The sequence below is a fragment of the Heteronotia binoei genome, chromosome 15 (assembly GCF_032191835.1).
Source record: "Heteronotia binoei isolate CCM8104 ecotype False Entrance Well chromosome 15, APGP_CSIRO_Hbin_v1, whole genome shotgun sequence".
Classification (NCBI taxonomy): Eukaryota; Metazoa; Chordata; class Lepidosauria; order Squamata; family Gekkonidae; genus Heteronotia; species Heteronotia binoei.
In genome coordinates, this window is record NC_083237.1 from 56,270,480 (window position 1) to 56,342,568 (window position 72,089).

Below are 72,089 nucleotides of genomic sequence, written 5' to 3' on the forward strand. Positions count from 1 at the left end.
CTGGAGATCTCATTGGCCATATGGTTTAAAATAATATTGTTCAGGGCTTTTTTTGTATCAGGAACTCCTTTGCATATTAGGCCACACCCCCTCGATGTAGCCTATCCTCCAGAAGCTTACAGGGCCTGCTGTAAGCTCCAGGAGGATTGGCTACAGCAGAGGTGTGTGGCCTAATATGCAAAGGAGTTCCTGCTGCCATTATAGTGTTGGTTTTGTGCTTTCTCACAATCCTCTGTCTCAGTGTATTTTTTAAAAAATTACTCCTCATGGCCCCTGCACTCAGGCTTTGTCTATAGGAGGAAGAGGACTCTGCCTCCCATGGTGGCCATTTTGTGGTCGTGCCCGCCATCAGCCTGTGTCAGAATTCCAAAGGTGCTCATAGGTTGAAAAAGATCCCGATTCACAGTGTTCTGTTTCTTTGGGTGGGATCATGATGGGAATTTGGTGCAGCAGCATCCCAGCTTTGATGTGGGTCATGGCAATCACACAGCCCCCACCCTGCTGCTGGGAGATTTAATAAGGGGAGTCACACTGACTTAATGAGACAAAACCTAGGTGAATGGAGCACCTTCCTTATGAAGAAAGGTTAAAGAGGTTAGGACTCTTCAGCTTGGAGAAATGATGATTGAGGGGTGACATGATAAGAGGTTTACAAAATTATGCATGGGTTAGAGAAGGTGGAATACAAGAACTCATGTGCGCTCAATGAAATTAGTGAGCAGTTATCTTGAGAACAGATAAAGGGAACTACTTAAGTAATTAACATGTGGAATTCACTGCCACAGTAAGTGGTGGCCGCTTTAAGCATAGACAGCTTCAAGAGGGAACTGGATAAACATATGGAGCAGAGGTCCATCTGTGACTATTAGCTACAAGGTATAGAGGGAACAATATGTCTGGGACAATATTCTTGGTGCTTGGGGAACAACAGAGGAAGGGCTTCTGAGGTTTTGGCCCTGCTGGTGGACCTCCTGATGGCACCTGAGTTTTGGCCACTGTGTGACAGATTGTTTAACTGAATGGGCCACTGGCCTGATCCATTGTGGCTTCTCCTGTGTTCTTGAGGCACAAGCCGCATATGCACAAGAAGAGCATTCAGACTGCTCCTGTGTGTGCTGGGTGGGTGCATCACATGCCCGGCTGTTCAGACAGCCAGGAAATGCACCCTGCATGCATTTTAGAGATTTGCTGCCACAAACTATTTAATTTGGTCCCAGCCCATCCTAAAATGAGGTAAGTACTGGCGGGACTCGGGGAGCAGATGTGTTTGTGTGATTGTGCCAAAATCCAGAGGGGAGGCATGGCTAGGTTGGGCCAAATTGCACCCTTTGTTTCTCTTTAGCAAGACGTGGGTAGGGCAATACAGATAGGAGCAATGGCACCCGTCATAGCCTACAGTCAGATTCTCTGGAGCAAAATAAACAGCTTCTTGTTTGGCAAGGCTGTTGAAGTAGAACAAAATTTTCACAGTAGAACAAACTTCCACACAACACTCTCTCCCTTCATGCATATTCTCTCTCTCGGCTTGACTTCGCGAACGAAAATTTAAGAAGGGTGCAGTAGTCCACGTCATATTCTACACTGTAAGTGAATGACTGCTGACCAACTCTACAGAACAAGGACAGAACTACAGCAGAAGACACAACTATGGTAGGGTTAATTTTCAGGGGCTTCCGGTTTTGGCGACCCAATCTAAGGAACGACTAGGACCGGCTCGTCCAGAGCTGCTCCTTAATCGTGCAGTCGAGGGGTCTCTCACCTTGGGTGACCCAACTCTGGGATCCAGGAAGGATCCCGGAAGGCAGGCAGCTTGTGGGCTTATTCAGTAGCTGCTCCATTCTCCCAGAAGGCATCAAAAGACCCTTATCCCTACTGTGGTTTCAAAGAAGATGTAAGGCTGATTTTTTTATAAGGACTTTTGGAATGTGTTGGTAACACTCTGGCTCTAGAGGGCAACTGCCTGGACTCCATTGCTGGCTATTGCAATGGCTATTATTTTTTTGATGTATGGGATTCATTGTTGTCACCCATTACGCAAGATAAATGAAGGCACAGACGTTACATAGCAAGTGAAGAAGAATTCAGAGCAGTATATAAGAGAAGGGAGGTAGCAGGAATCCCAGCTAAGAATCCTTTATGTGAGTCCCTGTTTCATTTAGGAAAGGATGGAGGCAGGACACCCAAAGATTCCTGCAGACGATAGTGCTCTTGGTGGTTTAGCAATGGAACGTTTATCTGTTTGGGTGGGTTTTTTATGTTTTTATTTATCATATTTATATCCCACCCTCCTCTAGCAGGCTCAGGGTGGCTAACAACAATTAAAAGCAACATAGAAATTAAAAAAACAAAACAAAATATACAATAAAAATAATTTCATACAATTTACAATCCCTAAAAATCCAAGATGGCATCAATATGATTAATTATTGTTTAGCGCTACATTGATGTTGTTTGGTGCTCTACACTTATGCTGGAGTCAGTTAAAATTGTTGATGCTGTGGAATGGTGGTCGTCTCCCCATTAGACATTGAAAGCCAGTTTGAACAGTTCTGTCTTACAGGACCTGTGGAACTGTGGTTATACATGTAGAGTCATTTGGTGGCCAAAGTATTTGAGCTTCAACTTCAGCATCTGACCTTCCAGGGAACAGGGAGAGCCAGTTTGGTGTAATGGTTAAGTGTGCGGACTCTTACCTGGGAGAACCGGGTTTGATTCCCCATTCCTCCACTTGCACCTGCTAGCATGGCCTTGGGTCCGCCATAGCTCTGGCAGATTTACCTGTGATTTACCTCCATCAGACTGCTGTACAGCAGCATTCCCACTGCCTCTCTGGCCTCCTTTTACTGAACGTCTAAAGCATTCCCTGTCAATGACTGTTTTCTCCAACCATCCCAGATTACCATTAAAATCCTTGACTACAGATAAAGGGGGGGACCACTAATGGCAACCCCACTGTAAATTCAGCTGGAATAATCTTCTATTTCAATTCAGATGGAAGAATCTCCTATTTCACCCAGTGCAAAAGTGACTAATCAGGAGAGACCAACCTTGCAACACTATCTGGGTGTTCCCATTGGTGTGTGGAATACATACTCGATTCCCAATAGGAATCAGAGAGAAAAAGGGGAAGTGGACAGTTTCAGGCCCAGCATTCGAAGTAAACCTCAACCAGAGGCATAGTCAGGATTAATTAATTTTTTTTGCAGGCATTTAAGTCATGGGGCACCCCCTCACACACCCCAGCTGTCTCTCACACACATCCCAGTCAGCCAAGATAAGACATGCTAATGAACCAAACCCCCCCACAATGGATCCCCACGGCCACAAGGAGATTAAACGGCACACACACTCTCTTTTGATGTAAAACAAAACAAAAGAGTAAACTTCAGCCTACCAGGCAGGTGGCTTGGGAATGGAGGGTGGGGGCAGGGCTGGCCCGTGAGGTCACCATGCTGGGCACAGTTGCTGCATGGGATTGGAGGGTGGAGTGGGGCATCCCTTGCAGGCTTTGGCTTGCCAGCAATGAGGGTGGCTGCGGCTGGCGAGAATCAGGTGAGAGAGAACAGTCAGTGAGAGGGTGGTGCAGGGCTTGCTGCCAATGGGGACAAACAGCTGATGAGAGAGGGCAGGTACAAGGTTTGCTGGCGGCAGCAATGACTGCAATAAATAAGATTTAAAAATCCGCAAAAATTTCTAAAACATTGGAAGTTGGGGGACCAGGGCTGGATGTAGGGTTGCCAAGTCCAATTTAAGAAATATCTGGGGACTTTGGGGGTGGAGCCAGGAGACATTAGGGGTGGAGCCAAAATCAAGGCTGTGACAAGCATAATTGAACTCCAAAGGGAGTTCTGGCCATCACATTTAAAGGGACAGCACACCTTTTCAATGCCTTCCTTCCATAGGAAATAATGAAGGATGCGGCACCTTCTTTTGGGGCTCATAGAATTGGACCCCATGGCCCAATCATTTTGAAACTTGGGGAATGTTTTGGGGGGAGGCACTAGATGCTGTACTGAAAATTTGGTGCATCTACCTCAAAAAACAGCCCCCCCCCAGAGCCCCAGATACCCACGGATCAATTCTCCATTATTTTCTATGGGAATAAATCTCCATAGGGAATAACAGAGTTCCCGGCAGACATTTCCCTCCCCTCCCCCCGCTTTCTGACAACCCTAAAGCGGGGGGAGGGCCTCCAAACCAGGGGATCCCCTGCCCCCACCTGGGGATTGGCAACCCTACCATGACTAGAGGGGCCTGCTGCATCTAACTATGCTGCCATTCCTGTTGTTACTGCATCAAGCTGTTTCTGTCTCAATAATAAACTGTCTTTTGTTTTCTGCAACAATTCTAATTTCGAGGATTATTATTACTTCCTTCTCAGATGGCTAAGAGAGATGTAGTAAATTAGCATAGGACACAGAAGGTTGCAGTTCTTTCAAGTATTAGGCATATTTGTAATTCTGGCGGTAGGAAATTTCCATTTATATTTTTAGCTTCCACAAAAATGCGGAATAGTATAGTTTTGCATGCTAAATAAGGGCTGCTCTGACCTGGATGGCCCAGGGTAACCTGATCTTGTCAGATCTTGAAAGCTAAGCAGGGTCAGCCTCAGCTAGTTTTTGGATGGATAGGAGGGCAGGGGGTCTGTGTGGTCTCATCCCTGCCCTGCTCACTGATGTCCCCACCTTCCCCTTTGTGTCTTGGTGTGTCAGCACAAAAGAACTGAGGCAGCCATAAGTGTGCGCTTCCCCGCTGGGCAACCCCTCCTTCTACCTTTGCAACTGATTCTCAGAAGGACAGTTGGTTCTTATACACTGCTTTACTCTTCCTCTAGGAGTCTCAAAGTGCCTTTCAATTGCCTTCCCCTTCCTGTCCTTACAATAGACACCTTGTGAGGTAATTGGGGCTGAGAGAGTTCTGAGAGAACTGTGACTGGCCCAAGGTCACCCAGCAGGCTTCATGTGGAGGAGGAATGGGGAATCAAAAACAGATTAGGGTCTGCTGCTCTTAACCATTGTAACACACCAGTTAAAGGGATACCACAGCTCAGCTGTGAAACAAACAAAAAAGCCCCCCTAAAGAACTAAAGTTGGCAGAAATGTGTCTTAGCTCCACCCCCTTCCTTGATGGACTGTGGGCCAAGGTTCCAAACAGGCTTTTCCTGCAACCACCCCATCATTTAAGTCAGAGGGATGGAGATTTTTCCTTTGCTTCAGCTCATAAGGGGGAAAGATCCAGAAGCCCCACAAGTCATGCTCAGAAAGGAGACATGGGCTGAGAACAGATGGGCATTCTGGGGTGGCTTGGAGGCATCAAAAAGAGTTGTCCCAATGCCTCCACACACTCACCTACACACCACCCGCATCCTGTCTGTGTGACTACTGGGCGCCTCCACACAAGAAGGGGCCCCAGAAGCCAGATTCCTTTTCCCCCCCCCCAGGGGGCAAGCGCTCATGTGCACAGGCGCTCCAGCGCTCTGAATGGTTCATTAAAAAAACCCAAAACAAACCCTGGGAACAGTTTGGGGCAGTTTGGCAGTTTCACACCGCCAATTCGCCTCGCTTGCGCCCTTCCCCGTCCAGACAGCAGGGAGTCGACTGACGGCCAGCTCAAAGATTTGCTACCACTTTGGAAGTGGTAGCTTTTTGAGCTGGTCTCAGGCGCTTGGAGGACGGGGTGAGGACGGGAGGAGGATGGGCGGCAGATGTTGCTGTCTACACAGATTTTTTGTGCCAGTCTGTTATCAGCCTAAGAGAACATAAGAGAAGCCATGTTGGAACAGGGCAATGGCCCATCTAGTCCAACACTCTGTGTCACATAGTGGCCAAAAACACCAGGTACCATCAGGAGGTCCATCAGTGGGGCCTGCACACTAGGCTAAATGCAGGGGCTTCCCAGTGGCCACATGAGACAAAACCCTAAATTATAAATGATACATTTTATGTTGTTAAAGCTGTAGAGTAAGTTTTTGCTTGATGGGTAAATAAGCCTAGCAATATTTTCATTTTCAATCAGTAAAAAAAAAATTGTATCAGCAGCAAGGGTGCCCAGCATTTGATGAGAGAACAAAATGGGCTAGCTTCTGCATACCTGAAGCCCTGCAGAGTTCTGGACTGTTGCTGTTTTCAGACTGATGCTCTTACTTCAACATGGGGTTGTGCTTTGGAAGGAACCTCTCAGTACCACTGAGAAGCTCTTTTATAGAGTAGGGATGTTGTGGTTCCCTGTTCTCCCTTTAGAGGGTGCTCTATCGCTAGCCTTGACCTGCACCTGTTTCATTTTACCTTCCTGGAAGCCTCAAGCCGTGCTTTGTTTGCTAATTAGTCATCCTTGGCTCAATAATAAAAGTAGCGTCTGTTGCAGATAAGCTCAAATTTGAGTAATGCTATATATTTACTTTGCAACCCTAAACAAGGTTACACCCTTCCAAGTCCAGTGAAGCCCACTTTGAATTGCACCGTTGCACTCCTAATATGGGGAGGGAGGATACAGAAAAAACCCACCAAACTCAAAAATTTAGGATGATCACAGATGTTTTTTGCTGTCCTTTCTTTTCTTAAGCGGTTGACTCCTTTGACCCAAGGTTTCAAGTTATGCCTGCTAAATTATTTTTAATTATTATTCTATCATTTTTGTTATTATGTTTCCAAATATTTCAAATCCTACTTTATTTTTAGTTTTGGAATCAAGCCTTAAAATTCTTAACCCCATCAGAAAAATTAATCTAATTAATTAATTAGTACCTCCCTTCTCCAATCTATTTTTCTTCCTTCCTTCCTTCCTTCTGCCTTGCGGCTCTCAAACATCCAATGCTTATTCTATATGGCTCTTGTATTAAGCAAGTTTGGCCACCCCTGAGTTAGAGAGTTGGAGTAGGACCTGGAAAACCTGGGTTTGAATCCCTGCTCTGCCACAGAAGCTCCCTGAGTGGCCATCACCCATCACGTGCCCATCACATCTGCTCTCAGCCTACCCTACCTCACAGGGTTGCTGTGAGGATAAAATGGAGATGAGGAGAATGATTTAAATTGCTTTGGGTCCCCACTGGGGACAAAAGAGGGGTATAAATGAAATAAATAAATGTATAATTTTGTGGATATTTATTGTTTGAATAAAGTTAGCCATGAAGCTTGCCTGGAGAATTGGAAAAAAAAAAAGATTCACATTCTATTTAATGAAATGCCTAAAAATAAATCTTAATCTTTGCAGGTGAATTTAAAGACAACTTTCCTAATTCAAACTATTTTTACCTTCTAATTCCTAAAATTACTAAATGCACCAGAATGTTATTGTGCATATCGGGAAAAAGGTCTCTTTAGGAAAAAAAAAACCTGCAAGCAAATTTAACTAATTGGGAAGATGTTTGAGAAAACCTGCCCCTTCCGATTTGCTTAAATACTAACCATATTAGATATTGTAGTAAACTTGTCTCTAACAATTTCCTTTTAGATACAAAAGTGGGTTCTCGATCAAATCAAGCCTGAACTCTCCCTAGAAGCTAAAACGGCTAAACTGAGGCTATAGTACTTTGGTCACATCATGAGAAGACGAGAGTCACTGGAAAAGACAAGGATGCTCAGGAAAGCTGAAGGCAGGAGGAAAAGAGGAAGACCCAACATGACATGGATCAACTCTATAGAGGGAGCCACAGCCCAAGACCTGATCAAGGCTGTGAATGAGAGGACTTTTTGAAGGACGTTCATTCATAAGTTTGGCATAAATCGGAAGCACTTAACCCCACCTCCAAGAGTTTCGGTAATTTTTAGAAATATTCCCATTGCTTTTAATATGTCCGTGGCTTGGAACTTCACCGAGACAGGCTAAAGGAGAACAGACTCTCTTAACGAGCCTGGATGCACAGAACCAAGGCAAAGAAAGCGCTCTAGTTCTGACTTTGGAGTGGTGCTGTTTGATACACCCATCCTTTGGCTTGCAAGCTGAAATGCATTCCATGGTCAGGATGCAGCTGGTAGAAAAACAAGGAAGAACAGCTTTCCCTAACATCACAAGCCAATCACTTGGATGATTCTTACTAGGATTAGGGACTCAAAAGGTTGTTAATCTTATCACCCAGTGTGATGTGTAACATTCCCTTATGACACAACAACAGGGATGTCCTGAATTTTCCTGCCAGAGAGAGTGATGTAAACAGCCAGAGGGCGACTGCCTCCTTTCCACTGCACCTCAGAAAAGAATCTGTGGTGACCCACTAGCTTGTTCTTCAGACACTGAGGATCCTAGCTCAAACCCCGTATCCAGCAGGGAATGCATTCTCTCTTTCATGGATATACTCAGAGTTATGAAGATAATATGGAGGAGAGGACCCCCAAAGACAGACAGAAGAAGAAGAAGATGATATTGGATTTATAGCCCACCCTATACTCTGAATCTCAGAGTCTCAGAGCAGTCACAATCTCCTCTACCCCCTCCTCCCACAACAGACACCCTGTGAGGTAGGTGGGGCTGACAATGCTTTTTACAGCAGCTGCCCTTTCAAGGACAACTCCTGTGAGAGCTATGGCTGACCCAAGGCCATTCCAGCAGGTGCAAGTGGAGGACTGGGGAATCAAACCACTACACCAAACTGGCAGATGGACAAAGGAGCATTTAGCAAGCTCTAGAAGTCCAGCAGTTGCACAGGACCTTGGTCCTTCAAAGCTGTTAGACCTCTAGAGAAGGAATCCTCAGCATGGTACCCAACATGGGAGCCAGTGTAGTGTAGTGGTAAAGAGCAGTGGACTCTAATCTGGAGATCCAGGTTTGATTCCTCACTCCTCCACATGCAGCCAGCTGGGTGACCTTAGGCCAGTCACAGTTCTTGCAGACCTCTCTCAGCCCCACCCACTTCACAGGGTGTCAGTTATGGGGAGAGGAAGGCAAGGGGATTGTAAGCCATTGTGAGACTCCGAGTGAGGGGTGTGGTATAAATCCAAACCTCCTCCTCTTTCTCTTGAGATTCTGATTGGCCATTGAAGACCTGGCTATTAATTGGCTATGCAGATTGAAGTAACACTGTTTCTGTGGCACTGCCACCATAGTGTTTGTTTTATTCTCTTTCACAGCATATTTTAATTACTCCTTTCTGTTCTGCACTTGGGCTTTCTTTCTGTAAGTCTGCTCCCTGCAGCAGCCATTTTGTGGCAGTGTTCAGCACCCTGGGTCAGAATTCCAGAGGTGCCCACAGGCTCAAAAATGTGGGGGACCCCTGCCCTAGACAATAGCTGGAGTAGGGTTGCCAACCTCCTAGAGGGTACCTGGAGATCTCCAGATGCCTTCCTGGAAACTTAACTGAGGAAGGGCTGTGGCTCAATGATAGGGTATCTGCTTGGCATGCAGAAGATCCCAGGTTGCACTCCCCAAATCTTCATGTATTTCCCACCCAGAGCTGGCAACTCTAAATTATATGGTTGATAACTTGGGTTGCAAACCTCCAGGGGGTGCCTGGAGATCTCCTGTTATTACAACTGATCTCCAGGTGACAGAGATCATTTCACCTAGAGAAAACTTTGGAAGGTGGACTCTGGCATTATATCCCTTGAAGTCCTTCCTGTCTCCAAACTGCACTCTTCTCAGGCTCTACCCCCAGGTAATTCCCAGCATGGAGATGTCAACCCTAACTACAACTGATCCCCATGCAACAGAGATCAGTTCACCTGGAGAAAACAGCCACTTTGGAAAGTGGAGTCTATGGCATTATTACCCTTGAAGTTTGCCCCGTCCCCCAACTCTGCCCTTCTCAGGCTCCGCCTCCAAAATTTCCAAGTATTTCCCAACCCAGAGCTGGCCACCCTAGTTGGCAACTCTCAGTTCACTTGACTGGGTCCTAAGTCACAGCTTGAATCCCTGGCAGGATGGCCCAGGATATGTTTTTGCCAATGCAGGAGAGGGAAGTGGCTGTCCACACACAAAACAGTTATCTCCCGTGTCCCTGTCCTGATTTTGTTTGCATCTTCCTCGATGGCTTGCTATTGCTTCAAGATAGAATGGAACACAAATCCAGTTGTGTGGAGGAAAAGTCATCCCTTAGCCTTCTGCCTGGAGGAAGTTTCCACGATTTAACGCAACTGAGTTGTAATAGAATAAGCCATTAATAATGATAATTGACGCCCAGTTTTATTTTTATGACAGTGGTAAATCCTTTGATGAGAACTCCTTAGTCATAAATTCCGTGAAAGGAGACGTCCTGAATACTTCTGGCTGTTCCTGGTAGGATTGCAAGCTCTGGGCAGGGAAATTTGGAGGGTGGAGCCTGTGAGGGGAGGGTTTGGGGAAGGGAGAGATCACAGCTGGATACAATGCCACAGAGTCCACCTTCCAAAGCAGCCGTTTTGTCTAGGGGAACTAATCCCTGTAGCCTGGAAATCAGTTGTAAACCTGGGAGATCCCCGGCCACAGCCTAGTTTCCTGCCCTCTTCCCGTAGCAGACCTCATACAGGATCACCATGTCAACATGACAGGCTAGGGTTACCACCCTCCAGGTGGCACCTGGAGATCTCCCACTGTTCTGAATGATCTTCAGATGACACAGATCAATTCCCCTGGGGAAAATGACAAGCTTTAGAGGGTGGCCAACGGTAGCTCTCCAGATGTTTTTGCCTACAACTCCCATCAGCCCCAGACATTGGCCATGCTGGCTGAGGCTGATGGGAGTTGTAGGCAAAAAACATCTGGAGAACTACCATTGGCCACCCCTACTCTAACGCATTATACCCTGCTGAGGTTCCCCCCCAAGCCCCACCCTCCCCAGGCTACACTCACTCAAATCTCCAGGTATTTCCAAACCCAGAGCTGGTGACCCTAGGCCACATGCATGGATCCAGTGTATACTAGTATGGATCTTGTGTAGAATTGCCAATCTCCATGTGGGAACTGGAGAATTCCCAGAATTACCATGGATCAATCCACAGAGAGGAAATGGCTGCTTTGGAGCATAGAATCTATGATGTCACATCCCTTCTAAAGCCCCCCTCCTCATCCGCAACTCTCTAGGAATTTTCCAAACCAGAGTTTCTTCATTCATGCAGCCCCAGATTCACAGCATCTGAACAAAAGAACAGCCAAGCAGGTTGGTGGGAAGCGAGTAGATCCTACAAAGGCCAAGTGATGGCAGTGGTTGAACCGAGAGAGGGAAAGAAAAGTCCCACTGGGCATTTATTTATTTATTTATTTATTCGATTTATATCCCACCCTTCCCACCAAGGCGGGCTAAGGGCAGCTTACAACATAAAATCTAAAACAATAAGATTAATAAATATTAAAATGCATACACAATAATTTACAATAGTTAAAACAGTAAAACAAGAACAGACAATCTGACAATTCGGTGCTATTCTCACAGCCTTTCTTCGCAGTTTTTAAATACCAGTTAGTTATATGCCAACCGGAAGAGGATCGTCTTACAGGCCTTGCGGAACTGCCCAAGGTTCCGCAAGGCCCTCAACTCCTCCGGTAGCTGGTTCCACCAGCAGGGGGCTGTGATTGAAAAGGCTGGTTGACTTCAGACGGGCCTCCTTCGGCCCGGGGATTACTAGCAGATTTTGGGAACCATTTTGGTGGTATATGCCAGCTTGGAGAGTTCCTGGTGCCCAGATGCTTTGGAGGGCAGGATGGGACAGGGCCTGAAGGTCAGAGTGGGGCTGTCAGTATACACCCACTTTTATTTATAGTTTCTGCAAGGTCATTCTTAGCCATGTGCAAGATTATGCATGGGATAGAGAAGGTAGAGAAAGAAGTACTTTTCTCCCTTTCTCACGATACAAGAACTCATGGGGTGCGGTCACACCTCACATTAAAAGCGGGTGTGTAGCGCTCAAATTTGAACCACTGAATATTGATTTGATGCAGGGTCGTTCAGACGAGCATCCAAGAATGCGACTCATTCTGTTGTTGAGCGTTCAGACATCCAATACTATCACGCTCTTTTCTTGGAGCATGCGTGATCAGATGGTGATTTCTGGGAGTGGGGGGGGGGTCCATTGAACATGCGCCCAACTGTTTGGAGGTGGGAAATCAAACATTGCTTTAGAGGCAGGGGGGAAAGTTTCCGGAATTAACGTTGCCAATTCAAACCAAGGAACTGCCAGGAATTACTTTCCTAGAAATTGGCAGTGACAATGATATCTGGAAATCCTCCACATTGAAAAAAAAGATTTTTTCCTATTCTGAATAGTGGAATAACGTTCCCCCCCCTCCAATCCTGTGTTGATTGGAGAAGCAGAAGCGTCACCTCAGATTCCCGGATGATCTGGCAATGCGCATGTCTGCTGGGGCTTCTTTTAAAAAAATAGGTGGGAGGGGTGGTAAACATTCCAAGGGGCAGTATTGCGCATGAGCTGTCCAAACAGGAAAAAGCTGATCTTGTGCTGCTTTTTTCAAAAAGGGCCGGACTTTCTGTGCTGTCAAATTAATGCGGCACTGATCCACAGCAAGTCGGAATGACCCTGGATGACGCTCGATTGCCAGATGTGGATGTGCGGACGAACATATTGAATCCGTCAGTGAGACGGAGCTGTGTCGCCACTAATGGTACGTGTGACCGCATCCATGGATACTCGATGAAATTACTGAACAGTCAGGTTAGAATGGATAAAAGGAAGACTTTCTTCACCCAAAGGGTGATTAAAACATGGAATTCACTGCCACAGGAGGTGATGGCTGCTGCACGCATAGACAGCTTAAAGAGAGGATTGGATAAGCATATGGAACAGAGGTCCATCAGTGGCTATTAGCCACAGTGTATAGATGGAACTCTCTGTTTGGGGCAATGATGCTCTGTATTCTTGGTGCTTGAGGGGGGGGGGCAACAGTGGGAGGGCTTCTAGTGTCCTGACCCCACTGATGGACCTCCTGATGGCGCCTGGTTTTTTGGCCATTGTATGACAGTGTTGGACTGGATGGGCCACTAGCCTGATCCAACACAGCCTCTCTTATGTTCTTAGGGCTGCCAGGTCCCCTCGCTGTTGCAAAGGGAGGATTGGGGGGGGGGGGGGCATTCCGGAGATGGGCAGGACATGGCGCACAATGTCCCTGACACAATGATGTCACCAACTGTGCAAATGCTGCTTTAGTTTTTGGGCAAAAACTCTATAGTTTTTTTAGCTTCAAAACCACAGAGTTTGTCCCTAGACCAGAGTGTCATTGTTTTGAATAGTTTCTAACACCATGGTCTATGCAGTAATCAGACCATCAGGTTAGGTTGGCAACAGTAATCAGCCTCCTGCCACAAGAGTTGCTCGATGTCATAATTGGCAGGGCACGTTAATAAAGCCCTGTTCAGTCTGTCTACCTCTTTCACATCTTTCGGCATAATACAGCAACAGCAGCCCAGCTCTGCCCCATTCCCCAGAGGTTGAGATTTCCACTCAACAATTGTGGAGACCCTATTCATGCCACAGGTATAAACAGGTGTGAAGTCAAGGGCTTGAAGCACAAGACGCCTGCCCGGGGAGATGTAGTCCTCAGGGTGCTGCACATGGCAGAGCCATGGGGTGGTAGTGCTGCCAGCCTCCAGGTGGGGCCTGGAGATCTCTCACTTTTACACCTGGTCTCCAGCTGGCAGAGATCAGCTCCCCTGGAGCTGCTTTGAAGGGTGGACTTTATGGCATTGTACCATGCTGAGGCTTCTCCCCTCCCCAACCCCTGCCCTCTCCCAGTTCCATCCCCAAAATCTCCAGGTATTTTCCAACCTAGACCTGGCAACCCTAGGCAGGAGGGAAGGATACTACAGGGGTTCTGGGCCACTTCAGCCTTGTGATGTGATTATTCCTATGTCCAGTCTCTGCACCAGGCCTTCCAAGTTATCACTAGCAGAGACTGCAGGATCCTCCCTGTTGGCATAATGCCCATCTTTTCTTGTTTTAACAGAAGTAACCACAGCATACGTGGAGACACTCGGAAGTCGTCTTGTCGGATGAGCATTATGGTTAAAGTGGCCACCACTGGTGCACAGCCTTATAATTATCGCCTATCATTAAGGGCAGATTGTATTCCAGATCCCGGATAGTTTCTGCAGAGATCATTGCAAAACTTCCTTGATCTTCTGCTCTAACCTCATCAGCTTCCAAACCTCCTGCACTTTATCCCACACACTGTGCACTTCAATCAGTTCCTGCGGACATCTCACCATTGATGATACCCAATGCTTCAAATTAACACTGTTCGCCAATTGCAAACTTCCCACAGTATAAATGAATGGATTGAGGTAATCTTTAGGATTATCTAATTTGTCACAGGAAGAGAACCTGTTAAGACCTGCAAATTGCAAGTTAATTTTTGGGAGGCGAACAGTCACTCTTTCAAATTGCGGGTGAGGGGAGATGTTTACAAGCATTTAGGATGAGTTTAAACAAAATCCTGTCTTTAACAGCTTTAAGGTGAAAATAAAAGTAATATTTGTAGTGTGGTAGGAGACAGAGAGTGGTAAAGCTGCAGTACTGCATTCCAAGCTCTCTGCTCACAACCTGAGTTTGATCCCGGCGGAAACTGGGTTCAGGTCATAAGCTCGAGGCTGACTCAGCCTTCCATCCTTCTGAGGTCGGTAAAATGAATACCCAGCTTGCTGGGGGGGAAGTGTAGCTGATTGGGGAAGGCAATGGCAAGCCACCCCGTAAAAAGTCTGCCGTGAAAATGTCATAACGCGACGTCACCCCAGAGTTGGAAATGACTGATGCTTGCACAGGGGACTACCTTTATCTTTTTAAGGAGATGGTTTAGAATCACACTCTTCACACTAAGGGACCTTTTATTCTTTCTGGAACAGGTTCTGGAGAAATAGTTTTATGGTTTATCTGAATGTTTCATTACAAAAGGGGACAAGTCTACTGACAGTCTTGCCAAGTGGCTAGCATTTATGCTGTCATCAATGTATCCTCCCCTCCTCTGCTTCCAGAGCAGTTTAAAATGTGTGGGGGTTTTAAAGTGGATGAACTAATGGACATACACATGCCTTTAAAAAAAGGACAAACAGCTCACTCAAAAAGTATGATGGAGGGGACAGCCAAACTGATGGTTGAAGCTAGTATTGAATTTGCTGATATGTTTGTATCCAAGGAAAGCTATGTTATCATATGTCTACATGAAACTGCCTTGTACTGAATCAGACCATTGGGTCATCATAGTCAGTGTTGTCTCAGACCAGCAGCAGCTCTCCAGGGTCTCAGGCAGAGGTCTTTCCCATCACCTACTGTCTGATCCTTTTTAACAGGAGATGTCAGGGATTGAACTGGAGACCTTCTGCATGCAAAGCAGAGGCTCTACAACTCAGCCGGGCCCTCTCCACACATGAACACGCCTTATGCTGAATCAGGCCCTTCATTCATCAAGGTCAATATTGTCTGGCAGTGAATCTCCAGGATCTCAGGTGGGGGTCTTTCACATCACTTATTGCCTTGTCCTTTTAACAGGAGATGCTGGAGACTGAACCTGGGATCAGCTGCGTGCCAATCAGATGCTTTACCACTGAGACACGGCCCCTCATCACAATCAGTCATCTGGAATCAGACTGACTGTGGATACCCGAACCATCGAGCCACTACATTTTCTTGTTGACTGGGATGGTGGAGGATGGAGAATTAATATTTGTATTAAAGAAAATATTGTTATTTGCATGAAGAGTTTATAAGCATTCACTCTTCCCAGGTGTCTTGGGGGAAGCTGCTCCTCTGTTGATGTCATTGGGGAATTCTGCTCTCACTGTATTTGCAAAGGAACCAGTAAGTCATTGGGAACAACATCTAAATGCTAAGAGCTGTTAAGTGGAAAAGCCAAACTTTGCTCTCATCATATCAGGTTAAACCAACCAGCCCTCGAAAGTTCACATAGGCTGGCTCTAAAATTGGAGATGTGAATGTGGCTCACTCATCTGTCATTTTGGATTGCATGACATCTGTGGCACTCTGGATTACCAGATTCTCCTGCAAATGGCAGTCTGGTCTGTAAGGGACCCAGTGGCTTGCTTACAGAGAGCCAGTTTGATGTAGTGGTTAAGTGCATGGAGTCTTATCTGGGAGAACCAAGTTTGATTCTCCGCTCCTCCACAAGCAACTGCTGGAATGACTTTGGGTCAGTCATAACTCTCTCAGAGCTGTTCCTCTCTAGAGCAGTTCCCGGAGAGCTCTCTCACAGGGTGTCTTATTGTGGGGAGGCAGAGGGAAATGAGATGGTAAGCTGCTCTGAGACTCCAAGTGAAGGACAAGGTATAAATCCAGTCTCCTCCTCCTCGAGAGCTAGTGTTGTCTTCATCCCATGGAAGCCTGCTGAGGGCCTTAGGCCAGTCAGACTTTCTCAGCCTAACCTACCTCACAGGATTGTTGTGAGGATACAGTTGAGGAGAGAAGAATGACATAAGTTGCCTTGAGCCCCCATTGGGGAGAAAGGTGAGGTACAAATAAATTATATATACACTTGTTGGTTATAGTAGGTCATAGGGACACTGCATGCTGGTTCTTGTCTTCTCTGACTGATCCATTCCAGAAGTCCTGCTGCATTGCTGTTCACCCCCCCCAGGCACTTGTGCTGCAGGTGTCCATGGGTTTCAGTCTTATCCTCCCCTCCTCCTCCTAGCCAGTACATCTGCAGGTGCGATCTGAACCAGTTGTTGTTCAGTTGCACAGTCAATTCTGACTCTTTGCGACCCCATGGATCAAGTCATGCCAGGCCCTCCTGTTTTCCACCATCCTCCGAAGTCTGCTCAAATTCATGTTAGTCACATCAGTTATGCTGTCCAGCCATCTCATCCTGTGCTGTCCCCTTCTTCTTTTGCCTTCTGTTTTTCCCAGCATCAGGGTCTTTTCCAGTGAGTGCTCCCTTCTCATTTGGTGGCTGAAGTATTTGAGCTTCAGCTTCAGCATCTGATCTTCCAGGGAACAGTCTGGGTTGATTTCCCTTAGGACTGACTGATTTGATCTTCTTGCAGTCCAAGGGACTCTCAAGAGTCTTCTCCAGCACCACAGATCAAAAGTTTCTATTCTTCTGTACTCGGCCTTCCTTATGGTCCAACTCTCACAGCCATACATTACTACTGAGAATACCATCGCTTGACTATACGGACTTTTGTTGGCAGGGTGATGTCTCTGCTTTTTATTATACTGCCTAGGTTTGCCATAGCTGTCCTCCCAAGGAGCAAACGTCTTTTAATTTCATGGCTGCAGTCACCATCTGCAGTGATCTTGGATCCCAGATATGTGAAGTCTGTCACTACTTCCATGACTTCCCCTTCTATATGCCAAGGAATGATGGGGTCGGATGCCATGATCTTAGTTTTTTTGATGTTGAGTTTCAAGCCTATTTCTGTGCTCTCCTCTTTCACCCTCCACAAGAGGTTCTTTAGGTCCTCTTCGCTTCCTGCCATTAGAGTGATGTAATCTGCATATCTGAGGTTGTTGATGTTTAACCCGGCAATCTTAATTCCAGTTTGTGCTTCATCCAGGCTGGCATTTTGCATGATGTAGTCTGCATATAAATTAAAAAATCCTTGCCAAGAAAACTCCATGGACAGTAACAAAAGGCTAAAAGACATGGCACTGGAAGACGAGCCCCTCAGGTTGGAAGGTGCCCAATATCTGAACCAGGGGCTGCCCAAATCACAGCTCTTAGCTATTGCTCTGTACCAGCTCCAAACTAATCTCTGCGGCCATAGGCACTACAAACAACAGTTTTCCTCTTCTTATAAAATGAAACCTGAGGTTACTGGGATACTGAATTCTGCCCCAAGATACCAAGCACTATGTCATCAAGGAAGCACAGAATATTATGACTTTGATAAATTCATAATTCCCCAATTCTGCTGTGAAACTGATGGTCCAATTTGGTCCCATTCCCTTCAAAGCAACTAGAGCGAGATTCAGCCACAGATAACATCTCTTTAGTCTCCGTTTTCAACTTGCAACCACATTCACTACAGATGAGGCTCTGGGCGTGTCTGGCTGTGTGGGTGAGACTGATGGAACAGTTGGGCTGGGCGCTGGGGTGCAAAGTAAGAAAGAATGCTTACCCGCAAAGGTTGTGAAATCGGACTGCAGCAGCACAGCCCTCCAAATTAGCATTAATCAAAAGCACACAGGGAACCTTAATGGAAATAATTGCACGAGGACCTTCACAGTGCCAGCTGTTTTGGAACTCACAGCTGCAAAGCCCTGCTGTGAATCTTACCAGACCTGACAAGGTCTCCCCCCCACCCCCCCACCCCATTCTGTTATCCACTGTTATCCCTGACCTGGATGACCTGCTCTCATCAGATCTTGGAAGCTACGCGGGGCTGGCCCAGGTTAGCACTTGGATTGGAGACCACCAAGGAAGTCTGAGGGGGGGGGGGCTACACAGAGGGGAAAGAGTTTGTAGATTGAAAGGAAATAAGCTTAAGGGAGGGGCCATGGCTCAGTGGTAGAACATCTGATTAGCATTCCAAAGATCCCAGGCTCTAACCCGTCATCTCCTATTTAAAAGATCAGGCAGTAGGTGATATGAAAGACCTCATCCTGGGTCCCTGGAGAGTTGCTGCTCGTCTGAGTAGGCAATACTGACCTTTAGACAATACAGATAAATGTTCAAGCAGATGGGGAGGGACGGTGGCTCAGTGGTAGAGCATCTGCTTGGTAAGCAGAAGGTCCCAGGTTCAATCCCCGGCATCTCCAACTAAAAGGGTCCAGGCAAATAGATGTGAAAAACCTCAGCTTGAGACCCCGGAGAGCTGCTGCCAGTCTGAGTGGATAATACTGACTTTGATGGACCGAGGGTCTGATTCAGTAGAAGGCAGCTTCATATGTTCATAAGTTTTCTTACTGAGTATAAAACAGCTTCAGGTGCTCACGTGTTCAACAGAACGTCTGGGATGCCAGCAAGCGGACCCACTGTTTTTTCCTGCTAACTCAACAGTCTGGACAAATGCTCTACCTGTTTGAACCACCCAGGTTCTGCTGCTTCATGAAGACTCCCTAAACAAACAGTAATAAGGTAATTAGGCTCACAGCTATAATGTTCCAACTCCCCCCCCCCGAGAGTGGCTCTCTTTCTTGAATTATTTTGGGTATAGTATTTATAATTGCATAGAATAAAATCTTTATTATATCAATCATTCAGAATTGTCTTGTCCTTATTATATTCTATATCCATCTGTGTCACAACAATACAACTTAAACATGATTTACATACATATCAATTTTTAACACACCCAAATATTCAGAATGATATTATTTGATACTATTACGAACACATCCCAAAGTCCAAAGTGTTGATGGCTGCTTGATGAGTCCCTGGTAGGCCAAACTAGGGAGCTGGCCTTCTCTATAAAAGCGCCCCAATGGTGGAATCAGCTGCCGGAGGAGGTGCGGGCCCTGCGGGACCTCAACCAGTTCCGCAGGGCCTGCAAAACTGCCCTCTTCCAAGAAGCCTTTAAGACATAACCAGAATGAATATTACGCTGCCTGGATAATTAGAGACTGTAGCACCACCGTATTGTTTTAGCTTTTAAAATTAATTTATATTTGTATTTATATTGCTGATTGATTTTTTCTGTTATTGTTATATCATGATACCATACCATGTTCTGTAAGCCGCCCTGAGCCTGCCTTGGCGGGGAGGGCGGGGTATAAATAAAACTTTATTATTATTATTATTATTATTATTATTATTATTATTATTATTATTATTATTATTATTATATTACTCATTTCGTATATGTGCTTCTTCCAAAGTGCATAAACTGTGTTCAGGTTACATGTCTGTTGGGTCCCCTTCTGCACAAGTTTTGATAGCTTCTGGGCTGGCTTCACTTTTTTTTTTTTTGCTTCTCCCCCACATTTCCTGAGCAATTTTTTTGTGGTAAAAAATTTGCAAAAACCGTGTCTTTGGGTTCTACCATGCATTATGTACATTCGATGCGTGCAATCACACAAGCAGTTTGGCCTGACACAGCCACCCCTCCCCTCCAGCTCAAATGAGCAGGATCAAATACACAAATCTGGCTCCCATGCCCCACTCATCCCTACCTCGCAATAAAATGACTCCCTGCAGATTGAATAGCCGCTGGCAAATCCTAGTGGCTTCCCCGGTGAAACGCTTCCGTGGCAGGTGCCACAGAAATGCATGAGTGGCGTGATTATTCCACTCCATTTCCAGCAAGTCCATTTTTAAAAAACGCCACTCTGAGATGTGCTTCAGTACCCCTGCAGAATGTGGCCAGGAACATGTGTGCACTTGTTTGCTTCTGCACATGCACAGCGAGAATTTGGGCCGGGGGGGAACCAACCCAGCTGTGGGTCTGTGGTTGGGGCGCATTAGCAATGTGAACGACCAACCCGTGGCGCTATGATATCAGCTTAGGGGGTGCTGTCTGATCGACAAACTATGAGATTGTGTGACTCCTTCCCATTTTTCACAGTGGCCGAGAACACAGCAGACAATCCCCTAGTGCTTGGCTCCACGGAAAACAGAGCTTTGCAGCTGCTCTTATCAGTTTCAAAAATCGTCAGGTCAGTTTCAACATAATCCCCCCCCACACACACACACACACTTTTGCTGTGCTCCCTTCATTCAATGAAGTAACACTACAATTGATGGGCAAAAACTGAACCACAAGGATTTAAATGGAAGGCGCTTGTTGGACGCTACCATGCATTATGTACATTCAGTTTTAATGACATTAATTCATAGGGTCACCATAAATCAGAAGTGACTTGATGTCACAAAACACACACACACACATACACACACAGACTCACATTCAAACTCCTCTTAAAGATTGCCTTTGTAAGCAACCAATCTTCCTTGCTTTAGTGCAGTGGTCCCCAACCCTTTTGGCACCAGGGACCGGTTTTGTGGAAGACAATTTTTTCATGGACTGGGGAAGGGGAATGGTTTTGGGTTGATACAATTGTGCACTTTATTTCTATTATTACACTGTGAGAGTTGGACCATAAGGAAGACCGAGTGCAGAAGAATAGATGCTTTTGAGCTATGGTGCTGGAGAAGAATCTTGAGAGTCCCTTGGACTGCAAGAAGATCAAATCAGTCAGCCCTAAGGGAAATCAACCCAGACTGTTCCCTGGAAGGTCAGATGCCCAAGCTGAAGCTCAAATACTTTGGCCACCATATGAGAAGGGAGCACTCATGGAGAAGACCCTGATGCTGGGAAAGATGGCAAAAGAAGAAGGGGATGGCAAAAGATGAGATGGCTGGACAGCATTACTGATGTGACTAACAAGAATTTGAGCAGACTTCGGAGGATGGTGGAAGACAGGAGGGTCTGGCGTGACTTTGTCCATGGGGTCGCAAAGAGTCGGACTCGAATGTGCGACTGAACAACAAAATATATAATGAAATAATTATACAACTCATGGCCCAGTTGCTAACAGGCCACGGACCGGGACAGGTCAGCGGCCTGGTGGTTGGGGACCCCTGCTTTAGTGCTTCCCAGAAGCCATTTAGTAACTCAAATGGATAGCAAACAATCATTTGGAATGAAGCAATAAATTATCATTATCATTACCATTCCATGCCATTTGTTTTAGTACCTTCCCACGTACCTTTTCCAGAAAAGAGAGTAGACCTGGTGTGACCTGGAGATCCCCTGGAATTACAGCTCATCTCCAGACTACACAGGTCAGTTCCCCTGGAGAAAACTGATGCTTTAGAGCAGGGGTCCTCAAACTACGGCCCGCGGGCCGGATGCGGCCCGCTGAGGATGTTTATGCGGCCCACCGGGTTATGGCAAAATCAGACCGGAAGTGACGTTCGACCTAAACTCGTGTTAACAATGCACACTTCCGGCACTGGGCTGAGGCGGCAGAGACAGAGTGTGAGGCGATACCGAGGTGAGGTGAGTTCCCAGGCTGGGGTGTGTGGTGTGGGGAAGGGAGAGAGATGCAGAAGACGAAGAACTGACGACCCACGGCCTTGTACAGTAACGGCAGCCACCACAACAGTCCGGCCCTCCAACAGTCTGAGGGACAATGAACTGGCCCCCTATTTAAAAAGTTTGAGGACCCCTGCTTTAGAGGGTGGGCTCTGTGGCATTGTCCCCCACTGAGGTCCATGTCCTCCCCAGGCTCCATCCCCAAATCTCCAAGGGTTTCCCAACCTGGATCTGGCAACACCACCCATCTGCCCACCCCTTGCTGGTGGCCACAGAGGATCTGGCAATCATAAAAGAAAACCGTTCTTTATTCTGATAAGAATTGATTTCTAAAAAAAATTACACCCAGCTTTATACAATTAGCTTTATAAATATCCCTTTTAGGATAACACCCCCAGGTATGTTATACCCACAATCTAAAATCACAGGCACATATGAACAAAGCAAGAACAAGATTAGTTATGTTAGTCCTGAGTAGGAAACAATTTCACACGTCCCAAGCTTTTGAAACATGGATGGGAAAGGCGAGCTGCATGTCCTCAGGTGTTCTCCAAGCTGTTCGTTTTGTGTTTTCAGGTACATGATTCTTTAGCAAACTGTTTATTGACAGCCAGAAAATTCAAAGATGGAGTCTTGTGCAAGAAGGGCAATTGGCAGCTGGTACAATTTGCCTATCAGAGCCAGACAGACATCCAACGAAAGCAAAGCAATAATAAATCATCTGTGGCAGACTTCTGAAACTCTGAATGTTTTCTAGCACAGCGCTTCGAGGGGGTGGGATATGTGGCAATCTGATGGAACTGATCCCTCTGTCTATACCATACTGAGCAGATCCCTCTGTCTATCTGCACCATACGTTTCTGGTGTATTTTGTCTAAAGAAGGGTCCTTGCACAAAAAAGCTCAAACCTTGAATAAAACTTTGTTGATTTTAAAGGTGCCGCTGGACTCAAACGTCATTCTATTGCCGCTATATGTGAGTGTGCATCACTTAACATTTGAATGGCCGAGTTGTTATTTGTATGTTGTACTCCGCCCTGAGCCCTACAGGGAATGGGCGGAATAGAAATATACGAAATAAATAAATTTGGATGGCTACTATCTGCCTGCTTAAAATGAGCTCTGTATTCGCCTGTTTGAATCATTTTAGTACCCCCTCTTCAAAAACAAGTTTGCCTGCAGTGGGTTATAGCATAACTAGTAGGGTTGCCAATCTCCAGGTAGGACATGGAGATCTCCCAGTATTACAACTGATTTCCAAACTATACAGGTCAGTTTCCTTGAACAAAATGGCTCCTGGGGAAGGTGGGCTCCGGGACATCATATTCCACTGATGCCCCTCCCTTTCAAACTCTGCTGTCCTCAGGCTCCACCTCCAAATCTCTAGGAATTTCCCAATCTAGAAGTGGCTGCCCTACTATCTAGTTTAAAATTAGAGACATGTACAAAGGGTAGGATCACACTAGGAAGTTGTCGTGGTAGTCTCTTGGCTTTGAAAAAGCTGGTGCTGTTTGAGGCACGCCACAGCAATCAGACAGTGCCCGCCCAGCTGCCAGGAGAAACACAGGCCACATACATGCCAGAGGAGTGTTCATGCCACTCCTGCGTGTGTGTGGTGCATGCATGGAGTGCCCTGGCCATTCATATGGCCAGAAATGCACCATGAGGTAAGGTTTGCCACTGGAAAGTACCCGGTGGCTCTTAAATGTGGAGCCGAGGTGTTGGAAGATGAAGTAATTGTGCAGTGGGGGACAGATGTACGCAGGTGGATGCTCCTTTTTAATTCAGACATGGGGGATGGCTATGGTGGGGCAACACTCCTGCCTGAATGCAACCAAATATGGCAATAGCAGCATGATCTGGCATTAAAATTACACTCACATACATTACTCCAGACCTGACCTGAATGGACCCAAGCTAGCCTGATCTCATCAGATCTCAAAAAGCTAAGCAGGGTCAGCCCTGGCTAATATTTAGATGGGAGACCGCTATGGAATATCAGGGCTGTGATGCAGAAGCAGACAATGGCAAACCACCTCTGAGAGTCTCTTGCCTTGGAAACCCCAGAGGGTCTTCATACGTTTGACCGGATGGCAAACAAACAAAAGCATGCATCCGTACACAACTCCAATCAGTATAAAATATCATGGACATAAAACAGCAGTAGAACAAACCTGAGTCCAGTGGCACTTTTAGGACCAATGAAGTTTTATTCAAGTGTGTAATAAAAGAAAAAAAAAACCAGTGGACGTAAAATTAAAACATGTAAAAGGCAATAACACAGTTTAAAACTGCATCTTAAAATGTTTGGGGAGGGGGATAAAAATACATTTGCCCAGTGCCAAACTATTAGCAGTTTTGACATCAAGCAAAGGGAGAATGGGAGGAAATCCCATAGGTGATGCACAATTGCTCAAACGACCCTCTTCCTTCTTGGACACCCACCTGTTCACTGAAGGTGAGGGAAATTAAGCAAGACCTGAGAAGATCACAGAATTTGGGCAAGCTCATAGAGGAACACAGAATCCTGGTCTTGACCGTGAAGGCCCTTAATGGTTAAAGCCAGTGCGTTGTGCTGAGTTCAGAAATGAAAGACAACCAGCAAAACTGCTTAAGCGCCAACAATATGTGTTGTCTATAACCAGCGCCTGATAGCAGCTATGCAACTACATTCTGAACTAGCTGAAGTTTCCCAGGTATTTCCAAGGCCAACCCCACACAGAGATCATGACCAAAGTACCATCTAGAGGTGACCAAGACATGGTTCGCCTTTGTGTTTGTGTGTGTGTGAAGTGCCATTAAGTTGCTTTGGGCTCATAGCGACCCTATGAATTTATGTCCTCCAAAATGTCCTCCTGTTAACAGCCTTTGTCAAGTCTTGCAAACTGAGGGCTGTGGCTTCCTCAGTTGAATCAACCCATCGCATGTTGAGTCCTTCCTCTTTTCCCGCTTCCTTCTGCTTTTCCTAGCATTATTGTCTTTGCCAGTGACTCTTTATCTTCCCATAATGTGATCAAAGCATGATAGCCTCCGTTTACTCATTTTCGCTTCTAGCTTGATTTCATCTAAAACCCACTTGTCTTTGTGTCAGTCCATGGTATCCGTAAAACTCTCCTCCCACACCACATTTCAAATGAATCATACTTCCTTCCTATTAGCTTTCTTAATCGTCCAGTTTTCACACCTATACATCATAATGCAGGATACAATGGCATGGATTAACTTGATCTTGCTCACCAGCAACAGATCCATTACCAGATCTCTGTGACTGAGGAATAGCCATAGCCAATGAACCACTCAAACATGACAAAAGATGTTATGCAATACATACGAAATTAGGTTATACATTCGTAGATGTGGATCTAGGGAGGTGTGCAGCCCTTTCCTGAGTAGGTTGAATCTTGATTCCTTGGTTAGAATTACCGCTGACAAGCAATCCCTCACTCATACCCAGACTTAGCTACAGTTTGTTGCCTTTCATCCAGCCCATTCCTACCTGAAGACACCTATCAGAATGTTCATTGTTTGACTTGACTCTGATTAAAAGGGGAGATAGAATTGTGGGCTATCGGAATAAGAATGGCAGATTTCAAAAGAATTTGACTCCGTAACTCTGATGACTTTTCTTGTTGGCTTCATAAAGAGGCTTACAAACACAAAGGATAAGACTGAAACCCAGGTGCAAGTGCCTGGGGGCTAAACAGCAATGCAGCAGGACTTCTGGACTAGATCAAGCCAGAGAAGACAAGAACCAGCGTGCAGTGTCCCCCTGACCTACTGTAGCCAACAACTTTATATATAATTTATTTGTACCTTGCCTTTCTCCCCAATGGGGGCTCAAAACAGCTTACGTCATTCTCCTCTCCTTGACTGTATCCTCACAACAACCCTGTGAGGTAGGTTAGGCTGAGAGAGTGTGACTGGCCTAAGGCACCCAGCAGGCTTCTATGGGATGAGTGGGAATTCAAACCTGGGGTTCCCAGATACTAATCTGACACTCTTAACCACCAGACAACACTGGCTCTTGAGAAGAAGAAGAAGAAGAAGAAGAAGAAGAAGAAGAAGAAGAAGAAGAGGAGGAAGAGGAGGAGGAGGAGGAGATTGGATTTATACCCTGTCCTTCACGTGGAGTATCAGAACTGTTTACAATCCCCTTTCCCTTCCCCGCCGCACAACAAACACCCTGTGATGTATGTGGGGCTGAGAGAGCTCTGAGATAACTGTGATTTGCCCAAGGTCACCCTGCTGGCTGCATGTGGAGGTGGGGAATTAAACCCGGTTCTCCCAGGTTAGAGTCTGTGCACTTAACCACTACACCAAACTGGCTCTTGTACCATGAAGTTACCATGGCTGACACTATCAAAGGCTGAGAGATACTGAAGAATCAACAAGGTCACCATCTCTTATGATAACCAAGGCAGCTTCTATACTACAAATGGGTAAGAAGCTAGACTGAAATTGGGCTGGTGCTGGGGATACTAAAGTCCCAACATTCCAGGAATAAGGATTATTCCTTACAGATTACAATGCACCCACAAAACAGCTCTTCAGGGAAAGGTGTTCCATTAGTTTGGATTATAGTCAAGTATTATGACACTTGCAGTTTAATGGCCTAAATTATTCCCCTGACACAAATTTTGCCCACATAATCACTCCTTCCAGAGAAATCCAAGTGCATATCCAGTTCTGAAATAACACTGCCTAGGGAAGTGATTTCAACACAGGGCTTTTTGGGTTGTCACCTCAGCCCGAACATTACAGAAAAATGCTACCCAAAGAGTACCCAAACATCAGTGCAAATCAGAATTGAACAATATTGAATCGTTGAGATGTATTATAATAGGATGAAAAAGCAGAATTTATTTTGCTTAAATTATGAGACAAAAATCCGCGCTGTTACAATTGGACTCAGGTCGCTTTCTACGGGTGATGTTCAAAACTTGTTCCTTTCAGACATAACCATTTCCACACCTGCGGGGGAACCCTTGTGTATTTGCCACGAAACCCTTCGAGGCATGTTCTGTGCTACACAGGCAGTTCACATGGAATGCTGGAAAGGACAATCGGCTTTGTGCAAATTCAGAGAGAGCCCTAGAGCACACACCCAACTTTCTCCTGTTTCTACACATTAAAAAGGAAGATGGCAGCGATCAGCTTTCATTCAGGAAAGCAAACCTGCCTTTATTTATTTAAAATATTTCTCTCCATAGATTTGAGGCTGCTAACAAGGCAACAATAAGTTGCAAGGAACAACAAAAATGAAAATAAGTTGAAAGGCAAGACAAAAACGAAACACAAAGTTTACTCTTTGCTAAATGCCCACTGATCTAAAACTGTTCTATTCACTTTCCTGAATGTGGCAAGTGAAGATACCCTCTGCCACCCAATCTGGTAAGCCACTTTGGAAAAGTGAGGTCTCCACAGAAAAAGCCTGTGACCACCCTGTCCTGGATAGCTCAGGCATGCCTGATCTTGTCAGATCTTGGAAGCTAAGCAGGGTCAACTCTGGCAACTATTTGGACGGGAGACCTCCAAGGAATACTAGAAAATGGGAGGTGGGCAGGCTGCATTCAGCCACCTCCCTAAATATCCTCCAGACCCCCAGAAGCGGTCAGTCACCAGAGATTGTGGTGACTTCCAGGTGTGCATGTGTACACCGACAGTCAGACAGAGATGGGAAAAACCTGTGACCCAGGTGTTACTGTATAAACAATGCTAAATGAGGGAACCACAAGAAGAAGGCTATCTGAAGAACATAGCTGGTATGTGGGAGATGCGGTTTGAAAAGTATGAGGGCTCGCTCCTGACCATGAAGAGCTTTAAAGACATTAACAAGCACTCTGAATTGGACCCGGAAGCAAATATGTAACCAGCCTAGTGGAAGAGACAATGGAGTTGTATGTCCTCTAAAAGAGGCAGTGGTTCGCCCCCTTTTAAAAAAGCCATCTCTGGACCCGGTTGAATTGGTTAATTAAGAGCTGGTGTCTAACTTGCCATTCTTAGGCAAAATTATTGAAAGGGCTGTGGCAGTGCAGCTTCAGAGTTTTCTGGATAATGCTTCCGTGCTTAATCCTCATCAATCCGGCTTTCGTCCGGGTTACGGGATGGAGACGGTTCTGATCGCCCTCACAGATGACCTCCAGAGGCACCTGGACAGAGGTGGCTCAGCAGTGCTGGTGCTGTTAGACCTCTTGGTGGTGTTCAACACGGTCAACCATCAGCTACTGCCCTGTCGCCTCGCTGATGCTGGGATTCAGTGGTTGGCCTTGAATTGGCTTTCCTTCTTCCTCCAGGGTTGGAGACAAACTATCCCAACAACACCCACTTATATGTCGGAAATTAAATCCGACGAAGATGGAGGTCCTGTATCTGAGCCGCTGCAGTCCAGGACCGGAGGTCCGTTTATCAACCTTTGACGGAGCCCAGCTCACGCTGACACCCAAGGCTAAAAGCTTCCCCTTTCTGGAACGCGCCAACTTGGCAACAGTGATCCATGTGACAGTCACCTCAAGACTTGATTACTGCAATGCTCTCTACATGGGGCTGCCCTTGTTTGAAATCCAGCGACTTCAGCTAGTGCAGAATGCTGCAGCCAGGCTGTTAGGGGGAGTTCCTCCACAGGAACACATTCAGCCTATGGCCAGGGTCCTGCATATCTTAGGGACCGCCTTTCCCTGCACATGCCCCAGCGAGCATTTCAGTCAGGGTATCAAAACCTGTTGACAGTCCCCAGTATCAGAGAAGCGAGGCTCAAAACAACAAGAGCCAGGGCCTTTTTCGTTGCTGCCCCTAGCTGGTGGAATGAGTTGCCAGAGGACGTTCGGGCCCTGCAAGAGCTTTTACAGTTCTGCAGGGCCTGCAAAACGGCACTCTTCCACCAGGAATTCACAGGATGGTAACAACTGCAGCAACGGGACTGGCCCATAAGAACACCACCAATGACCTATCCTACCACGCTACGGTGACCCTGAGACCTCTGAGTACAGTAACCACTAGAATTCAATCGCTGCCTGAAACTATTATAGTAGCACCTGCAAAATGTTTTAATCAATTGTCCAGAGCATCCAGGAAAAACATAGAGTTTTCCCAGAAATACCTACAGTGGTCGCCGTGTGACATCACTGGCAAGATGATGTCACTTCCTGGTGATGTCATCACGCCACGTGCAAAGAGCATCCCCTGCCAGAGATAGTGAGGGACCTTGCCAACCCTATCTTCAAAAGTGGCCCCATTGCTGATAACTGACACTGAGAAATCTCTCACTGAAGGGGAAGGAAGTGGTGATGTGAGTTACATAACGCACTTGGAAACCACTGTTCCATTTGCTTGAAAATAATTTACTCCCTTGTCAACTTCTCTGTGCATTTTTATGCCCCACCTCAGTTTCAAGCCTCTTCTCAAAAGTCACCGTAGTTAAAAAACCACATATCTAGATAATAGAAAGGTGACTGCCCTTCTCCCTGGTGTTATTAAGCATAGCAGTATTCATTATACCTTGCTGCAATGTCAGTTTTATTGCAGTGTGGAAGCAGAGACATCCAATCTTGCATGATATTAACTGTTTGTGGATTAGATCACAGAAGTGATCAAATTGAAATGCAAAGCCACCCAGGTGAAAATTATATGCTTGGCCTTCCCAACAAACAAACTCTCACAGACAGCTTCAGACAAAACAGCAGTGAGTTTGGCTGCCTGGGATTGTTAAAAATAATAATAATTCCCTTTAGCAAGTTGTTGCTAAATGAACCTGGGTAAACCCACAGACTATGGAGAAACACCCAACGCAAAGGTATAAATAAAGATCACCACAGTAAGGGAACTGGAGATGCGATCCCATCATCTTCCCTGCTCCAATTTTACTGGTGCCTTGGAGAGAATCCACAAGTAGCCGTTGCCATGACTAGCTATAGCTTCAAGCAGAGAACAAGCTGTTCTAGCAGTAGTGGTGGTGGAGGTGGTGATGGGAGCAGCGGTGGGAGAACTTGTGGTGGTGGAAGAAGGTCCTCTTTGGGCTCCTCTCAAAGATGTACTTCCTCTGTGAGCAGCAACCAAGGAAGTTATGGCGGAGGAATATCCAGCTGTAATTCTGGAGGGGGGATATGCCACGGCGTATCGGGTGGATTTAGTTGTGGTAGTTTTGGTGGTGGCTTTGGAGGAGGCGGTTTCGGTGGGGAAGATGCTGGACTGCTCTCCGGCAATGAGAAGTATACCATGCAGAACCTCAACGACCGCTTGGCCTCTTATATGGATAAGGTGCGAGGCTTGGAAGCAGAAAACAATGAGTATGAGAATTTAATCAGAGAGTGGTACCAGAAGCATGGTCAGAGTACTTCGCCAAAGGACTACAGTTGTTATTACAGCGAGATTGACAAGCTCACTGAGGAGGTAGGAGTTCTTTTTTCCATACTTATTATAATCCTGACAAAGTACCTCTGTCAAAGATGTGAGCACATTTTATGAATTGGGCTATGCAGTAGAAATAGAGATCATCAGTGCTGGCTGGTTGGGTGTCAGGGGTGTGGCCTAATATGCAAATGAGTTCCTGCTGGGCTTTTTTTGTCAGATGATGGAGTTGGTGAGATGATAGCATGGCATAAACTACAGTCACCTGCCCATCACTCATTCTCATCTGCACACTAGAAATATTGGCCCCACCGCCATGCCTAAAAATGGGTTCTCAGAGGGAAGGCAGCATGGTATGGCTCTGTCTTGGAAGCTAAGCAGGGTTGGTACTTGGATGGGAGATCACCAAGGAAGAGTTTGCAGCACAAGGCAACAGCAAACCATCTCTGCATCTCATATGTCTTGAAAGCCTCTTGCTGGGGGTTGCTCTAAATTGGCTGTAACTTGACAGCACTTATATATGTAAAACCTGCTTCTACCAAGGAGCATTTCAACAGAATAGCCTCTTTTCTGGTCTTTCTTCCAAAGGGTAAAATTTCATCTGCAGGCACAATAGTTGTGTCTGCAGATAACAGATCTGCAGTTGTCACTTTCCGGCCCCATTGAGACAGCCCATGAAGTTGTGATCCAGAATGGGCAGAGGATCTGAATAACAATTCTTGTCATAATGGGTCGTGGACTCTTGGGAGTCCTCATGTTTTATGTGCAAACTGCAAGCTCTTTGTGGCATCATTGGTCTTTTTTTTTTGTCACAGAATGCAAATGAAATTTAGGGCAATTCAAATTAGGAGCTGCTTTTATTTTATTTTAAAGTGTGCCATCTCTGTGTGTATGTTCTGGCCCTAATCCAGTCTGAACCTAGCAATGACTGCTATTAACTTTTTTTTAAAAAATGGAGATCATAGATCTATATAGCCGGCCTGAACCTGTCATGGGAGGGCGGGATATAAATCTGATAAATAAATAAATATAGTATTGTTAAGGTGGACCCTAATACATTGCATTTTTACTGTACAATTACTGTTCTATTACTATTAACACATATTACCATAGCATGTATGCTATGCTGAATTCATATCAGCATTCCCCCCCCCCCCTCAATTTTAAAACCTGGAAGTTTTCTAGCAGTTTCTATTATTTACCATTTATATAGCATTTTGGGACCGATTTCTCACCGGCAGGTGCTCCACCCCTGCTTATGTCGGCTCAAGCAATCATTCCCCACCAGTTGCTGCATGGCCACCTTTTAGGGTTGCCAATCCCCAGGTGGGGGCAGGGGATCCCCCGGTTTGGAGACCCTCCCCCCGCTTCAGGGTCATCAGAAAGCGGGGGGAGGGGAGGGAAATGTCTTCTGGGAACTCTATTATTCCCTATGGAGATTTATTCCCATAGAAAATCATGGAAAATTGGTCCGCGGGTATCTGGGGCTCTGGGGGTGCTGTTTTTTGGGGTAGAGGCACCAAATTTTCAGTATAGCATCTAGTGCTTCTCCCCAAAATACCCCCCAAGTTTCAAAAAGATTGGACCAGGGGGTCCAATTCTATGAGCCCCAAAAGAAGGTGCCCCTATCCTTCATTATTTCCTATGGAAGGAAGGAATTGAAAAGGTGTGCCATCCCTTTAAATGTGATGGCCAGAACTCCCTTAGAGTTCAATTATGCTTGTCACAGCCTTGATTTTGGCTCCACCCCTAATGTCTCCTGGCTCCACCCCCAAAGTCCCCAGATATTTCTCGAATTGGACTTGGCAACCCTACCACCTTTAGATTTGATCCGCAGCTACCTGCCATTCCCCTCGCAGCAACCAGATCTAGTTTTCTGGAGATCCGGTCACTGCAAGGGGAATGGGAGGGAGCCACAGATCAAAAGGTATCCACACAGCAGATGGTGGGGAATCGAGCAACTGCCGGTAAGGAATCAATCTGGGTGTTCCAAGTGTCTCTTATATTGTAAAACAGCCTTGTAAAGTAAGCTACTATTTTTATGCCCATTTTACAGATTGAAGGCTGAAGCGTGACAGGAGTAGATTCCCTGTTCTATGGATTTTGAATGCTGCTAGGTTATTTTATGATAACCAGGGGCTTTTTTTTTTTAGCAGGAGCGCACAGGAACACAGTTCTGGCTGGCTTGGCATCAGGGGGTGTGGCCTAATATGAAAATGAGCCCCTGCTGGGCTTTTTCTACCAGAGCCCTATGTGAAACAATGGTGATGTCAGGAGGTGTGGCCTAAAGTGTAAATGAGTTCCTGCTGGGCTTTTTCTACAAACAAAGCCTTGACGATAACTTATTTATTAGTGATAGTGCTTATGCTTTTGTCTTTCTTAATTGTATTGCATTGTTGTGAACTGCCTTGAACAGACCTTCCTAAAAGCTACACAAATATTTTCTAAATATTTATAGAAATAGCAAGGCCGTGGAGTAAGATTGGCAGAGGAAGGATTTGAATCTGGGACCCGTGGAATCATGGCTCATAGCCACTATGCCATAGCAGATCTATTCATTCTGAGGAGTTTTGCACAGATCTTTGGGTTTTTGATCAGGCCCAAAGCATTTCCACAGGTGGAAAAAGATCTTCAGAGCATGAATCTCTCACTTCTCTCCTCCTGTGGTAGTCGGAACATCCCTCTGGTTCTCAGAGAGACAAGAAAGTCACTCTCAGTCTCCACAAACAGAAATTGTTGTGGAAACTTGGTTCTGGATCCAAGTAATAGCCCACACAACCAAACTAGATTTTTCCTCTGTCGTCACCAGAATGTCTGCCTTTGATCCATGATTCAAATTTCAAAATGATATTTGAGAGGTTATTTCTGCAGTTAAGGATGCCAAGTCCTACTTGGCTGCTGGCAGGAGATAGATCTTGTGCGATGACATTACCCAGAAGTGACATCATTGCATCAGGCATGTCACGTGGGGGACACTCTAGCATTTGGGTAAAAAAAATCTATGGTTCCATAGAGATTTTACCCAAATGCTAGAGCGTTCCCCACATGATGTGCCTGTAGGGATGACGTCACTTCCAGGAGATGCCATTGTGCCAGGCATATGGAGTGCCAACAGAGCTCTTTGGGGGTAGGGATCTCTGTGCCAGTGGGTTGGGGGCCCCAAAACCAGGGGAGCCCCCACACCCAGCAGAGGGTTGGAAGCCCTAGTGCAGTTTGCATCCCTGAGGAAAACATAATATCCTGGGCTCTCCGTAATAATTTGTGTTCTTTCCCATCTTGCAGCTGATCTATGAGTCACACCAGACAAACAAGGTCATGTTGGACATCGATAACACAAAGATGGCAATTGAGGACTTCAAGATGAAGTAAATCCATCACCTTTTCAGTTATCGCTTTCTTATTACTCACAAAGTTCATATGACTAAAGGCGGCAGGGGGGAACTAAAGGCGAATGGATTGAAGAACGGTCAAACCTCAGCAAACATGCAACTAGAGATCTCAGGTTCCTGCCCCCTCCCTAGGGTTGCCAAGTCCAATTAAAGAAAAATCTGGGGGCTTTGGGGGTGGAGCCAGGAGACATTGGGGGTGGAGCCAGGAACAAGGATGTGACAAGCATAATTGAACTCCAAGGGGGTTCTTGCCATCACATTTAAAGAGACAGCACACCTTTTAAAATGCCTTTCTTCCATAGGAAATAAGTAAGGATAGGGGCACCATATTTTGGGGCTCATAGAATTGGACCCTCTGGTCCAATCGTTTTGAAACTTGGGGGGTATTTTGGGGAGAGGCACTAGATGCTATACTAAAAATTTGGTGCCTCTACCTCAAAAAATAGCCCCCCCAGAGCCCCCAATACCCACGGATCAATTTCCTATTATTCCCTATGGGAATCGTTCTCCATAGGGAATAATAGAGTGCCTAGTAGACATTTCCCTCCCCCCCCCACACACTTTCTAAAGGGGGGGGGAGGGCCTCCAAACTAGGGAATCCCCTGCCCCCTCCCTCTCTCTCACACACACACACTTACCAGATCTTCCTCCGGACAACTCTACTTCCTGTGAAAACGAAAGCAAAGAAAGGGAGGGGCCCTTCCCAGAAGCCCTTCCTGCTTCCTGCCCAGCCTTAAAGGGGCAGACATTTTGCAAAAGGCTCAGGAGCTCTACAACATGAAGCCTAAAGGTATGTTCTCCCCCTCCTCCACCCCCCACCCCCGCTTCCAGAGTTTTGAAGAGCAGGAGATGAGGCTGCGAACCCAGAAGTCTCCCGCGCCAGAGCGGGAGGTTTGGGAAGTCTACCCCTCCCACCCTGGCTGCCAATCGGGGTCAAGAACAAAAGGAGAGTTCTGTTGGATCAGACCAGGGAGGACCCATCTAGTCCAGCATTCTGTCTCAGACAGTGGCCAATCGGCACCTCTGGAGGGCCAATGGAAAGGCACAGAGGCCAAGGCCTTCTCCTTATGCTGCCTCCTGGTTCTGGGATTCAGACGTTTAGTGCCTCCAAATGTGGAGGTTCCCCTCAGTCGTCATGGCTAGCAGCCACCAACAGACCTATCTTCTATGAATCTATTTAAATCTGATAAATTGGGGTTGGGAAGGTTGAGTTACTAACAGTACAATCCTAAAAAGACTTAATCCAGTCTAAGCCCATTAAAATGAATAGGCTTAGACCGGTGTAACTCTCTTTAGGATTGTACTGTAGAACTCCTGGAGATTTGGGAGTGCAGCCTGGGAGGACAGGGACCTCAGTGGAGTACAATGCCATAGAATCCACCCTCTAAAGCAGCAACTTTCTCCAAGGAAACTAATGTCTGTTGTCTGGAGATCAGCTGTAATTCCAGGGGATCCCCAGGTCCTACCGGGAGGCTGGCCCCGTACAACAGTTTACACTTTCCAGCATCCATGTTTGCTTTGAAGATGCCTAGGATCGTCTATTGACACCCCCCCACCCCCAATTACAACCACAACTAAAAAAAATGATCAAAAGTTCAACAACAATAGCTAAGGAGTGATCTGGAAGACTTCAGATTCTGAAGATAATTAAATAAGAATCTGGAAGACTTCTGAAGTTAATTAAATGGCCTAGGACCTACCTATCTGTGGGATCGCCTTGCCCCACATGTTCCCCAGAGAGCACTTTGATCAAGCTCTCAAAATCTTTTGGCTGTCCCTGGGCTAAAAGAGGCTAGGCTTAATTCCACCAGAGCAAGAACCTTCTCGGTTGCAGCCCCAGTACTCTGGAACACCTTCCCAGACGCCATGAGGGCTCTGCAGGACTTATCGCAGTTCCGCAGGGCCTGCAAGACTGAACTGTTTCGGATGGCATCTGACATCTAATGGGAGAGGGCTGCCACCACATCTGGATCTATCACGCGTTAGTACTAACTGCCTAGGATCTGTATGCATTGAGAAAAAAAATATTATATGCCTGAAGTAACAGCATTGCAATTTATCTGATTGTTTTATTGTTCTAATGTTGCTTACTGTTTATTTTTATGTTGTTAGCCGCCTTGAGTCTGCATAGAATAGGTGAGATATAAATATAACGTAAAGGAAGGAAGGAAGGAAGGAGAAAGAAAAAGAAAGAGAAAGAGAGAGAGAGAGAGAGAGAGAGAGAGAAAGAACGAACTGAAACAATAGGCATATTTTGTTTCCGCTTTTGTAAGCGGTGGTGGGGAGGGCTCCGCTTCAGGTAATATCTAAGCATGAAGATCAGAGAGGAGCTGCTTTGTTTGCAAATCTATTATTTTATAGAACGAAGTAGGAGTCCAGTAGCATCTTTAAGACCAACAAAGTTTTATTCAGAATATAAGCTTTCGTATGCATGCATACTTCATCAGACAATGGAATGAGGTACACCTGGATCTATCTATTATGTTATAGTTCAGCAAAGTTATTTTACAGAATGTCCAATTTAGGGGAAAAATTGTCCAAAATAGGGGGAAACCCCCCTCTAATATACTCAAAGGGTCCCCAATCTTGTTGAACCTGTGAATGGTTTTAGGGCACCACAGCAAAATAGCTACCAAAGGGCGTGGGACTGATCACAAAATGGTTGCTATGGGGATGCACGCCCTAATCACAAAAAGATGGAAGGTTCCACAAAATGTTAAGAGGCACCAAGCTAAGCATCTTCCTTGTATGGGAGCTGCTGCTTCTGAATGGGTGCTCCCTGGGCATTTCTGAAGCATCTCCTACTCCAAAGAAGTGAAAGAAAGTCAGGGTTATGCCTTGTTTTGGTGAAAACCAAGTAGACATCATGGCAACCACAGAGACCATGATAGAGATCATTGATGTATGCAAAGGAAACTAGAAGTCCATCACTGTAGCATTAAAATAGAAAAGGAAAGCTATTACATGAGATTTTTTAAAAAGCAGATAAATATTACAATTGGATTAAAAATAATGACGGAAGCCAAAGAATTTTGTTGCAAATAAAAAAACCCCCCATAAATTGTGCAATTAGAGGCTTTGGGACTAACTAGTTTGTCTGCTTTGCTTGTGCGTTAGATATGAGACTGAATGTGGCCTGCGTCAAAGTGTGGAGGCTGATCTTCATGGATTACGTCCACTTTTGGATAAACTGACATTGGATAAATCTGACTTGGAAATGCAATATGAGTCTTTTCAGGAGGAGCTAATACATCTCAAGAAGAACCTTGAAGAGGTAGGACCTACTCTCACATCCTTACCTGAAATGAAATCTGTGGTTTGTATAATAAATACGTTCAGTAGGATCTATGAATACATACAACTTTCTCTCTGCAAAGGGCTTTTTCGGTCTTTATTACAGAATATGGCACTTATTTATTTGTTCACTAGATATAGAAAGAAAGGAGGACTTCTTTCCTCTATTGGAAGAAAGTGGATACAGGATGGTTCTTCCAATATCATGAGCTCAGGCAATTTGGGGCTTTCTTTTTTTTGTAGCAGAAACTGCTTTGCATATTAGGACATACACCCCTGAAGTAGCCAATCCTCCAAGTGCCTCCAGGGCTCTTAGTACAGGGCCTGCTGTAAGCTCCAGGAGGATTGCTTGCTTCAGAGGTGTGTAGTCTAATATGCAAAGAAGTTTCTGCTATAAAAAATAGTCCTGGGCTTTCTAGGTTAAATGCAGCCCCGTGGCACAGGGTGGTAAAGCAACAGTACTGCAGTACTGTGATCTGAACTCTCTGCTCACGACTTGAGTTCTATCCCAGCGAAAGCTGGTTCAAGTAGCCGGCCCAAGGTTGACTCAGCCTTCCATCTTTCCGAGGTCAGTAAAATGAGCACCCAGCTTGCTGGGGCGGGGGGGGGGGGGTGGAGTGTAAAAGACTGGAGAAGGCAATAGCAAACCACCCCATAAAAAGTTTTCCGTGAAAACATTGAGAAAGCAACGTCACCCCAGAGTCAGAAACGACTGGTGCTTGCACAGGGGACCTTTCCTTTTCCTTCTAGGTTAAATTTGCACTCTGAACCCTTTCCATAAATGAGCTGGCTGCTGATATAGCTGCCTTCAAATCATGGATTGAAGACACAATCAGTGAATTAAACCACAACTTTATTAACCAATGTAGCCATTCTTCAACAGCGAATGTGGTCATCCAACCTCATTTTTGTGAATGTGGATTACCTGCAAATAAAATAAAGCCAGGAAACTGCTTGAATAGCTTGGGCACATCCTTCATGGTTCAAAGCATCAGTTCAGTCCCTAAAATTGATCTTCCTCCATCAATATGCCTTGACAGCATGTCAGCAAGGTCCCTAGCAGCAACAGCAACTGGATAGGGACATTCAGCTTGCAATAAACATTGCCATAGCTGCAATTTTTCAACGGGTTTTTGAAGGTGGCTGTAAGCGCAACACATCACAGTACTCTAACCAAATCACAGATAATTGTAATAAGATCATTCCTGCCCTAGATGAGACACAGCTAAGAATACTAACTAAAGCTGGTAGAACATGCTTTGAGCCACAACTAGAACACTATGGGTGTTTTCGCACTGACCTTACTCGGGAGCGACGTCCCTCTTCACTGCGCAGCGTCTGCGCGGATTTCGCACTAATTGCTCCGCAGAACCCGGAAGAGCCGCAAAGTCCTGCGGCTTTTGCGTCGCAAATGTAAACTGGCCAAAGACCAGTTTACATTAGCGACGCAAAAGCTGCGGGACTTTGCTGCTCTTCCGGGTTCTGAGGAGCAATTAGTGCGAAATCCGCGCAGATGCTGTGCGGTGAAGAGGGACGTCGCTCCCGAGTAAGGTCAGTGCGAAAACGCTCATAGTCTGGGGCAGTGATAGCCAAATCTCTCGCTCACAACTTTAATGCCAGTAGCTCATGAAGTCTAATTTTTGCTCACAAGACTCCACAGCTTAGAGGGAGCATTGGTCTGTCTGTCTATCTATTTCAAATGCTAAACTCCGCAATGTGGATACTGATTGCCCAAACCATTCATGGACTTCCAGACCTCAAGGCTGCACATTAATATCTTCTTCCTGAATACAGATCGAGATGGGTAACCATGTTAATCTTTCTGTAGCAGTACAAAAGATCCTGAATGCAGGTTCTTTGAAAAAAAAAATAAGGGCTCGCTATATTAAGCCTTTAATAGATCAACTGACCCTACACTCTGGAAACCCTGGCTCTTTTGCTCAGCAATAAGGATCCTAAATTTCCTCTAACAACTTCAAGATTTGTCTCAGTCTTTTAAGCCCTTGCATTAAAAAAAATAAGAAACAAGTATCTTGTGCTGCTCAAGATCTGTGAATTAATGAGCTTCTAAGGGTGTACAAGCAAACAAAGGAAAGTAGAAAAATGCAAGTGTCCAGTAGCGCATTCAAGACTAACGAAATGTGTGGCAGGGTAGAAGCTTTTTTAAGTCACTGCCCATTTCTTCAGATACCACTTCTGAAGAAGTGAGCAGTGACTCAATTTTTGTTAGTCTTGAAGGCACTATGGAACACTATGGAACACTTGCTCTTTTCTTTGTGAATAGCTACAGCAGGATTAGGAATTCTCAATGCTAGTGAAATATGCCCTGTAGGTCTGAACTGGCTCAAGGAATAGTTCATATCTGGTCTTGTTTGGGCCTGCAGATACAGCAAAGCCCACAATCGCAGTCTGGTGGGGACGTCACTGTGGAGGTCAATTCAAATGCTGGCCCAGATTTGAAAAAACAACTGGATGAGATGAGGTGTGAATATGAACAGATAATTGCAGACAACCGCAGGGAAGTTGAAGAATGGTATGAAAGCAAGGTGAGTTATCTTCCAAAGAGCATGGAGAGTGTGAAAACCTGTTTGGGGGTGGGGATGGTGAACCTATGGGCAGTCTTCCTACTGTGATAAAAGGGAAAGACAACCATTTTCTAGTGCAGCACTTTTCTGTCTATGGGTTCCATTTTGATTGCCAGAAGATAGTGTGTGTTGGGGGGGGGGGAGGGAAGAGTACACAATTAACAGGACTTACCGTTTTCGCACACAGCTCACCTCGCAGTCACAATCCTGTTCCCTCCGCAGCGTCTGGTCGGATTTCCCACCATCTGCGCCAAAGTTACAGGAAGTGCTGCAGCTTTTCCGTAAACCGCTAAAACCCAATTTACGTTTGCTACGCAAAAGCCGCGGCACTTCCTGTAACTCCGGCGCAGATGGTGGGAAATCCGACAGACGCTGCGGAGGGAACAGGATTGTAACTGCGAGGTAAGCTGTGTGCGAAAACGGTTTTATTTTCATTGGATGTCTACAAGAGTCCTCAAATGCATGCAACATCTTCTTTTCACACAAAGGGCCTGAATTTGCCCTCCACCCTTTTTGGTTTGTTTTTTTAAACATCCAGCCTGCTGAAGAAATCAAAAATGTTTCACGTTGTTTTGTGTTATTTTGGTTGGTGGGTTGTAATAAAAGGTATTATAATGCTTGTGCCCCGTTTGAGGCTTTTGCTTTGGACTGATGTGGCCACGTAGAAGTTCTGTTTACATACAAATTTAAAGTGTTTAACTATCACTGCTTATTTGCAAGGAAAAGTTTTTAGGGAACAGGGGTGCCAGCTGTGGCCTGGGAAACGCTTGGAGATTTGGAGCCTGGGGAAGGCAGAACTTGGAGCAGGGAGTGAGGACAGTAGGGACACGATTCTATAGTCTGCCCTCTGAAGCTGCCATTTCCTCTAAGGCAGGGATGTCATCAAACCCACTTGTTATGAGGGCCAGGTCTGACATAAATGAGACATTGTCAGGCTGGGCCGTGTGTGTCATAAAATGTAATGCCAGGAAGTAGAGATACAAACTTTATAAAGGACACAGAGGCACTTTCTTTTTTTCAAAAAAGTGCTTTGTTTGTATGTCTCCCGGGGAATCCTGGGAACTGGGCAAAGGAAGCTGTGGCTCTTTCACTCCCTCCCCAGAGGATGAGGAGGGAGAGGTAGGGTTGCCAAGTCCAATTCAAGAAATATCTGGGGACTTTGGGGGTGGAGCCAGGAGACATTAGGGTTGGAGCCAAGATCAAGGCTGTGACAAGCTCCAAAGGGAGTTCTGGCCATTACATTTAAAGGGACGGCACACCTTTTCAATGCCTTCCTTCCATAGGAAATAATGAAGGATAGGGGCACCTTCTTTTGAGGCTCATAGAATTGGACCCCCTGGTCCAGTCGTTTTGAAACTTGGGAGATATTTTGGGGAGAGGCACTAGATGCTTTAATGAAAATTTGGTGCCTCTACCCCAAAAAACAGCCCCCCCAGAGCCCCAGATACCCACGGATCAATTCTCCATGATTTTCTATGGGGATAAATCTCCATAAGGAATAATAGAGTTCCCAGCAGACATTTCCCTCTCCTCCCCCCCGCTTTCTGACGACCCTGAAGCGGGGGGAGGGCGTCCAAACCGGGGGATCCCCTGCCCCCACCTGGGGATTGGCAACCCTAGGGAGAGGGGAAGGAGCCTCAGCGAATAGATGGGAATGTAGCTTGGCTCAGTAGCTCTGCTGTGAAATTGAAAGAGCCTGGCAAAGCCAGCAGTTCCTCTCCCCCTTCCTTCCCAAGGGAGGAGCCTCAGCCCATGGAGAAAATTCAGGCTTTGCTCTGTAGTCCCTGTGTGATTGAGCAAGCCTGGCAAAGCAAACTGTTTTGTGATGCAAAAGGAAGCAAGAGATAGAGAAGGAAGCAGACTTTCTCACAAGCCTGATAGGAGCCCACTGGGGGCCTGATCCAGCCCCTGGGCTGCATGTTTGACACCCCTGCTGTAAGGGAACTCACCTCTATGTAGATGAGTTGTAGTTCTGAAAGAACTCCAGGGCCCACCTGGAGGATGGCAACCTAAGCTCAGCTGCAGTTCTGTGGTAGTGCAGGGGGGAGCTAGAGATCACCAGCTGAAAACATATAAACCAAACCAAGGTACATTCCCAAGATAAAAGAAAAATAATTTTGTAGTAGCAGTTTGCTGGTGGCATGTGGAGAAGCTGCACGGCCTTTCTTCCTATAGCCAAATGGCAGGCTCCAAACCATCTTATAGATGAAAGCAGATAGTGTTGATGCTTAGTGAGGGTGGTCTTTAGTGACGCAAAGAATGAAGGCTTGCACACAGTAGTGTTAAAACCACTATATACAATTTATTTACACCTCCACTCTCCAATCCGACAGAATGCTCCGCTGCACCTCCACCATACATATCCCACACACAGTAAAGTGTCTTTGTACATTTATACATAAGGTCCACCCAGGTAACCAATCAGCTTCCTGCTGAGTCATGCTGACATTGCCCAGGCTGATGCAATCTGGCAACCAGCCACCTTCTGTCACTTAGATGATCTACCTGGCAGTTCTGTTACTTTCACTTTCCCAGCATGTACTAGAAACTGCTAGGCTTTGCATACACACTGACACCCCTCCTCAGTTTATAAGCACATAGCTGCAACATACTTTAACATTACATATTACACATGTTCCATAGTAACAGTGATACATACCGTATTTTTTGGTCCATTGGACGCTCCGGACCATTAGACGCAGGTGCCTGGCTGGGAGACAAGCGGTGAGATCGCTCCCTCCGCCCCCACCGCAAACCCAGCACTTCGCAGGGAGCGATCTCGCCGCTTGTCTCCCAGCCAGGCATGCAGGCGCCGGCGTGCTTCCCCCGTGCTTGCATGCCTGGCTGGGAGACAAGCGGCGAGATCGCTCCCTGCGAAGTGCTGGGTTTGCGATGGGGGCGGAGGGAGCGATCTCGCCGCTTGTCTCCCAGCCAGGCATGCAAGCGTGGCATGCTTCCCCCGCACCTGCGTGCCTCGCTGGGAGACAAGCGGCGAGATCGCTCCCTCCGCCCCCATCGCAAACCCAGCAATATCGGCACACTCTGTAATGCTTGCTTGCAGCTATGTAATACAAAACAATTACTAATATTCCAAACCATCTTGTCCAGATTTTTTTTTAAAGTTAAATGGTACTTAATATAGTTGAGAAAAGTTTTAGGAAAATCATCCATTATTCAAAACACCAGCACTGGCAACTGGGAAATAATAACTACGGAGATTTCATTTTGGGTGCTCTCATCATAGGGCAAGGCTGTTAATGAGAGGATGTTTTGGAGGTCATTGATTCATAGGGTCGCCAGGGCTTTTTTTGTAGCAGGAACTCCTTTGCATATTAGGCCACACCTCCCTAATGTAGCCAATCCTCCACAAGCTTACAGGGTTCCTAGTACAGGGCCTACTGTAAGCTCCAGGAGGACAGGCTACATCAGGGAGGTGTGGCCTAATATGCAAAGAAGTTCCTGCTACAAAGAAAGCTCTGGTCGCCATAAGTCAGAAGCAACTCGACGCTACATAACACACACACACAGAGTTACTCAATATGTAACTTTACCATTTTGCAGATGCCACGATAAGACTGGCAGCATTTCGGGATGCTTCTGTTGTAGAATCTGTGAGTTTGTGCAAGGACCTCATTTTGGTTCTCTGCTTGTATCTTCCAGATGGAAGAGGTGCGCCAGCAAGTGAATTCGAGCTGCCAGGAGATTGACAGCAGCCAGAAGCAAGCTGCAGACCTCAGGCGGGAATATCAAAACCTGGAGATTGAGCTGCAGTCCCATCTGAGCATGGTATGTGACAGTTTTAGATCTGATATTCAGATTCCTTTTTGTAGTCTTCAATGGTACCCAATGGTACCCAGTTCCAATGGCTTTTATCTTGGGCATGCTACTTTGCAGGAAGCAGAATGAAAGTGTGGACTCCCATGTTCTGCTTGTGGCATGGCACCCCACTATCCTCTGCAATGATACAGGAGATTTTGGGGTCTGTTCTCAATATATGTGGACAATGGCATCATCCAGGCATAGTGCTTTGTGCATGACATAGTAAGAAAATTTGAGTTACAGTTCTCCTGTCTGACTGGGTGATATAGAAAAAAGAAGGGCAAGGAGCTGAAGGACAAGACAAGCCAGGTCATGCCTGAAGACACTTCACATCCTGCTTTTGATAGACAGGAGGCAGACTAAGCTAAAACGGTTCAGGGCTTTTTCTGTAGCAGGAGCTCCTTTGCATATTAGGCCACACATCCATGATGTAGCCCATCCTCCTGGAGCTTACAGTAGGCCCTGTACTAAGAGCCCTGTAAGCTCTTGGAGGAATGGCTACATCATGGAGGTGTGGCCTAATATGCAAAGGAGCTAGGGTTGCCAATCCCCAGGTGGAGGCAGGGGATCCCCTGGTTTGGAGGCCCTCCCCCCGCTTCAGGGTTGTCAGAAAGCGGGGGGAGGGGAGGGAAATGTCTGCTGGGAACTCTGTTATTCCCTAGGGAGATTTATTCCCATAGAAAATCATGGAGAATTGATCTGCGAGTATCTGGGGCTCTGGGGGGGGGGTTGTTTTTTGGGGTAGAGGCACCAAATTTTCAGTATAGCATCTAATGACTCTTCCCAAAATACCCTCCAAGTTTCAAAAAGATTGGACCAGGGGGTCCAATTCTATGAGCCCCAAAAGAAGGTGCCCCTATCCTTCATTATTTCCTATGGAAGGAAGGAATTGAAAAGGTGTGCCATCCCTTTAAATGTGATGGCCAGAACTCCCTTTGGAGTTCAATTATGCTTGTCACAGCCTTGATCTTGGCTCCACCCCTAATGTCTCCTGGCTCCACCCCCAAAGTCCCCAGATATTTCTTGAATTGGACTTGGCAACCCTAAAAGGAGCTCCTGCTACAAAAAAACTCTGGGTTCTGTTGCTGCTGCTTGGGAGCATCTTGGCCTCTTCTGGAGGGTGGACCCAAAGGAAAGTTTGTTGATCAGGACATTTTTAGTAATGTAGACAGATTTTGAGAGCAGAGTTAGAGGCACTTAAGGGGATGCCAGGTGACATGACATTCAACCAATCAGAGGGCCCGCAGGATAGTCTTTTATGTCTTCTTAGTGGCAAGTTGTCTGTTCCTACTGAATGGTAAAGGACCAGGTCAACACCTTCCATCCCCATGTCTTGCTTCCTCATGGAGTATCACATTGGATATTATCACTTGTTTAGAAGATTTCTATGCCACCACTACAGAGACCTGTTTTGTTTCTTAATAACCAAGAATTAAAATAAACTCATAAAACCACAGCATAAAAACAACCACTTATGTTGGGGTGGGTTTTTTTTTTTTTTTTGAGAATTATTACCCCACCCTACCCTGCAAGCATAAAAACCTTCATGTCGCTCTCTCCAGTTTTACCATCTTTTGGATTTTGTGGTTAAGCTGCAGTTTAGATATATTTGGGCACTAATCTCGTGGGAGGAGGTAGGGTTGCCAGGTTCTCCTGAACACTGACAGGGATGTGGGGGGGAAGGTTGCCAGATCTAGGCTGGGACACTTCTGGAGATTTGGGAGGTGGAGCCTGAGGAGGATGAAGAACTCAGTGAGTTATAATGCCTTGGTGTTAATACGCCAAAGCATCCAGGGACGATGGCTCAGTGGTAGAGCATCTGTTGGGAAGCAGAAGGTCCCAGGTTCAATCCCTGGCATCTCCAAAAAAAAGGGTCCAGGCAAATAGGTGTGAAAAGCCTCAGCTTGAGACCCTGGAGAGCCGCTGCCAGTCTGAGAAGACAATACTAACTTTGATGGACCGAGGGTCTGATTCAGTAGAAGGCAGCTTCAGATGTTCATATGTTCATATTTTCTCCAGAGGAACTGATTGCTGTAGTCCAGAGATGAGCTGTAATTCCGGGGGATCCCCAGGTCCCACCTGGAGGGTGGCATCCCTAGCGCTGAGGAGGCCAGGGACTGGATCATCAGATGACTCTCTGGTTCCTTTTAGTGACCGGTGATTCTAAGGTCCAGTTCTTGCCAAACAACACTGCTGAAGCAGCAAACGTGCGTCTGGGCTGTGCCACTTCACACTGACGGTGCGGTTCGCAGGACTGAACGTTCCTCCTCCACAAACTTTTCAGAAGAAAAACAAACCCTGCCACGTCAAGGGGGAAAACTTAAACTGGACTTCTTCCTTCCCAAGTCCCATCATCGGCTGCATACACCGATTATGTTAGGGTTCCACTTTGTTAGGTTTCCACCTGCCAACTCCAGGTTGGGAAACTCCTGGAGAAGTTGGGCCTGGAGCCTGGTGAGGGGAGGAACTTCAGCATGGCACAATGTCGTGCAGTCTCCCCTTCAAACCAGCCGTTTTCTTCAGGGGAATTGATCTCTGTCGTCTGGAAATCAGTTGTAATTCTGGGAGAGCCTGGGGCTGGCAAACCTGGCAGGATGCAAAGCAGAAACAGGACGGCCACTTCATAGAAGAGGTCCATTTTTGTCCCCCCCACCTTTAAATTTGTCTCTCCACGGCAGCTCCAGTCTCTGCAAAACAACTTGAATGACGTGGAAGATCGTTACAGCATGCTTTTGCAGAAAATAGCGAGCCAGATTGACCCAGTGGAAGAAGAGCTGGTGGGCATCAAGTGCGAGATCCAGCAGCAGAACCAGGAGTATCAGACGCTTCTGGGCATTAAGGGCCGTCTGGAGCAGGAGATCTGCCAGTACCACCAGCTGCTTGAGGAAGGGAAGCACCTCACGTGAGTAGATGTTGGGAAGCTATTTCTCGTTCAAGTCGCATAGAGAACGTGCTCACTGCTGAATCGAAGAGTGTGGAAACATGGCCCTTGAGATCTCAGGCCTGGTGTCAGCAAACCCTGAGATAGGGCAGCAGCGAGGCTCCATCCAGGGGTGGAATCAGGGCCGGCTTGCCCATAAGGCAAACTAGGCAGTTGCCTAGGGCGCCAGGAAGGCGGGGGTGCCAAATTAGGCTCCCCTCCACCCAGTGCTCCAGGCAAGCGCCTAGTTTGCCTCCACAGCCCCGCACACCCACCGCCACCACTGCCACCACCCGCCCCCCTCCTTCCCTTCCCGTTGCCTTACCCCCCTCGTGGTCACAGCGCGCTGCATGGGCCCTTTGGGCCCGGTGCGATGTGCCTGCCTCCTCCTCCGCCCGCGTGCCCACCACTGCCACCTGCCCCTCACCTCCCCCCCCCCCGAGCCTGGCTCTGCCCCTGCCAGTCGTGGAGCACGTGCCTCTTCCTCCACCTGCGACCTGCTTGCCCCCCGCGGCATTCTGCCCGCTGCCACCACTCGCCCCCTCCTTCCCTTCCCTCCCAAGTCTTCCCACCCGCCATGGCATGATCACAGCATGCTGTGCCTGGGCCCTGTCCACCACAGTGTGCTGCGATCGCACGCACGGGGGCGGGGGGGAAGCGACGGGACAGGAAGGGAAGGAGGGAGTGCAGGTGAGCACCTCGGCGCAGCACTTGGGGGGATTTGCAGCGGGGGGGGGGCAGCGACAGGGGAGTGGCAGCGGTGGGGTGCACCTGCCTGGGACGCCACGCGCTGTTGATCCAGCACTGGGTGGAATTCTAGCAGGAGCTCCTTTGCATATTAGGCCACACACCCCTGATGTAGCCAGTCCTCCAAGAGCTTACAAAAAAGAGCCTCGTAAGGTCCTGGAGGATTGGCTACATCAGGGGTGTGTGGCCTAATATGCAAAGGAACCCCTGCTAGAATTCTATCTCTGGACCCTGTACTAAGAGCCCTGTAAGCTCTTGGAGGATTGACTACATCAGGGGTGTGTGGCCTAATATGCAAAGGAGCTCCTGCTAGAATTCCACCCCTGGCCCCATCAATGTCAAACAACATAAGGCTTCAAAGGTCAATATCACCACTTTGAATTGGGCCTGAAAACAAATTGAGAGCTCGTGTTATTGGAACGAGATTGGAGTTATATGGCCCTTACAACCTACTCCAGTCAGCATTCTTGATGCAGCATTCCGAACCAGTGGTAAGTTTCAGGACGCTCTATAAGGGCAGCTCCACATAAAACACATTGCAGTAAACTAATCTAGTCATTGGCAAGATCTTTCTTACTCAGGAAAGGCCGCAGCCGGCTTAGCAGCCAAAGCTGGTGGAGAGCGGTCCTGGCCACCGCTGCCGCCTGCTCGTTCAACAGGAAACCTGACTCCAAGAGTGTTCCCAAGCTATGAATCCACTCCTTTAGGGGGACTGCAAGTCCATCAAGAAGAGGGGACACCTCAAGTGCCTGGTCAGCCCTTCCCTCCAGTAGCAGCACCATCTTATTGAGATTAAGCTTCAGTTTATCAGTCCTCTTCCATCCCAAAACTGCTTCCAGGGTCTGGAACAAGTTTTATATATCCTCCCTGGAACCTGCCAGAATATGAAATAGAGCTGAGTATCATCCACATACCCCCAACACCGCCTTTTGAAACTTACCTTCAAGGTAAAGGTATTGAAATTGAAATTCATACTAGCACCAAAACTGTTTTGCATTGCTTTAAATTATTTAACTGTTTTTATCCATTGTCGAAACTCCAGTGTTTTTTCATTGTTTTATTGTTTAGTCTTGACTGTTGTGAGCCGCCCTAAGCCTGCTTTGGCGGGGAGGACGGGATATAAATCCAAGGAATAATTAATTAAATAATTAAATAAAGTAGGACTGAAACCACCCCAAAATGGTGCCTCCCAATCCCGACCCAGAAGTATGCCATGATCAATGGTATTTAAAGCTGTTGAGAAGTCCAGGAGAATCAATAAGGTCACCTTCCCTCTATCCATCTCCTAGTGCAGGTCATGCACCAGGATGACCAAGGCTGCTCTACACCCATAAACAAGCCTGATAGATTCAAGCTATCTGCTTCATCCAAGAATCTCTGGAGTGGTCTAGCCATCATCCATTCAATCTCTGTGCTCAAGAATGGCATTGTAGTTAGAGTGCTGACAGGGGTGGGGAACAGTGGCTCTCCAGATGTTTTTTTATCTACAACTCCCATCAGCCCCAGCCATTGGCCATGCTCGCCGGGGCTGATGGGAGTTGTAGGCAAAAAAAACATCTGGAGAGTCACTGTTCCCCACCCTAGGAGAACCAAGTTCAAATCCGCACTCTGCCATGGAAATTTGCTGGGTGACCTTGGGCCAGTCACACATTCTCAGCCTAACCTGGATGTTGTGAGGATAAAATGGAGGAGGAGAATTATGTAAGTCACCTTGAGTCCCCACTGGGGAGAATGGCTGGGTATAAATGAAGTAAATAAATAACTTCGAGACTGCACAATAGTTTAGAACTCCTGCTTCAAAGAAGTACTTTTTGGGAGTGGACTCAGAACTGCCTGCATCAGGCATTTACTGTCTCCAGACTCCAGCTTTGTAGTTAGATGAATGAATTAATCGCACAGTTTGTCAGATTTGGAACTCAACATTGAGTGACAGACTTGGAACATTTGAACTGGCAACAATGTGGAGTATTAAACTTGTCAGATTTCCTAACTTTACAGCCCTAATTTTATAGCAAATATAACTGAATGCTGGAAACCTTGAATTGAAAGATAGTGGGTTGTATCCAGCTACCCGGTTTGGAGAGCCGGTTTGGTGTAGTGGTTAAGTGTGCGGACTCTTATCTGGGAGAACCAGGTTTGATTCCCCACTCCTCCACTTGCACCTGCTAGCATGGCCTTGGGTCAGCCATAGCTCTGGCAGAGGTTGTCCTTGAAAGGGCAGCTGCTGTGAAAGCCCTCTCCAGCCCCACCCACCTCACAGGGTGTTTGTTGTGGGGGAGGAAGGTAAAGGAGATTGTGAGCCGCTCTGAGGCTCTTCAGAGTGGAGGGCGGGATATAAATCCAATATCTTCATCTACCTCACAGGGTGTCTGTTGTGGGGGAGGAAGGTGAAGGAGATTGTGAGCCGCTCTGAGACTCTTCGGAGTGGAGGGCAGGATATAAATCCAATATCTTCATCTACCTCACAGGGTGTCTGTTGTGGGGGAGGAAGGTAAAGGAGATTGTGAGCCGCTCTGAGACTCTTCGGAGTGGAGGGCGGGATATAAATCCAATATCTTCATCTACCTCACAGGGTGTCTGTTGTGGGGGAGGAAGGTAAAAGAGATTGTGAGCCGCTCTGAGACTCTTCAGAGTGGAGGGCGGGATATAAATCCAACTTCTTCTTCTTCTTCTTCTTCTTCTTCTTCTTCTTCTTCTTCTTCTTCTTCTTCTTCTTCTTCTTCTTCTTCTTCTTCTTCTTCTTCTTCTTCTTCTTCTTCTTCTTCTTCTTCTTCCCCCGTTCCCTGAGACTTCCATGTTCAGAAGAGAGGACAGTGGTTTCCCTACAAAATTATCCATTATGCAGGTTCAGAGAGTTTGCTGCCCTCCCGAATTAATTTCCTTAATTTTTTCTCTTCGTTCAGAATTACCGAATCAGGCTAAGTTGCTATAAAAACTGATGTGTGTGGTTTCTTTTGTATCAGTGTCCTTCCTTCCTTCCTTCAGTGCAAGTGCTATATCTGTTTTCTCTCTCTCATTCATTAAAGATCCTGCATCCCACAAGGAGGAGGAGGTTCTGGAGGCATCGGGTCAGGAGGCAGTGGCGGCGGTGGTGGAGGAGGTAGTGGTGGCCGCTGTCAATCCCAAAGCATATCTACATCCCATTACAGTCATTCACCATCCCAGTGTCAGCCTTCACCCAGCCATGGATCCAGTGGCTGCATGGGTAAGTAGAACCCACTGCTTGTTCCAATGTTTTTGCTATTTCTTTCTAGCCTGTAGGCGCCAGGTCCAATCCCTGTCACTTCCAATGAAAAGGACCAGGCAGTAGCTGTTGTGAAAGACCTCCACCTCATACTCTGGAGAGCCACTGCCAGACTGAGTAGAAACTGTTGACCTTGATGTCCGATGTTCATTCATGTGTACAAGCAGCAACACAGTTGCCAACCTCCAGGTGGTGGCTGGAGATCTCCTGGGATTGCAACTGATCTCCAGGTGACAGGTAGCGGTTCACCTGGAGAAAATGGCCACTTTGGAAGGTGGATTCTATGGCATTATATCTAACTGAAGTCCCTCTCCTCTCCCAAACCTCCCCTCTCCAGGCTTCACTCCCGCCCTCAAAAATCCAGGTGTTTCCCAGCCCAGAGCTAGCAACCCTAAATACAGAAGTCTAGTGACTGGAAGAGAGTTTTTCAAATTTTTGTCACTGCTTGAAGAAACTGTCCATTGAGCAGCCTGACATGTGCAACAAACAAAAACCGAATGACAGTGCTCTGCCATTGCCATTTTTTGTCTAAAGGGAATTTCCAAGTAAATCTTTGATGTTTTTTCTGGGGCCACTCACCTGGGGAGTTAAAGAAAGAAGCTAAAACTGTAGACTACCAAAAATTCTCAGGGGTGGAGGTGGGCTTCACATTCTTTTGATGTTCCAGCTATCATTTAGATTCTGTTTCGTAATAATATTCTGGGTTCCCCCCCTCCCATTCTGAACTTCCTGTTAACTTTAGTACTTTCCTTATAAAGCTTGGTTTATTATTTGTTAATTTAAGATATTTATACCCTGCTCTCCTCCCCAATTCCATAGTAGAGTGGGCATCTCCATGCTGGCTCTTGTGTCCCCCCCCCCCCCCGCCACCTCACACTATGTACATCTGTATCAGGGTTTAGTATGCTGTTTCTAATCTAAACTTACACATATACAGAGTGTATATATGTAAACTCAGCGCTAAGGAAAGCAGAGTACCACATATTATAGCATTGGAAAAAGTGCAGAAAAGGGCAACTAGAATGATTAAAGGGTTGGAACACTTTGCCTATGAAGAAAGGTTAAAACGCTTGGGGCTCTTTGGCTTGGAGAAACGTCAACTGAGTGGTGACATGATAGAAGTTTACAGGATTATGCACGGGATAGAGAAGATAGAGAAAGAAGTACTTTTCTCCCTTTCTCACAATATGAGAACTTGCGGGCACTCAATGAAATTACTGAGCAGTCGGGTTAGAATGAATAAAAGGAGGTACTTCTTCACCCAAAGGGTGATTAACACATGGAATGCACTGCCACAGGAGGTGGTGGTGGCTGCAAGCATAAACAGCTTCAAGAGGGGATTGGATAAACATATGGAGCAGAGGTCCATCAGTGGCTATTAGCCACAGCGTATTGTTGGAATTCTCTGTCTGGGGCAGTGATGCTCTGTATTCTTGGTGCTTGGGAGGGCTTCTAGTGTCCTGGCCCCACTGATGGACCTCCTGATGGCACCTGGGTTTTTTTGGCCACTGTGTGACACAGAGTGTTGGACTGGATGGGCCATTGGCCTGATCCAACATGGCTTCCCTTATGTTCTTACATCCTTGTTGGATAGTGCAAGTCAGGCATATTTGTGGACACCACACAGACAATTTCTTTTGTTAGCCATTTGGAGGGGCAAAGAGTCCTGCCCAGCTATTCCCATCAGCTTCTCAAATTTCAGTTGGCATACCTATTCCTTGTTGATCCTATCTGTGCTCTTGTGGGCTTACATTCCCTGCCCTAGTGTTAATAGGGTTGGTGGAAAGTGCCATCACATTGCAACCAGCTTACAGAGACCCCATGGGGTTTTCAAGGCAAGAGATGTACAAAAGTGGTTTGCCATTGCTTGTTTCTGTGTAGCAACTGTGGGCATCTTTCATTCAACCAGGGCTGACTCTGCTTAGCTTCTTAGATTTGAGAAGAATGGGCTAGCCTGGGCCATCTAGATCAAGGTGTTGGTATTCTTCAGTATGTTGAACTTTGCATTCAGTATAAATTTTGGTACTTGAGCACTGAGGTCACAGAATCATATAAGACACAAAGCCCTGATATATGGTCCCCATCTTTTCTGTTGTTGCTCCTCCTTTGACAAAATCGCTGCCTGAAACTATTATAGTAGCACATGCAAAATGTTTTAACCAATTGTTTTAATGTTACTGGTCACACTAATGTGCTTGTGTCGACCCACAGTTTGTGAGCCGCCCTGAGCCTGCCTTCAGTGAGGAGGGTGGGATATAAATTAAATAAATAAATAAAAATAGGATCCTGCTTGCAAAAGACAAGGCCACAGTAAGCCAGACAGTCCCCAAAAGGGCCACAACCCAGTGATGTGGAGGGTTTCTTAGAAAAAAACTGAATAATCTGTTTTGCTGTCATTCCTGTCCCAATTCTTTTTTGTGGCCTTCACATTTTTTGTTTGCAAAACAGAGTGAAAACATAACACCACTCAAAATCTGCCAACTTCCATCTAAACCTGTCGTAATCACTAGGGTTAGACTGGAGTAACTCTGCATAGGATTGCACTGTGAATTACGCCGTGCAAATCTGCTGACTGGCAGTGCCTTGAAGTCAATGGACTTAGAAGGGTGTAACTCTGCTTTGAATGGCATAGGAAGGTGTGGCCTTCCACCTACTCAGTGATCTGGCAACCTTGGGGTGGCAAGGCAAGGCAATTTTTGAACTAAAGGTGACATTTAAACAGTCATTAATTAGCCAAGATTTGCTCTCACCCTTTTTGAGTCTTTGGGCACCACTGAAATTCTGACAAAGTGTGATGGGCACAGTCACAAAATGGCTGCCTCAGGAGGTGAAGCCAGTCACAAAATGGCTGCCACAGCTTCCTTTCAGTCACACATTGAAGATTCTTGTGCTGTGCCGGAAGCTGCTGCCAATGCAACATTTTAAAAAAATCTACACAGCCAATCGAATCTCCCAGTGGCCTGAGAAGCCTTTCAGGAAAAGCCCCTGATAGCCCTGTCCACTTTTTAAAAGCACTTGGCAGGCACCAGGAAAAATGTTGGGGGGCCATGATGGCACCCACGGGCACCACATTGGGGACCCCTACTCTAAAACATGCAGAGCAAAGTGCTTCATGAGTTGCTGTGTGTGCAGTTGTTGAGTTGGACATACGGGCTGTAAAATCAACCAAAATCAAATAGGAAGGAACTGTCCACCAGCTCCCTCTAAGCCAAGAATGAACAGAAAACACACAGCCTACATGCCCAGCCATACACACACACACACACACACACACTGAACTCTCATTTTTACGACTTATTTTCTAGAAGTAGGTGAGTTCCAAGCTTTGCCCTTAGAGTGGGACAGAATATTGGAAAGAGGAATAACAATGGAAGATGTAGGGAAAGTCATTAGGACCATGAAGTCTGGTAAGGTCTCAGATTCTCATTGCATCTCGGCATGCAATGTTCTTCCACTGTTTCCCTGCTGTGCATCATTTTGTGTCGGTAAATATGCAGCAGAACAATGCAGAACCATCCGTCCCGGCACTCCTCCCTTCTTCTCTGGGGCAATTGCTAGGTAGTTGCCAACGGTGACCAAAGGACCTGTTAATGATAAGCAGGGCTTTTTTTTTGTAGCAGGAACGCCTTTGCCTATTAGGCCACACCCCCTGATGTAGCCAATCGTCCTGGAGCTTACAGTAGACCCTGTACGAAAACCCTGAAAGCTTTTGGATTGGCTACATTAGGGGAGTGTGACCTGACATGCAAAGGAGTTCCTGCTACAAAAAAAGCCCTGATGATACACCTGAGGTTGATTGGTCCTAATAAAAAGGATTATTCTCCTTTTGTTTGGGTATTTTTCTGTGGGCCAAAGCAACCATCTATGATCTTTGTTTCAAATGTGTGTGTGAGGATTCTTTTTGACTTTAACTTTTAAATGATTTATTGGTTATTTTTAAAATGTGACTGTAACAATTTCAACACCATACAATATTTTTTTCTATACTTCCCCAAGGATCTGTAATTAGTATCTGGCTTTGGCATTGCATGAAAACAGTAGCAATTTTACAGAATTCCCATCAATGCAGAATTATTTCCTTCTCTTTCTCAACAGCTCACTCGGGAAAGCACTAAATCTCTGCGGACATCTTCATCGACCTCTTCCTGTAATTCCTGCCAAGCAAAACCTATGGCTGATGCAAGATCTTCCACTACACAGAGAGCAAGAAGAAACACCCCCCCCCCCCCCAGTTCACAGATAGGGCCATTGTCATCTTTTTAAAGGGGTAAATCCCACTTCTGTACTCCCAACATTTGTGAGACAGGTTAGCTTAGTTCATGCAATGTAAATGAGTATGGAGTAAAGAACAAACATGATCAGGACTTTTTTTGAGCAGGAACACAGTTCCTGCTGCCTTGGTGTCAGGGGGTGTGGCCTAATATCCAAATGAGCTCCTGCTGGGCTTTTTCTACAAGAAAAGCCCTGAACATGATCATTAAAAAACCCGATCAACTTTGGACATACCTTTGGAAAGAATACAGATGAATCCCCTTCCTGCCTCTGATGTTATCTGCCTTTTCTGTTCTCCATCCGCCACCTAATCTTTGCTGTGCTTGCATCTCTAATAAAGCTTTACTTTGGCATGAAGTAATCAGAAAACCTGAGTCTTCAGAGATATTCTCGCTCACAAACCTAATTTTAGTTATTTATTTTATTTATTTACAGAATTGATATCCCACCGGTCTGCCCTTACAAGGGGAGCCAAACTCGCTAACAATTTAAAACGTACGTGACAGAATTACATTATAAAATCATTAAACTCACCCCGCCCCAAAAATTACATCATTAAAACGATTTTGCAAAGAGTTAAAAGAATTAAAGTACATCTTAAAAGAGTTAAAATACATACAAAACATAAGGACATTGGTGAGGAAGGAGGGACCACTGATAGGATGCCATATGAAACAAGAATGTCTTCACTTGCTGACAGCAGATGGCAACAGAAGAAGCCAGACAAATCTCCCTGGGGAGGGGCAGGGCCGTAGCCAGGATTTTACAAGTGTGTGTGTGTGGGGGGCTTTTTAAAAAATCAGGGGGCGCCCTTTCCCATCCACTGCGGTGCTTGACGCTTCTCAGAAGCTTTCTGGGGCAGGGGCAAAAGCTGGAGGCTGTGAATGTGGCCAAATTGAGGCAGCCAACCCTAACGCTTTGCAGTGAAGAAGGGACTGAGCCTTGCGTGCTAGCAGGGGGGTTTCCTTCCACCTCCCTCTCTCCCACCCTGGCACTTTGCAGCCAGGAGCGCCATCTGTTCCCCCTCTCCCCAGCCCATTCCACAGGGCTTCCTCTGCCTCCCTCCTCTCCGCCTGCTGCTTTTGCCTGCTGCACTGCACTGTGCCCTGCTCAGCTCTCCTGGCTCCGGCTGCCACTAGTGACACTTCGCTGGCTCAGCCATGACAAAAAGAAAATGAAAAAAAGAAGACTGCATGCCGGAGGCCCCCTGGGAGTCAGGGGACCCTGCCTGGAAGTCAGGAGGCGGTGCCCCCACAGGCCCCCCTGTGGCTACAGGCCTGGGGAGGGGAGAGAGCTCCAGGGCTTTGGTGCCATGACCCAGAAGGCCCTCTCTCCAGTTGCCACCAGCTTAGTTTCAGAAGGCAGGGGCATGCAAAGCAGGGCTTCCAAAGATGAACGTAGTGGTCAGGCAGAATGATAAAGGATTGGGCAGCAGTTCAATTACAACCAACACATGACAGTGAACCACAGCATTTAGTACGATTTCCTAGCCCTCTCATCATCACGGTGGGGGATTTTTTTTGGGGGGGTGGGCATTCTGGGGGTGGGTGGGATGTTGCATGTGATGTCCCCAATGTGATGATGTCACCATCTTACACTCCTGAGATTTACCTCTGTGCCAGAAGCATAGTGGGATATAAAGAGAGGCAACGAGGCTGCCAGTACGTGGATGGTTAAAACATAGTCTTTTTCAGTATTGAAAAGAATAATAAAATGGATTCAAAGGGCGTCCAGATCCCATGATTTCCCCAGTGTGAGATGCATGAAACTCCTTTTGACAATCTTGTGATCCTGCCTTTCACCAAGGATCATATTCCAGATCTTATTTTAGGTAGTGCAGTGGATACATGAGCAGATGAAGCTGCCTTATATTGCATCAGACCATCAGTTCATTAAATTCGGTAATGCCTATTCAGACTGGAAGTGACTTCCCACAACCTCAGTTTCACATCACCTACCAACTGATCCTTCTAACTGGTGATACCAAAGTGTTGGTATTAACCTTTAAAGCCCTTTATGGTCAGGGACCTGCCTATCTACGGGACCACCTTTCCCCATATATCCCCCAGAGAGCACTGCGATCAGGGACAAAAAATCTGCTGTCTGCCCCTGGCCCAAAAGAAGCCAGGCTATCCGCAACAAGATCTAGGGCCTTCTCGGTGGCAGCACCAGAACTCTGGAACACCCTCCCAGAAGCTATAAGGGCCCTGCGGGATTTGTCGGCGTTCCGCAGGGCCTGTAAGACCGAACTGTTTAGGCAGGCTTTTCTGGTTGACTGAAAATGGGCTGCCACCAGACATCCTACAGAAGCTGGCGGTCATAGTCAGAACCCAATACCGCCAGACTAGATTGAGATAGCGTAATAGTTTTTAACCTGATAAATGTATTATGGTTTTATATGTTTTATGTAATTGATTGTTTTTATGATACTGTAAGCCGCCCTGAGTCCGCTTGCGGAGAGGGCGGGATATAATGTAAAGTAATAAATAAATAAATAAATAATAAAGATCTTCTTTGTGTAAAGCAGATACTCTATAACTGAGGCACAGAGTCCACTTGCATCCAAAAATCATGAGAAATGCAGCTGTGCTTCCCTGCATCAATGGCCATTGTTGCGAATGCTCTCAGCAGCGTCCAGGTCTCAAATGTGGCTGTCATGAGCCTTCCTCCTTGCCTTGGCATGGTACATCTAGATAGGGTTCTCAGAGCATAGACAGAATTAGCAATGGAGATGTTAAAAAAATGAGCCCATTTGGCCATCAACTCTAGAAGAGTTCATTAACTTGAAGTTGGCTTGTAGGACCCATGATGTTTGGTGTCTCAGCCCCACTCCAAATGTTGCCGTATATGGACAGTGAAATAACAGGTGAAGACAGGATCCTAAGAGATTATGCAATCCAATCAGTATCCTCAGAAAGGAATTTCAATACCACAGGTATAGCCCTGCTAAATATCTTTTCAGAAGTAGGTTCCGGAATGTCTCCAGAAATGTGTTCCTATGGTGGAATATACAAAAGAATTATACAATGAATAGAGACTTAATGTTTGAAGGAGAAGCTTCTTGTCTCCTAGTGAGAATTTGGGGTTTCCAGTCCCCTGGTGGGTGAGGAGAATCCCTTGTCTCCAGCTCCTGTTTCTCACTGTTGTTGGGCCTATGATATGATGTCAGCTTCAAGGAAAACCTGAAAGTCATGTCACACCTTTGTAGGAATTGCTGGAAACTCTATGAAAAAGCCATAGAGTTTCTGGTGATTCCTAGAGTGGTCTAACATCATTCTGTGTTTCCCCCAGAAGTGATATCAGTCCTCTTTAGGCATCACCAAAAACGCTGGCGATTCTAGGGAAGCGTGATTTTTTTTGGGTTTAACTGGAAGTGACATCCTGCTGCCACCAGTGGCCACTCATTCCCACCTCACTGGTCTCCTGCTGGTTGTCAGGCTTGGTATGGTTGTCAGGCTAGAAGTACAGAGACTGTAACCAGCATCTTTGCCAGTCTTGAGGTCATTCATTCTTCTCACCCCTCAGCATATGTAAATTCATTCCAGACAAAACAACTCAATAAAAAATTATACCGGCCATAGCTTTTGCAATAACCTTAGCCTAAATAATATTTTCTAGCAGTGTCCTTCCCTTTTGGGTGGTGCTTGGGTTCCTCCTTACGAATTTGATTTCAGATATCAGGGCACCACAGGCAAAGTGGCACAGATCAGCCTCTCCACATCTTCCCTCCAAACACACTCCTCTGCTTGGGTTTAGGGCAGATAGGGAAAAAAAATAGGCTGGGACACAACCACAATAGGACCTCACTGGCCCCAGAGGATGCTCCAGATTTCAAAAAGGAAACACAAAATGAAAGGGACCGGCAATGAGGGCATGTCACTTTGCAGTTAAGCTTATCGGATTCAGGCTAATGACATGGCCCTCTGTCTGCTAAATCTTTCCCTGGCCTCTCCCTCAGCCTCCTCCTTTATCTATCTTCAGAGTCATCATCAGCCGCTGCTTCTTGGTTGACTCAGAGCACTGCTTTGCTTCACAACTGAAATGCTCCTAGGCTTTTTTTTGAAAACTTCTTTCTCAGAGCTGCTGTCCTCTTGTGGCTATTCTCCATCAAATCTTGAGGGCAGCACTCCAGGGTACCTTGGCAAACAAGTGTTCCCCGGGAGGCTCATCTGAACTCCTCAGCTTCTCTGAGTACAACAAAATAGGAAGGGTGCGAGGTCAGTTATTCCTTTGCCCACTGATTCTGCACTAAAACAACTTCTTCTTCTTCTTCCTCTGGTGGTGTGGGAAGGGTTTGTTGCAAGCAAGCTACCTTTCAGTTGGCAATCCACTACAGACAAGGTGTGGGTGTTGTGGCTTTGCCTATGTGTCTTAAACACTGAATAACTGAGATTGGGGAGGTTATTGACTTTTGATTTCAAAAATGGGTGAGGCCAAGAGCTAGAGCCAGGAAAGAACCTGATGAGTCAAGAGCGGCACCAGGGCCAAACCCGTTGGTTCAGGGTAGAATTTGACATGCCAGGCGTGAAGCTAGGATGGTATCTGCTAATCAGATTAAAAAATCCAGTAGTATCAGAAAGAGGAAGGAAGGAAGGAAGGAAGGAAGGAAGGAAGGAAGGAAGGAAGGAAGGAAGGAAGGAAGGAAGGAGGGAAGGAAGGAAGGAGGGAAGGAAGGAAGGAGGGAAGGAAGGAGGGAAGGAAGGAGGGAAGGAGGGAAGGAAGGAAGGAAGGAAGGAAGGAAGGAAGGAAGGAAGGAAGGAAGGAAGGAAGGAAGGAAGGAAGGAAAAGTGCCCAGGACACAGTCGGAATTTTTGGAGCATGGACCTGTTAGTTGACTGGCCTCTCTTAATGTTCAGTTTTGTATGTAGGACAGATCCAGCTTTTATACTGGCATGGAAGAGTTTGGTCATGAATATTCAGATGAGGGCATGCCACAATGTGTTATGTAAAAGTAAGACTGTATTAACCAGCGATCTGTAATTAACAATAATTAATCTCAAAGGCAGTTTGTAAAGCTTTCTTTGATCATTTCGACTGGAACACCTGTTGTTGCTCTTCTTCCACACCTAGAGACTGACGCCCCCATCAGTTCCTGGCCAAGCTATTGCAGAATTCCACAGCTGGCAAACCCTTTTAAGATAATCATGCTAATGATCAGTTATAAAATTAATCTGTAATGTAAATAAATGAATTAGCTGCAATGCCAGGAGAATAGAACTGCAAGCAGAATCAAATGAAGCCCTACAGGAACAACTGTTTGTCTTCAGTGCAGCCATATGGAAGTAACCCTGACACTTAATGGAGAAATTATAATCTCACTAAGTACAAACAGAAGTTTCTAGCTCTTATTGTGATTCAGAAAAGGTAAAAAAAATATGTAAGCACCTGCTGGTAAAATCACAATTGCTAAAATGTATCTGGGAAGGGAGAAGAGCCCCGTGGCTCAGAGTGGTAAAGCTGCAATACTGCAGTCCTAAGCTCTGCTCATGACTTGAGTTCGATCCCAGTGGAAGTTGGGTTCAGGTAGCTGGCTAAAGGTTGGCTCAGTCTTCCATCCTTCCGAGGTTGGTAAAATGAGTACCTAGCTTGCTGGGGGGAAAGTGTAGATAACTGGGGAAGGCAACGGCAAACCACCCCGTAAAAAGTCTGCCGTGAAAATGTGAAAGCAATGTCACCCCAGTGTTGGAAATGACTGGTGCTTGCACAGGGGACTACCTTGACTTTTTTTATCTGGGAAGGGTAGGGATTAAATGCCCCCCCTCATTTCCTGAACTCAGTTCATATTCCCAGTATTTGCAGTTTTCCCACCTTCCATTTTTCTAAGGCTTCACCATTATTTGTTTTTGAAAACCTCATTCTTTGATGCACAATGCAGGCCACTGGCTGGCTCCTACGTGGATGATGAATGCTGCACAAGAGTCTGAAGGGTCTGAGACTTTTTAGTTTAGAAAAGAGTTGAGTAAGGGAAGATATGATAGAGGCTTACAAAAATTAAGCACAGGGTGGTGACAGTTTATTTATTTATATTTCGATTTATATCCCGCCCTTCCCACCGAAGTGGCTCAGGGCAGCTTACAGCATATAAAATCTAACATAGGTTTAGCTTTAAAACATCAATTAGCAACAGTTTAAAACAGTAAGTTAATAAAACATAAAACCAGCGGTCTGTCGAAATGCACCTTACCACCATCCAAAATTCCCAGTGTCGGTTAGTTGTAAGCCAGCCGGAAGAGGACTGTCTTGCAGGCCCTGCGGAACTGCCCAAGGTCCCGCAGGGCCCTCACCTCTTCCAGCAGCTGGTTCCACCAGTAAGGCGCCGGTATTAACAAAAAGAACTTTTACTCCCTCTCCCAAAATACTAGAACTCAAAGGCATCCAATGAAACTGATGGGCAGCAGGTTCATGGCAGACATAACTTTCCCTTCCTAATTTTATCCTCACCCTGTTAAGTAGGTTAGGCTGGTCTAAATGGGTTTCATGCCAGAAGGGGGTTGTCAGATCCTAATTTGATATACTAATCTCTCTATACCACACTAGGGGTGCTTTCACACAAGAGATTCGGCCTGACCTAGTCACGCTTCTCATTCGGATTAAATGCGCACAATCGCACAAGCACACCTGTCCTCTGAGCCACACCTGTTCTCACCCCGTCTCCAGACACCTCCTATCCGGATTAAAAAGCCGCCTGGATCTTTCCCATAATTCCCCCCTGAATTGCATTTAGGTTGCATCTTCACACGCATGATTCATAAACAGAAGAGCAGTGTGATCAGGCCAAGTCATTTTTGACATGTTTTGGGTTCCCCAACCCCACTCTGAGGAGCACTTGTGTGCTTCTCTGCTTGAGCACACACATTGAGCACAACCCTTTCCACAGTGGGTCCACGGTTGAGGTGCGCTAGCTGTGTGGATGGTCAACCACAGACTGCTGCAAGGATCCTGCTGCTTCAACAGCCAGTGTCTGATCCCTCTGAAATGGACCAAACTCAAGCGGGTTTTTTGGAGAAGAGATAATATTTCATCAGTTTCCCAGTGTGATAGCACCCTAACTGTCCGAGATCCAGCATCATGACCTCCCCTCTCATTTTTTTTAAATAAAAATTGTATTTGATAAAAGAAAGGTTGAACACAAAACGTTACAAAGTCCACTTCAATTCTACAAACAAATAATACAAACGGTATTAAATTCATTTCAGAATGTTAATTGGAATACACATTCCAGGGAGAATACACATTCCAGGGAGAGCCAGTTTGGTGTAGTGGTTAAGTGTGCGGACTCTTATCTGGGAGAACCGGGTTTGATTCCCCACTCCTCCACTTGCACCTGCTGGAATGGCCTTGGGTTTAGCTAATTTATAAGGCTTTAGATACAACTGATAAAACATTCTGATCATATTCTTTTTAGCAAAGAAGTTTACTGAAAAATTTAACCAACTTTCTGATGTTGATATTCAGAACTTGGGTTCAATTACAGATTCCAAATCCCTAGTCCATACCTTTACATTTTTTAACCAGATTGTTGTCGAATTCTAATAAAAGATTATAATCTCAGAAAATAGATTTCTTTTCAAAATCTGTCATTTGGTTTCTTCTTTCTCTTTTTCTTGATTGCAAACAAAACTTTTAATCTGAAAAACTGGAAGGAAGGAATCTCAAGGACGCAATCACTTTGAAAGTAATAACCTTTCCTGCTTGAAAGTAATAAAGCAATGTATGAAGGTAGCATGGATAGATTGTGCAACAAAACAAAAGGAAAGTCCAAAATAGCGCAAGAGAATATTTAATCGTAAAACAAACCCTGGTGCAGGGGTGTCAAACATTCAGTCTGCGGGCTGGAACTGGCCTGTCCAGGGATATTATCCTACCTGCAAACAACTGGAGTGAGAGAGGGAAGGCAGTAGGTTGCTCAGGGTGGGGGAGTGGGTACAGGTGTGTGTGACTGAAGCTATCAAGAAATAAAAAGGAAATGGCTAGGGGTGGGGCCAAGAGGCTGAGGTAAAATTGCTAATTTTGAGTAAAAAATAATGTTGGTAATTGGGTTTGCCTGTGTCCTTTATAAACTTTATATCTCCTCCATCTGCCATCACATTTTATGGCATACATAGGCCAGCCTGACAAAGTGACATTGATGTAAGATCTGGCTCTCGCAACAAATGAGTTTGACATCTCTGCTAGTGCATTTTGAACAATAGCCTCTCTCAGTGCTGGTTTTTTGTCAGATGCAGTTGTGTAACACAATCCCCATTGTGAACAGAACAGATGTTACAAATGTCAAGTTGCATGGCCAGGCCACCGTTAGCTAATGGGCACCTTTATCAATGTGGCCAATGAACATCTTTATCCACTCAAAGCATTCATTCCATGAGGTTTTCCATTTTCCATTTCATTTATTAGCTTCTATGACCAAAGGTCTTAAGCTCAATCAGGATGTAACAATTGTCAAAACATGCATGGGTATACAACATGGGGTTAGGGCTGAAACCAACAATGAAGCACAACATGAAGAAGCACAACATGAAGAAGACATTTAGTTGGGCACCAGAGTGAGTCCTGCTTGACACAATGGCACCTGGTTGAACATGGCTGGGAGGTGCTATTAGCCAACCAAAAGCACCATATTGACTGGAAGCTCAGCTCAAAATCAATCCACAACTGGAGGAAACAGAATGCAGCAAGGTGACAGCTACCCAGACAGGGGTTACTCTATTCACCTTGAAGGATAACTAGTGAGGGAGGGAGGGGATCTCGGATGGCTAACAAGGGATTGGTGTCTACCACCCTGAGCAGGGCAAAAGTCTACTCCAGCAACTATAAAGGAACAGGAGTGGCTAACAAAATCATATAGTTCTTGGCTGGGCTGAACACATGAAGCTGCCTTCTACTGAATCACACCAGCTGTACACCAGCTGTACAGATGAGCTGTAATTCCTGAAGATCCCCAGGTCCCACCTGGAGGCTGGTTTCCCTAACGCACTTCTAGAGATGACAGACAAAGGACAGAGCAGTCTGAGAAGTCAGAAGAAGGGAGTGAATCTGGAGGCCAGCTCAATGATCTCTATTAGTTACAAGATGTAGCCATGGGCAAACTAAAAAGAACAATACTGAATAACAAAAAGCAGGGACTAGTCCAGGGGTAGGGAACGTTGACTCTCCAGATGTTTTTTGCCTACAACTCCCATCAGCCCCAGCCAGCATGGCCAATGGCTGGGGCTGATGGGAGTTGTAAGCAAAAAACATCTGGAGAGCCAACGTTCCCTACCCCTGGACTAGCCTGTAACATGGAAACACATCTGTCCACTTCTCAGGGCCTACCAGAAATTTCAAATTCCACTTGGAATGCATAAGTAACTGGCTTCCCTACTTCTACCATAGAAGCTCATGGTGTGCCCTTGGGTCTATCACAGCCTGGCTTAACTCAGAAGGTTGTTGTTGGGAGAAAATGGAGCAGGGGAGAACGATGTTCTAAGCTGCTCTGAATCCCAACTGCGGAGAAACATGGATACAAATAAATATTTGCAAATGCAACTTATCCTCCTCAATTGGCTTTAATTACACAGAATCGCCCTCTGTTGAGTGTGACACATCCTGGGAGGAAACCCTCAAAGGTTATCTAGCCTTTGGGATCCAAAGTGCTCTGCAACACCCAGACACACATGACTGTACACCATCAGGATCAGATGAAGGTGGAGCAAAGCAGCTAGAAGGAACCATATCAAGATGAACACAAAAACAACCCTGCAAGAGTCCATCCAGGCCAGCCTCCTGTTTTTATAATAGTGGAAATGAGATGTTTCCAGATGGTCCTTTGTTGCTATTCCCCCACTACCCCCAGCAACACTGAACTTGGAAGTTCCACTCAGCTTCATGGCTTATAGTCAATGATAGATTCTATCACCATACATTTGTCTTGGTCTCTTTTCAATACCATCTAACCTAGCAACCAGATAGGTGTGACTTCATTGTGTAAAGCTGTCTCAGGTCCTTCCTAGTCTCCTTTCTATACCACAGCTAAATATGCTATCTAGCCCCAAGTCGGAAGACCTTTCCTTGTCAAGGCCCTTTCTTTTCTTCACAAGGCAAACTGATAGAGCTGAAACCCCTATATGGCTTCTTGCTTTATATATCTGGGATGCTAGTTTATATATCTGAGAGCCAGTTTGGTATGGTTAAGATTGGCAGACTCTAATCTGGAGAATTGGGTTTGATTCCCCACTCTTCCACATGCAGCCAGCTGGTTGAATCTCAGCTCTCCCAGCCCCACCTACCTCACAGGATGTCTGTTGTGGGGAGAGGAACGGAAGGAGATTGTAAACCACTCCAAGACTCCTTTGGGTAGTGAAGAGCAGGTATAAAACCAACTTTTCCTCCTCCTCCTCCTTCTTCCTCTTCTTCTTCTCTGTGTATACAGCATGCTGTTTGCATTCTGTACCACTGTAAGGATTGAGTGCAAAGGCACTCTAGGGATCATGAAGGGGAAAGGGAAGAAGGGAGGAAGAGAAGGGGGCCTTCCTTCTGAGCCATGCTAAGTTTGAAACAGGGCTCATAAAAATTGAGGTGACTCTCAACAACCACATTCTAAATCTAAAGAATTTGCTGCTCTACTGTTATTGACTGAGAAGCTCTGGATAAGCTTCTGAGAAATGCAAAAGATGTGTGGGCCAGTTTAAAAGTCACAGAGCTGGTGTGCACTGTTTTTGTTTTAACGTTCATAACGGTGTACACAAATATCATGAGAGAGGCTCAAATGTTCTTTTGGTTGAGTACACCTGAAAGATACATTGGTAGGTGAAGATAAGATATTAACAATGAGTCATTAGCCAGGCAGAAACAGGATGAAGCAAATTATCAGCTGAAAATGTTGAGGTGAGCATCAGGATCTGAACAAATATACTGGGAATCAGGCCTCAGATTCAGTGAGAGCTCACAGGAGCATAGTTCCTGCACCTTTCTGAGAGTTCCACCTCCTCCTTCTGAGAGTTCCACCACCTTGTCCATTGAATAGTATGCGCAGCTGCATAACAATCTCTGGATGAGCTCCACCACCTATTTTTCTACAAAATGACCGCTGCTGGGAATCAAAAAGGCTGCTGTAGGTCAGATTTGGGTGCATGTTGTCAGACCCTCCCATGGGAAAGAACATGCTCCCCTGCTGTTATCATGGTGGTGTATACCACACTTGCTGTTTTAAGCTATATCATGTGCTGTTCTAAGCTATATCAGCTTAAATTTTAATGAGCATCAAATGGTGCAACTTTTTTTTAGATCCTATCTGCTGTTTCTATGGGTTTTTCTGAGTCGCTTAGTGTTGCACAGGTTGATACAAGACTTTTGCATTGTCTCCCAGGCATAAAAGAAAACAAAAACCCTCACCTGCTCACTCAGTTGGCGCTTAATTTACTACTGTTCGTAGGGCAAGCCAAGAGAATTCATGAAGTTTTCTTGTCAGATTTCGAATGGCCCAGGGTGGAATATTATTTAATGAATTACCGTATTGTTTAAAATTAGGCAATTAGTCAGAATACACTGGAATGGTTTCTTGGGAAGAAATGAAAGGGAATTGTAATAGTTTGGGATTACCGAAGGAGGAAAAAAAGGAGACAGTGAGAAGAACATCTGAGAAGGAGCTCTGGGTCTGTGTGTCATTTCAAGCCTTGGAGCTTTACTGTCGATCTTGCTCTTCGAGCTTCCTTGATGCATCTTCCATAAGATTGTGACGATTGTAATGCACAGGTGCACCCGTGCTCTGCTATTAAACAGCCCGTGATATGTAAATAAACATAACAGAACTTGAGGCAGGTGGGGTCATGTTTGCTTATGTATAGCAGCTATTTGGATGGCTAGGTGCTGGTAAATAGGGAGTAGGGTTGCCAAGTCCAATTCAAGAAATATCTGGGGACTTTGGGGGTGGAGCCAGGAGACTTTGGGGGTGGAGCCAGGAGACATTAGGGGTGGAGCCAAGATCAAGGCTGTGACAAGCATCATTGAACTCCAAAGGGAGTTCTGGCCCTCACATTTAAAGGGACGGCACACCTTTTAAATTCCTTCCTTCCATAGGAAGTAATGAAGGATAGGGGCACCTTCTTTTGGGGCTCATACAATTGGACCCCCTTGGTCCAATCTTTTTGAAACATGGTGGGTATTTTGGGAAGGGGCACTAGATGCTATACTGAAAATTTGGTGCCTCTACTCCAAAAAACAGCCCCCCCTCAGAGCCCCAGATACCCATGGATCAATTCTCCATGATTTTCTATGGGAATAAATCTCCATAGGGAATAACAGAGTTCCCAGCAGACATTTCCCTCCCCTCCCCCTGCTTTCTGATGACCCTGAAGTGGGGGGAGGGCCTCCAAACTGGGGGATCCCCTGCCCCCACCTGGGTATTGGCAACCCTAATAGGGAGCAATGATATAAATGGGGATGCAAAAGAAAGACTCGCCCTGATTGGTTTTCATTGTTTCAAATGGCTGCTTTTTACACCGATACAAAGAAAGCACAACCAAACACCTTTGCCTGTTTGTTTATTCACTTCATTTATACTCTATGTTTCTTCCTACTGGGGACTAGTATTCCCTGTAAACTGAGTTAGTGTAAACTGGCTCAGTTTTTTAGCCTCTGTCTCACACATTGTTGTCTTAGCTCCGGAAAAGTGGCCCCAGAACACACTAATTTATGCAGAAGTCAAATTGCCGTCAATTAAGATATTGAAATGGGCGTTTGAGAGAGACCTGGGCTGGAAATTTCAGTTGGCTTATGAGGAAGCTGCAGGAGCAGCGGAACACAATTAAAAACCGGTGGTTGCGTGTCCTTCGGAAGCCAACAAGCAACCGAGAGACTCCTTTGGAACTTTGTTGTTGAGTCTTAGTACTCTCTTTGTGAAATTAAGAGACTTTGAGGGATCCTTCCTGAAATATCACATTTGTGACTTTTGTTTGGCTAAAATGTTCTGAATTTATGATAACTTTTGTATGTTCTTCATAATATATTTAACTTGTACAAACTATTTAAGAGTGTGATTTGCACAATATTTTTGCTATATTTGAATCCCCAGGAGGGGGCAGGGGATCCCAGGGTTTGGAGGTCTTCTCCCTGCTTCAGGGTCATCAGAAAGCAGGGGCAGAGGAGGGAAATGTCAGCTGGGCATTGCATTATTCCCTATGGAGATTCCCATAGGGTGTCATGGAGAATTGATCTGCGAGTATCTGGGGCTCTTGGGGGGGGGGTGTTTTTTGAAGTAGAGGCACCAAATTTTCAGAGCTCAGTTCACCTGGAGAAAATGGCTGCTTGGGACATTGGACTCTATACCCCACGGAAGTCCCACCCCCCCAAACCCCACCATCCTCAGGCTCCAGCCCCAAATATCCAGCTGTTTTCCAACCCTGAGCTGGCAATCCTAGTACTGGAACCTAGAGGAGAGGAAAGGTCCTTTTAAAGTAACTAACATAAAGAAAATATTTTTTTTTTAATTTGAGTGTTGCAAGGAGGGAAACTAAAACCATAGAGGATAATGTCAGTCAGAGAAATAGGATTTTTTTTTTAAAGGAAACCTTTTAAATTGATTTTAAAAGACATCCTAAGCTAGACTAGTTTTTTTTTAATGTTAAAGTAGTATAGAAAGATGATCTGAAAGTGGTTTGGTTTTGTTGCAGTAAAACACAGTAGCAGGGATGAAGGAGGGCCCCTCTCTTCGGAAAGGAACTGTATAGGTTTGTTCATCTTTGTCCTCAGGCATTGGTGGGGTAGATCTCTCTTGCTTGCATTCACTCTAAAATGCTTCATTCGCAGGGCCTCTAATACACATGCTGCATTTTCCCTCAAACATCTCTTGAGGCCATTCTGGCAGAGATGGAAGGCTGCTATTGGACACAGGTTCTCCGAAATGATGTAATAAGCAGAGGTGAAAGCCAGGTTTTCAGGAACAGTCATAGAGAATCTGGGGTTAACAAGATCAAATTTCTTGGCAAGGAAGGGCAGCAAGAGAGATGTGAGCAAACCAGAAGAAGGAGAGTGTAACAGGGAGATTGTGAGCTACAGTTAGGGCTTTTTTTGAGCAGGAACACACAGGAATGCAGTTCCGGCGGGCTTGATGTCAGGGGGTGTGGCCTCATATGCAAATGAGTTCCTGCTGGGCTTTTTCTACAAAAAGTCCTTTGTTAAACAATGGTGATGTCAGGGGGTGTGGCCTAATATGTAAATGAGTTCCTGCTGGGCTTTTTCTACCAAAAAAGCCCTGGCTACAGTCATAAACAGAGTCTTCTGTTGAAACAGCTCTGAGCCACAGGAAGCAGGGAGGGCCTGACTTAGCTACAGCCTGACTTTTGTCGACCAGGCAGTGGAGGAGGGAGTTGGCTGGAGGTTGGGGGCAGGCAGGGTGTAGAGCGGCGGGAAAATTGAGCCTTCCCTCCCTCCCAGGGACCAGGGTCCCTGAGGGTAGGCTCTGAAAAGGGAAAGGGCTGGCCACTGGCCTCCTGCCCCCATCCTTTGTCCAGCCGCAGTGAGGTTCACCCACCCATCCCACCCTAGAGTTTGAGCTTCATGACACCGCCGGTCTGTAAAGTATGTAGTAATTTAGGGTAATTTGATTTAATGGTACTTTGTAGTCTGATATTATTAGCCAAATTATATTGTTTGCTGTTTACCTCTGCTTCAATTCCTTGTCACAACTTTTATTTATTTATTTATTTTATATCCCGCCCTCCCCACCAAAGACAGGCTCAGGGCGGCTCACAAACCAAGGGTCGACACAAATGCATTAGTGTGACCGGTAAAATAGCCAACAATAAAACATAAAAACAATTGGTCAAAACATTTTGCAGTTGCTACTATAATAGTTTCAGGCAGCGATTGAATTCTAGAGGTTACTGTACTCAGAGGTCTCAGGGTCGCCGTAGCGTGGTAGGATAGGCCATTGGTGGTGTTCTTATTGGCCAGTCCCATTGCTGCAGTTGTTACCATATGTGAATGCCTGGCGGAAGAGTACCGTTTTGCAGGCCCTGCAGAACTGTAAAAGCTCTTGCAGGGCCCTAACGTCCTCCAGCAACTCATTCCACCAGCTAGGGGCAACAACGGAAAAGACCCTGGCTCTCGTTGCTTTGAGCCTCGCTTCTCTGATGCTGGGGACTGTCAACAGGTTTTGAGACCCTGACTGAAGTGCTCGCTGGGGCATGTGCAGGGAAAGGCGGTCCCTAAGGTATGCAGGACCCTGGCCATATCGGGCTTTAAAGGTAATGACCAGCACCTTGAAGTGAATCCTGTACCCTATCGGTAGCCAGTGCAGCGCTTTCAGCACAGGCTGAATGTGTTCCTGTCCCACTAACAGCCTGGCTGCAGCATTCTGCACTAGCTGAAGTAACCGGATTTGGGACAAGTAGAGAGCATTGCAGTAATCAAGTCTTGAGGTGACTGTCACATGGATCACTGTTGCCAAGTCGGTGCATTCGGATGCCTAAGTATGGCAAGTTAGACACCAGCCGGTAATTAGCCAATTCAGCTGGGTCCAGAGATGGCTTTTTTAAAAAGGGGCAAACCACTGCCTCTTTTAAAGGCTGGGGGAAGGTTCCTTCAAGAAGGGACCTGTTTACAATTTCCCTTAGGGGAACCTGTAGCTCCTCTCGGCCAGCTTTTATTATCCAAGAGGGGCATGGGTCCAACCTACAGGTGGTTGGGCGCACAGTGGAAAGTGCTCTGTCAACTTCCTCCAGGCTGAGTGGAGTGAAACTGTAATGTACTGAGTGACGAGACGGGTTGAAGGCAACATGCTTTATTCGGTGGTACATTACAAGAGAGAGAACACGCGGGCCAGGTGCCGCTTATATACATTCCCTGGAACTGCCCCCCAGTCTGACCAGTCCAATCCTGGCCAGTCAAACCTTCCGCCACAGATCTTGATGGGCGGAGCATCTAGCGAGCTACATCCGGGGACCCGTGGGTTTCCCCTGGTCGCCTCTGTAGCGTTCTCCACGCGGTACATTAGCTTACGTTTCAAGACATAACACTCCTCCCCCCCAGTTCAGGACACATAGTCTTGCAAGTATGCTGGGGCCTTGCGTTCCCTGATCGACCTCCTTGGAGTTACTTGTGGAGAAGGAGCGGCCACCGGGGCTGATGGGGCCGCGGCTGCTGCGGCAGACGGGGTGGCGGTTTCCCCATGTGGGGGTAACGCCGGCATAGGGCTATCCGCCACCTGTTGCCCTTCTGGTGCCCCTACTTTTGGGGGGGTTGCCCCAGCCATGGTGCTGCTCTTTCACCCGTGCGGTTGGAGCAGTTGGCATGGGCGGGGTATCTCTCGGTGTGGTTGCAGCTGTTGGTTCATCCCTGTTCCTTACTACAGCCGGCTCTTCCGGCAAGGTGCGGCAGCACATCTGATCTATATGCCTTTGCAGGATGTGGCCCCCCTCCGTTGAGACATCGTAGTGGTGGGACCCGGTCACTCGTAGCACCCAGCCCCCTACCCACTCGGGGCCACTTGCATAGTTCCTTGCATACACTGGATCCCCAGGGAAGAACCCCCTAGCCGCCTCCCTGATCTCGGGGGAACTGAGGAGGTCGGTGGCCCGGTCGGGGTGCAACTGGTCTAACCTTGTGATCAGCTTCCTCCCCATTAACAACTCAGCTGGGCTCACCCCGGTGACTGGGTTGGAGGTGATTCTATTATCAAATAAGAAGGCAGCCAGGTGATGGTCCCAGTCCCCCTGCACTATGCGTCCCAGGGCCTCTGTTGTGGTGCGCACCATCCGCTCCGCTTGGCCATTCGTGGCCGGATGGAAGGGGGCGGACCGTATGTGTTGTATTAGATATCTCTGCAAGAACTCCTGGAATTCCCAGGAGGTGAATGCGGTCCCATTATCTGAGATGATGGTGTCGGGAATCCCGTGCGTGCAAAGGACCCTGCACAACGCTGGGACCGCCACCGCCGTTGAGGTTGAAGCTACGGGGATAACTTCCAACCACTTGGTGTAAGCGTCCACCAGAATGAAGAATGTTTGGCCCTAAAATGGCCCCGCAAAGTCAATGTGTAACCTAGACCACGGCCTCCTATGGACTTCCCAGCAGTGGACAGGGGCACTGATCGGTTCGGGCCGGGACTCCTGGCAGGCCTGGCACCTTCGAACCCACCCCTCGATCTCTTCGTCCATCCCCGGCCACCATACATAGCTGCGTGCTAGGGCCTTCATCCGGACAATCCCTGGATGAGTTTCGTGTAGGGCCTCCAACACTTGTTTCTGCAATGGTGTGGGGGGGAACCACCACCCTGCTTCCCCAGAGAAGACACCCCTTGTGAGTGGACAGTTCTTCAGAGCTTTAGTGGCTCTCTCGAACATGGCAGCCTCGTTGAAGGCACCCTGGAGGGTGAGCTCTTCCTTTGCGAAGAGCTTTTGTTGTAGTCTTTCATCCCTCAGGCCCCAGGCGAAGCGGTCCCTCAGGGCCTCCTCTAGCTTGTCGAAGCTACAGTTTCCCGCAATTTGGCGGAGAGCGGCCAGGTATTCGGCTGCCGCCTCTCCCGCCTCTTGGTCCCTCTTTTGGAAGAGGAATCGGCGGGCGATGATTGAGGGTTGGGGCAAGAAGTGCCCAGTAAGGAGTCGGACTATCTCCTCGTATGTCTTCTCCGTGATCCTCGCGGGGGCCAAGAGACC

General features: G+C 46.4%; 1 protein-coding gene across 1 annotated transcript; it reads left to right on the forward strand.

Moving 5' to 3' along the window:
- The first annotated feature begins 29,742 nt into the window (after nucleotides 1-29,742).
- LOC132583624 (keratin, type I cytoskeletal 13-like) lies at nucleotides 29,743-47,636 on the forward strand. Its single transcript, XM_060255243.1, has 7 exons — nucleotides 29,743-30,231; nucleotides 33,472-33,554; nucleotides 36,696-36,852; nucleotides 39,257-39,418; nucleotides 43,118-43,243; nucleotides 45,955-46,178; nucleotides 47,525-47,636. Exons 1-7 carry the CDS (start codon nucleotides 29,743-29,745, stop codon nucleotides 47,634-47,636), a joined length of 1,353 nt encoding a protein of 450 aa, XP_060111226.1.
- The last annotated feature ends 24,453 nt before the right edge of the window (nucleotides 47,637-72,089 follow it).

Excerpts from the sequence above, each read along its gene's own strand:
- LOC132583624 (XM_060255243.1), top strand. The coding sequence starts at position 29,743 with ATGACTAGCTATAGCTTCAAGCAGAGAACAAGCTGTTCTAGCAGTAGT. Across the intron at positions 30,232-33,471 it reads TTGACAAGCTCACTGAGGAG|CTGATCTATGAGTCACACCA; the intron begins GTAGGAGTTCTT and ends CCCATCTTGCAG. Across the intron at positions 43,244-45,954 it reads TGCAGTCCCATCTGAGCATG|CTCCAGTCTCTGCAAAACAA; the intron begins GTATGTGACAGT and ends TCTCCACGGCAG.